The 72,089-nt window shown below is 42.0% G+C and overlaps 4 protein-coding genes and 1 long non-coding RNA gene across 5 annotated transcripts; 2 read left to right on the top strand and 3 right to left on the bottom strand.

Annotated features, from left to right (window-relative positions):
- The first annotated feature begins 30,229 nt into the window (after window positions 1–30,229).
- Window positions 30,230–33,399, top strand: LOC121560124 (m-AAA protease-interacting protein 1, mitochondrial). The gene is made up of 5 exons (XM_041873162.1): window positions 30,230–30,788; window positions 30,978–31,049; window positions 31,223–31,349; window positions 31,482–31,626; window positions 32,913–33,399. Exons 1-5 carry the CDS (start codon window positions 30,360–30,362, stop codon window positions 32,995–32,997), a joined length of 858 nt encoding a protein of 285 aa, XP_041729096.1. The 5' UTR covers window positions 30,230–30,359; the 3' UTR covers window positions 32,998–33,399.
- A 3,270-nt stretch (window positions 33,400–36,669) lies between these two features.
- LOC121560125 lies at window positions 36,670–41,109 on the bottom strand. The gene is made up of 3 exons (XR_005998889.1): window positions 40,697–41,109; window positions 38,007–38,218; window positions 36,670–37,893 (listed from the first exon to the last, which is right to left on the bottom strand). It is a non-coding gene; the product is annotated as an uncharacterized LOC121560125 (long non-coding RNA).
- Window positions 41,110–43,134: 2,025 nt separating this feature from the next.
- LOC121560121 (ras-related protein Rab-5A) lies at window positions 43,135–48,604 on the top strand. Its single transcript, XM_041873159.2, has 6 exons — window positions 43,135–43,300; window positions 44,227–44,454; window positions 44,681–44,832; window positions 46,837–46,959; window positions 47,090–47,183; window positions 47,297–48,604. Exons 2-6 carry the CDS (start codon window positions 44,289–44,291, stop codon window positions 47,410–47,412), a joined length of 651 nt encoding a protein of 216 aa, XP_041729093.2. The 5' UTR covers window positions 43,135–43,300; window positions 44,227–44,288; the 3' UTR covers window positions 47,413–48,604.
- Window positions 47,881–50,917, bottom strand: LOC121560122 (protein phosphatase 2C-like domain-containing protein 1). The gene is given in 4 exon segments (XM_041873160.2): window positions 47,881–49,794; window positions 49,912–49,994; window positions 49,997–50,696; window positions 50,869–50,917. Coding segments are annotated over 3 exon segments (1,323 nt in total). The 5' UTR covers window positions 50,425–50,696; window positions 50,869–50,917; the 3' UTR covers window positions 47,881–48,982.
- Window positions 50,918–56,324: 5,407 nt separating this feature from the next.
- znf385d (zinc finger protein 385D) lies at window positions 56,325–71,910 on the bottom strand (the record flags this gene model as incomplete). Its single annotated transcript, XM_041873161.2, is given in 6 exon segments — window positions 56,325–57,893; window positions 58,869–58,970; window positions 59,509–59,690; window positions 59,956–60,306; window positions 66,751–66,919; window positions 71,803–71,910. Coding segments are annotated over 6 exon segments (1,149 nt in total), but the record flags the coding sequence as incomplete, so codon positions are not given.
- Window positions 71,911–72,089: the final 179 nt, after the last annotated feature.

Genomic DNA, 72,089 nt, shown 5'->3' with positions numbered 1-72,089 from the left:
GTAGCTCTGCAAATTAACAGAGTTCCAAAAAGTAACGGGGAAGCACATTGAGTTCCAATTTGAACTTTCTCTGCCCCTGCATCTCAGGATATGGAGGTTGAAGTCGTTTAACAATGAACTCATAACTAAAGGGCCAGCTAAACTCAAGATATCCAGGGCATTGGATTTTTTTCTTAACAATGGTCTTCCTATCCTATCTCAGACCAAAATGAGGTCTTTGACATCTGACAGGGCATGAGGTAATATGCCCTCATATGTTATTGGGTCACTCGCTATTCAAAGTAATGAGGTCGCCGATATTTCTTCCAATAGTTTACTCATGCAATTACCAAGAGTTACTTTCATACATGTCATTGAAAGCTACTGGTCAAGTTTTTATTTTGTCAATATGTGAGACTGTAAGAGCGTCAATTAAGTGAAGTCACATATGACTAAATTAAATGTAGCCTACACTCCAGATGACATGGATCATATCACTTCGCTCAAATTGTTTGAGTGAGAAGAGTAAGAAGTCTGTGTGGGTAGAGATGTGAGGAGAGTGGAATGTACTGAGAGATATATTTACACAATTTTGTTATGTTGAGGAGCCACGTCAAGTTATTCCACATAATTATATAGGAGTGGAATGCATGCTTTAACCATGGCAATGTCTGTAAGTGTCAGGGCACACCTGAGGCCAATCAGGGGTTGGGTGGTGAGGTGGGAGGGGAGAGGAGGAGTGAGTGAGCGTGTCGCAAGTGTCAGCTTCATTAAAGTCATCAAAACACTTTAGCCTAGCATTTAAGACCTGATTCAATTAACATTTGTCCAATAAGATAAATAATTGAGAGAGAAAAAGGTATCCGTGTTAAAATAAATAAAAACTTTTTAGAGAGTAGACATGTACTTTTTGACATATAAGGAGAGTTCACTGATTTTAATGTTTTTCTTTGCATCCATACTTTCTTTGCATTATCTTTGCTTCCATACTTTGCCCATTGCAATGATGCAACTATCAGCAGTGTAAAACTCCTGTGTAAAACCTTTAAATGTCTTTGCATGTTGACGTAAGGCTTGTGTGATATAAATACTATGTGGCAGGTCATTTCTTCACTTCCATACTTTGCCTTATTATACAGTGGGGAGAACAAGTATTTGATACACTGCCGATTTTGCAGGTTTTCCTACTTACAAAGCATGTAGAGGTCTGTAATTTTTATCATAGGTACACTTCAACTGTGAGAGACAGAATCTAAAACAAAAATCCAGAAATTCACATTGTATGATTTTTAAGTAATTAATTTGCATTTTATTGCATATAATAATAACATGCCATTTAGCAGACGCTTTTATCCAAAGCGACTTACAGTCATGCGTGCATACATTTTTTTGTGTATGGGTGGTCCCGGGGATCGAACCCACTACCTTGGCGTTACAAGCGCCGTGCTCTACCAGCTGAGCTACAGAGGACCACATGACATAAGTATTTGATACATCAGAAAAGCAGAACTTAATATTTGGTACAGAAACCATTGTTTGCAATTACAGAGATCATACGTTTCCTGTAGGTCTTGACCAGGTTTGCACACACTGCAGCAGGGATTTTGGCCCACTCCTCCATACAGACCTTCTCCAGATCCTTCAGGTTTCGGGGCTGTCGCTGGGCCATACGGACTTTCAGCTCCTTCCAAAGATTTTCTATTGGGTTCAGGTCTGGAGACTGGCTAGGCCACTCCAGGACCTTGAGATGCTTCTTACGGAGCCACTCCTTTGTTGCCCTGGCTGTGTGTTTCGGGTCGTTGTCATGCTGGAAGACCCAGCCACGAACCATCTTCAATGCTCTTACTGAGGGAAGGAGGTTGTTGGCCAAGATCTCGCGATACATGGCCCCATCCATCCTCCCCTCAATACGGTGCAGTCGTCCTGTCCCCTTTGCAGAAAAGCATCCCCAAAGAATGATGTTTCCACCTCCATGCTTCACGGTTGGGATGGTGTTCTTGGGGTTGTACTCATCCTTCTTCTTCCTCCAAACACGGCAAGTGGAGTTTAGACCAAAAGCTCTATTTTTGTCTCATCAGACCACATGACCTTCTCCCATTCCTCCTCTGGATCATCCAGATGGTCATTGGCAAACTTCAGACGGGCCTGGACATGCGCTGGCTTGAGCAGGGGGGACCTTGCGCGCGCTGCAGGATTTTAATCCATGACGGCGTAGTGTGTTACTAATGGTTTTCTTTGAGACTGTGGTCCCAGCTCTCTTCAGGTCATTGACCAGGTCCTGCCGTGTAGTTCTGGGCTAATCCCTCACCTTCCTCATGATCATTGATGCCCCACGAGGTGAGATCTTGCATGGAGCCCCAGACCGAGGGTGATTGACCGTCATCTTGAACTTCTTCCATTTTCTAATAATTGCGCCAACAGTTGTTGCCTTCTCACCAAGCTGCTTGCCTATTGTCCTGTAGCCCATCCCAGCCTTGTGCAGGTCTACAATTTTATCCCTGATGTCCTTACACAGCTCTCTGGTCTTGGCCATTGTAGAGAGGTTGGAGTCTGTTTGATTGAGTGTGTGGACAGGTGTCTTTTATACAGGTAACGAGTTCAAACAGGTGCCGTTAATACAGGTAATGAGTGGAGAACAGGAGGGCTTCTTAAAGAAAAACTAACAGGTCTGTGAGAGCCGGAATTCTTACTGGTTGGTAGGTGATCAAATACTTATGTCATGCAATAAAATGCAAATTAATTACTTAAAAATCATACAATGTGATTTTCTGGATTTTTGTTTTAGATTCCGTCTCTCACAGTTGAAGTGTACCTATGATAAAAAGTACACACCTCTACATGCTTTGTAAGTAGGAAAACCTGCAAAATTGGCAGTGTATCAAATACTTGTTCTCCCCACTGTATGTTATGCCAGACTGTTGTACTCTAGAATCATTTTTAATTTATTTATTTCACCTTTATTTAACCAGGTAAGCCAGTTGAGAACAAGTTCTTATTTACAACTGCGACCTGGCCAAGATAAAGCAAAGCAGTGCGATAAAAACAATAACACAGAGTTACATACAGGGTTTTTAACATAAAGTCAAAAATACAAACAGAAAATATATATACAGTGTGTGCAAATGTAGTAAGTTATGGAGGTATGGCAATAAATAGGCAAAATAAATAACAATATGGGGATGAGGTAGTTGGGTGGGCTAATTTCAGAATGGCTGTGTACAGGTGCAGTGATCGGTAAGCTGCTCTGACAACTGACGCTTAAATTTAGTGAGGGAATAAGAGCCTCCAGCTTCAGAGATTTTTGCAGTTCGGTCCAGTCATTGGCAGCAGAGAACTGGAAGGAATGGCGGCCAAAGGAGGTGTTGGCTTTGGGGATGACCAGTGAGATATACCTGCTGGAGCGCAGACTACGGGTGTGTGTTGCTATGGTGACCAGTGAGCTAAGGTAAGACAGGGATTTGCCTAGCAGTGATTTATAGATGACCTGGAGCCAGTGGGTTTGGCGACGAATATGTAGTGAGGGCCAGCCAACAAGAGCGTACAGGTCACAATGGTGGGTAGTATATGGGGCTTTGGTGACAAAACGGATGGCACTGTGATAGACTACATCCAATTTGCTGAGTAGAGTGTTGGAGGCTATTTTGTAAATGACATCGGCAAAGTCAAGGATCGGTAGGATAGTCAGTTTTACGAGGGCATGTTTGGCAGCATGAGTGAAGGAGGCTTTGTTGCGAAATAGGAAGCTGATTCTAGATCTAACTTTTGATTGGAGATGCTTAATGTGAGTCTGGAAGGAGAGTTTACAGTCTAACCAGACACCTAGGTATTTGTAGTTGTCCACATACTCTAGGTCAGACCCGCCGAGAGTAGTGATTCTAGTCGGGTGGGCGGGTGCAAGCAGCGTTCGGTTGAAGAGCATGCATTTAGTTTTACTAGTGTTTAAGAGCAGTTGGAGGCTACGGAAGGAGTGTTGTATGGCGTTGAAGCTCGTTTGGAGGTTTATTAACACAGTGTCCAATGAAGGGCCAGATGTATACATTTCATGAAACATGAAATGCCAAAGTAGTAATAAATGATCCATAACATAGTATTTACAGTGCCTTCAGAAAGTATTTACACCCCTTGACTTTTCCACATTTTGTTGTGTTACAGCCTGAATTTAAAATGTATTATGTTTAGATTTTTTTTGTCACTGGCCTACACACAATACCCCATAATGTCAAAATGGAATTATGTTTTTCGAAAACGTTGCTAATTAATTCCAAATAAAAAGCTTAAATGTCTTGAGTCAATATGTATTCAACCCCTTTGTTATGGCAAGCCTAAATAAGTTCAGGAGTAAAACGTTGCTTTACAAGTCACATAGTAAGTTGCATAGACTCACTCTGTGTGCAATAATATTGTTTAACATTATTTTTGAATGACTACCTCAAAAAAATATAAAAAGCAGACATCAAAAATTCCTTTGAGCATGGTGAAGTTATTAATTACACATTGGATGGTGTATCAATACACCCAGTCACCACAGAAATACAGGTGTCCTTCCTAACTTAGTTGCTGGAGAGGAAGGAAATGCTCAAGGATTTCACCATGAGGCCAATGGTGACTTTAAAACAATTACAGAGTTTAATGGCTGTGATAGGAAAAAACTGAGGATGGATCAACAAGATTGTAGTTACTCCACAATACAAACCTAATTGACAGAGCGAAAAGAAGGTAGCCTGTACAGAATAAAAACATTCCAAAACATGCATCCTGTTTGCAACAAGGCGCTAAAGTAATACTGCAAAAAATGTGGCAGAGCAATTAACTTTTTGTCCTGAACACAAAGTGCTTGGGGCACATCCAATACAACACATTACTGAATACCACTCTACATATTTTCAAGCATAGTGGTGGCTGCTGCATCATGTTATGGATATGCTTGTAATCATTAAGGACTGGGGAGTTTTTCAGGATAAAAAAGAAACAGCGCAGGCAAAATCCTAGAGGGAAACCTGGTTCAGTGTGCTTTCCACCAGACACTGGGAGATTAATTCACCTTTCAGCAGGACAATAACCTAAAACACAAGGCCAAATCTACACTGGATTTGCCTACCACGAAGACATTGAATGTTCCTGAGTGGCCAAGTTACACTTTTGAGTTAAATCTACTTGAAAATCTATGGCAAGAGCTGAAAATGGTTGTCTAGCAATGATCAACAACCAATTTGACAGAGCTTGAATAACTTTTAAAATAATAAAAGGCAAATGTTGCACAATCCAGGTGTGGAAAGCGCTTAGAGACATACCGATAAAGACTCACAGCTGTAATCACTGTCAAAGGTGCTTCTACAAAGTATTGACTCAGGGGTGTGAATGCTTACAGTACCAGTCAAAAGTTTGGACACACCTACTCATTCAAGGGTTTTTCTTTATTTTTACTATTTTCTACATTGTAGAATAATAGTGAAGACATCAAAACTACGAAATAACACATATGGAATCATGTAGTTACCCAAAAAGTGTTAAACAAATACAAATATATTTGAGATTTGAGATTCTTCAAATAGTCACTCTTTGCCTTTATGACAGCTTTGCACACTCTTGGCATTCTCTCAACCAGCTTCACCTGGAATGCTTTTCCAACATTCTTGAAGGAGTTCCCACATATCTGTAATTAGCCCACCCAACTACCTCATCCCCATATTGTTATTTACATTGTTATTTATTTTGCTCATTTGCACCCCAGTATCTCTATTTGCACATCATCTTCTGCACATCTATCACTCCAGTGTTAATACTAAATTACAATTGTAATTATTTTGCACTATGGCATATTTATTGCCTTACCTCCATAACTTACTCCATTTGCACACACTGTATATAGATTTTCTATTGTGTTATTGACTGTACGTTTTGTTTATTCCATATGTAACTCTGTGTTGTTGTTGTTTATTCCGCACTGCTTTGCTTTATCTTGGCCAGGTCGCAGTTGTAAATGAGAACTTGTTCTCAACTGGCTTACCTGGTTAAATAAAGGTGAAATAAAATAAATAAATGATAAAATATGCTGAGCACTTGTTGGCTGCTTTTCCTTCACTCTGCCGTCCAACTCATACCCAAACCATCTCAATTGGGTTGATGTCGGGGGATTGTGGACGCCAGGTCATCTGATGCAGCACTCCATCACTCTCCTTCTTGGTAAAATAGCCCTTACACAGCCTGGAGGTGTGTTGGGCCATTGTCCTGTTGAAAAACAAATGATAGTCCCACTAAGCCCAAACCAGAAGGGATGGCGTATCGCTGTAGAATGCTGTGGTAGCCATGCTGGTTAAGTGTGCCTTGAATTCTAAATAAATCACAGACAGTGTCACCAGCAGAGCACCATAACACCATAACACCTCTTCCTCCATGCTCTACACATGCGGAGCTCATCCGTCCACCCACACTGCGTTGCACAAAGACACATAAATCTCAAATTTGGAATCCATACCAAATTTCCACTGGTCTAATGTCCATTGCTCGTGTTTCTTGGCCCAATCAGGTCTCTTCTTCTTATTGGTGTCCTTTAGTAGTGGTTTCTTTGCAGCTATTCGACCATGAAGGCCTGATTCACACAGTCCCCTCTGAACAGTTGATTTTGAGATGTGTCTGTTACTTGAACTCTGTGAAGCATTTATTTGTGCTGCAATTTCTGAGGCTGGTAACTCTAATAAACGTATATTCTGCAGCAGAGGTAACTCTTTGTCTTTCATTCCTGTAGCGGTCCTCATGATAGCCAGTTTCATCATAGCGCTTGATGGTTTTTGCGACTGCACTTGAAGAAACGTTCAAAGTTCTTGAAATTTTCCGTATTGACTGACCTTCATGTCTCAAAAGAATGATGGACTGTCGTTTCTCTTTGCTTATTTGAGCTGTTCTTGCCATAATATGGACTTGGTCTTTAACCAAATAGGGCTATCCTCTGTATACCCCCCTACCTTGTCACAACACAATTGATTGGCACAAACATATTAAGAAGGAAATAAATTCCACAAATTCACTTTTAAGAAGGCACACCTGCTAATTGAAATGCATTCCAGGTGACTACCTCATGAAACTATTTAATAGTTTTGATGTCTTCACGATTATTCTACAATGTAAAAAATAGTACAAATAAAGAAAAACAGTGGAATGAGTAGGTGTGTCAAAACTTTTGACTGGTAGTGTATGTAAATTCAATATTTCTGTATTTCATCTTCAATACATTTGCAAAAAGTTCTAAAAACATGCAGGGTATTGTGTGTAGACGGGTGAGAAAAAACAAACAATTTAATCCATTTTAAATTCATGCTTTAAAATGTTAAATGTGGAAAACTTTCTGAATGCACTGTATATCACATACGCGTTAAGTCAATATGCAAAGATGATGGTTTTACACAGGAGTTTCAATCTGAGCATATAGCTACATCATTGCACTGGGCCCTGCTGCGTCCCTCAGTCCCACCTTCTCCACATTAACACTATCTTGTTCTAGTTTACCCATCCTATGCTCAAAGTTGCTTCTGACAGCAGCTTAGCCTCCCTCCTCCCTCCTATTAAACCCAACCAGGGGGTGTGGAGGGCCCTCTGGGCATCAGCACGCCCCTCCCCCCGCTCCTGGTTGCCCCCGGTGACGGCGACAGAAGTCTGTAATTGCCACCTCGTCAGACGGCTTCATTAAGACCAGTATTGTCTGTCAGCTGAACTGCAGAGGATGGAGGGAGACAGCGAGAAGAGGAGAGAGCGAGAGGAGCCACAATGCAATTACTGCAATGCTGTGACAGGTGGGGCCCACATCCACCATGTCTATTGGGCCCCCGCGCATGCTGGGGAGTACCGGGGTAGACGCGTCATTTTTCACCCCCCTGTCATTAGCTGGTAATGATTGGGTTATTTTGCAGATGAATCGCAGTATGCGTCTTGCTCACAAACACTTCCTAGAGATATTAATCAAAACCATCAAGGCAAAGCAGTCGGAGAGAATTTAAAAAACAACATGTCTAAATAAAAAATTACAGTAATCCCTCAATGTGTTTTTAACCCGTTGGATATATTCATGTTGAAGTGGCGCAGTCTCGGTTGAATTATTTTGTTACTTGTGACAGTTCTTATGAAATGATATATGTCTCCAAGTAATTATCTATAAGGATAATACGTCTCACAAAGGAGAAAGCCGTTGCTACTGCAATAGACAGACAATGAAGAAAATACAATGCTGATAACTACCTTTGATTCAGTAAGTACATTTAGAATAGAGGTGAAATTGACATAATTGATATACTGTAAAACTAACAAGTGCCTTCCATTGAACTTGGTAATGTGACTTAAACTGTCAACTAAGCCAGTTTTACTATAATCTAAACCAGGCCTCACTAATGACATGGGTACATTATACACTTCAACACCAAACTGACAATTATTCTAGAGTTAAGTGTGGGTCCAATTGAATAAGCCATTATTGACTCGAACCCTATGAGAGAGGGATGTGATGTGAAGGCAGGTGAGAGCCACCCTCTCTCCCTCTCTCCAGCAGGCCAGCTCCAGTTAACACATTCCTTTCATCCTTTCAAATTACATATGACTGACAGCCCTCGGTGGAAGGATATTATAGCCATCCACTGCTCTGGGAGGGATCCGTGGGGTGGTTCAGCCCATGCCAAGCGCTTGGGTTGGCCGAGAGCCCCCAGGGAGGCCGGGGCTTAAGTCTCCATGGGCCAGTAAGCCCACAGGCCCCGTAGCCCAGGGAGACGTAGCAAATCACTGGAGCACCTTGGCAGTGGGTACCCCTAGCCTTAGGACTGCTGAAGCTAAAAGACGGCTAATGGTGGCCAAATACAGAGCAAGTGAATCTGGGATATTGGGGGAGCGTGTCTTTAGGTTCATCTGGATTGGCGTCGATAAGGAGCCTCGGCCGTCCTCCTCTGCCTATCACTACCCTGCACGGGGTGAGAGCCGAGTGTGACGGTCGGTGTTTGTGTGTGTGTGTGTGTGTGTGTGTGTGTGTGTGTGTGTGTGTGTGTGTGTGTGTGTGTTGTGAGACGGTGGCATATGATGGGGGACTGGCAGCCCATCTCCTAGATGCCAGCAGTGAGGTGATGCCACACCAAACACATTCCTTTCACAGAGAGCAGAGGCACGGTCAACACCATGCCAGCACTCAGGCCCTGAAGTGATCCCCCCTTCTCCTCGACTAGAGACTGTCAGTGAAGGCATGACCGTCCTATGGAATATGTGGGATATGAGGAGATAACATGGTGAATTAAATCAATGGAATTATACAAGTGACAAAAAGAGAGGGGTGTAAAAGTTTTGATAAATACATCAATGTGACTGCACTGAAACTTTTCTGCCCCACGTTTCTGTGACTGTTTTGCCTAAATGTGTGCTATCAGTCCATAGAGAGGAGAATTCTGAACATAGAAGTGGCCCTTAAAATCCACAGACTCCCGGAGAAAGCTATGAGCATCGCATATAACTTTTTTGGGTGATTTATTTTGTGAGGGTATGTTGCTAGAGAAGGCACACTGAAAGGAAACACATAAGTCCATAAAAGCTATTCAAACAAACTTGTCAGCCAGTCACTCAAACTAAATTATTCCATATTTCGGATCATTTCAGGGGTTGCAGGGTATTCATCCCTCAGAGCTCGCAATGCTCTACCAAGGCTTAAGTGATGACATGGAATGATTATGGCACAGTTAAATAGCAGTGTAATGAGCTAATTAGCCCTATTGACACCCATGGCTGTCTCAGTGGTAGATCAGGTATCCTTTACACACTCCTTAATCACAACAGATAACACTATTTAACCCTGAGATGCTAAAGCTGGGCATTGGAGACCCACAGTGATTTCTGTATTCATATATTGTAATTTTAAACTCTGTTGCATAAAAAAAAAAGGTAATCTTCTTGTATCCTCCAAACATGTGTACGTTCATTTTCAAATCAATATTTATTGTCGGGAAGAAAAATGATTATTACTGCTACTGAAAACCTTTCACGTGCCCATGTTACTGTTGATACCTCTATTTCATGTACATTTTTAAATCACTAAGACAACTTCCTAAAGTACAAATCTCTTCTCATTTTATGTTGTTTGATGTGATTTCATGGAATAAACCCGTGCTATCTTACACAGAATGGCATGTGAGGATCAAACAGAAACGTTTTGGTCTCTGTTTCTCTCAGTCTTTGTACCTTGACTTCTTTGTGGTCTAGCAAAGTACTGGAAAAACTGTGTTGAATTACTTCAGGTAAATTGAAGGCGTTCTGAAAAGAATTACTGCTACAACAAAGCATGGGAAAGTCAAGGTATTTGTTCAATGCATATGTTGAGTCATACCATAGGTCCTGTAAGTGGTAGGGTTTCATTCTCGGAGTTCATTTTGACATTTGGATAGTATTAGTATTAATCTATTTACCGTAAAATTTGCCATATCAGTAAACAGTGAGATTATATGAACAGAGCCTAACCCAGACATGAAAAACCCCAGTTATGTAGCACGATCAGTGATCAGTCATTGATCATGACTGATAGGTCTAACGGATACAAAGCAACTGCACTCTGCTTTCTTTGCAGAGGTAATAGCATATTTGAGGAGTAAGAACTGATTGTGTAAGTTTACATTGTAAGTTAGCTACCGAGGACATTTTTGTGACAATTGTGACAGGAAGCAGATAAAGAGCTAAGAGAACAAAGTTCCACGACGCACCAGACAGACAGACAAACAGTAGCTACCAGGGCAACATTGAAGTTGAGGGAAGTGGCATGTAATCGTGGCAAACCAGGCTTTAACCAGGGTTTGAGTTTTAGTGAGGTCCGGAAGGGGGGTTGGGGGGGGGGGTTCTAATCAAGCTCCGCACAAACAGACATCAATGGAGCACACAGATTATCGTATTATCACATTCACATGATGTATTAGAATATTACTTATGATTCTGTAATAATATCAGTGATGTAGTGGTAAAATAAAAGCTGGGTAATGGGTAAACTATCAACTCCAGTGGGCAATCGAGATAAGATGGACAACCACTGATATAAACGAAAACGTATGACATTTTTAGAACTGTATTTGATTACATCTTAATGTAGGCCAATAGGGAAGATAGCATATTGAAACATATCTTCTTCTTTTTTTTGTTCCTAACTTGTTTGATAAGATTAGTACAGATTTTCTTAGGGGACCCACATGAGGCCCAGACCCCAAGTTTGGGAACCACTGTACTAACCTCCATCTCTGCTTGCTTCTTCTCTCTCTGTCTCCTCTGCTTCCTCCTGCATGCATTGCAGCCAAGGAGCCAGGGTTTCCCGGTTTCGATTGCTCCTACAGTTTTGCTTCAGTACTGCAGTTTAACTGACGCCTGGCCCAGAAAGACAATTTCCATAGACGGCCACATAGTGAAGTCAGATTAGAAAATTCCTAATAAGACACTTTAGTCATCACCTTTGTGCACAAAACATCAATTTAATTATTCAACTCATTGTCGCTGAGGCCGATTAATTTTCTACATAATTCACAGTCAAAGATATTCACATTCTACATTAATCCAATGTCTGCCATGTTTTTGGATAACGTGATGACATCGGCGCTGCTCACTCTGGTCGCTGTACGCACTGAGTGCTAGTGCACATGTGATGTTGGTCCGTATAAACCGGATGCAACCCGGATATAGACGGTCCATGAATCGGCGTATGCGAACGTGAGTAGATTACCTTGAAAACAACGATGGGACATCTTGGACTCAGTGATTGCAGCCTGCCTCAGCCTCACCACTGAGCGCCACATCACTGTCTGTCTCAGTAGCCTACTCTCTGTAAAGCAAAGTTATTATGAGAACCTTAGTATCATTTGAGCGAGATACCTTAGTGTGAGCACAACACTGGCAGAATCCTATAGTTGCAAGATGAAGTGCATTTTTGATTAGCCGCTGTCCCAATGGACACAGAGAGTGACTGTTGGGCTGCCTCTGCCTGTTTCTCCAAGTGGCCACATGGGAGAACCAATTAGGCGTTCCCATGGAAAACGATGTGGCCCTAATAACAAACGGAATAAGAAGAAGCAGAATCAATTACACTGATGCTGACCCTCAGAAGGAATGTGACTACGGAAAGCAAGGTGGTACACAAAAACATTTGTCTCAAGACAACATTTAGGATGGAATATTTATCTTTTACTTCAGCAGCAAATGCAAGGCCTTTCTAAAGTCATGATGTGAACCACAAGAATAGGAGGAAATAGTCAGTGAGTTTATATTGTACACAATGCACAATGCACTATAATTGATTTCAATAATGCAGTTTTGGGTCTAAGCCACTCTCAAACTTTGGCAGAATGCATTTTGTTGTCCTCTTGTAATCGTGATGGCTTAATCCTTCCTTAAATGGATTGTAAACCTAAATGCTCTGGAATTTCAAATAGCCATTGATTTCAACACTTTAGTGACAGTTATCTTCTCTAGACTTAAACCTCCTTTGTAGCGATACAATTCAGGGCTACATTTTTTACAAGGAAATTAGATAAACAAGTTCTCACAACCTATTTCACTCCATGTTTTGGAAAAGGTATTGCAAAAACGATTTCCTTGAAGAGATATGCAATGCATTGTGGGTGATTTCCTCTCATTTATGTTTTGGGAGCCGTCAACAACATGCAGAGAGGCGTCAGCGAAACAACAGAGGCACCTAGAGAAATGGGAAGGATAATGAAAAGTTTGATTATCTAAGTTGCACCCAGTTTTTTAGGCAATCATTTATACAAGAAATGTAATTCTGCATACAGTTATCTTAATTTGACTTTAATTAAACAATACTGTATAAATGGTACTTTCAATGACCAAATGTTCCCACACAGCTAAATAGAAGGCCCCAAGCCATTAAGAAGGAAATAAAGTTGGTCCCTGGAGGCTGTGCTAGAATCTGATCTGCTGAAATGACAGCTGATGACTTCAAAAAGATAATTTACTTTTCAATTAGTGCTGCATCTGACATTGTGAAGGTGTCTAGTCGAGCAACTAGACTGCTGTTTAGGGAAACTTGGGTAATAGATTGACACACTTTGCACTATTTAAGCATTTGAAAGATGTTGTTTTTGTAATGTGAGCGTTGTTGTGCTTTGAAACTTTGTGAGATATTGTAATTTTCCAAAATATGTTTGCTATTAGCTCTCATAATGACATTGAGTCTGGAAAATGATAGTTAAAAATCCAGTTAACACTAATACAATCCTAAATCCAAGCACTGATGCTTTTTATTTAAAACACTACTTTTAATACTCACACATCCCCTTGAGCAATATTAGATCAAATATCCTAGTCTTTTGTTTAGAAGCTCTTGAATGTGATATTTTCAATTAGCTCATGATTCCTAATTTCCTCTTAATATTAAGCCCCACACTGTGTTTTAATTGAAGTGGCTGGGTGGCTGTGTGCAGTGACGTGGGGACAATGTGCTAGCGCCGCGCTACTCATTAGCCTGACTGTGGCATACACCTGGGGTTCATCCAAACCAGGGGTCAGAGGGTAGGGGAATTTGTACGATAATTATTGACAAGCAGATGTTATAAAGTCATTTATGGTAATGCAATCATAATAAATGGCTTTTGTTGCTGGGCGGGGGGGGGGTTGGGGGAGACGACGACGACGACGACGACTTGATGTGGGAAAGGGTGGGGAATGGGGAGGCCGTTTAAATGTTTTAAAACAAAGCTGTCCAAGTGACTACTGCATATAGGCGACAGTATGCGGTGAAAGATGTTACAAACACACACACATAAACACACACACACAGGTATTTTGTTATGGCACCATACATGCTTAGGAGTACACAATTGTTTATATTCTGTTAAATCAGAGGATTTAAGGTAAACGTAACATGGCCTGCATGTATACTCCATAGAATCCTGGTAGGGTGCTACGGTGCAGGTAGCCTTTCTCCTCATGCGTGGAGACTAAAATGTCTTATTTATTCTAATTGCCAAGAGCATCTATGGCAACACCATCACTTGTGTACAAAAATAACCCCTCGTGAGGTGGTCTGCACAAATCAGTTATAAGGACCTAGAAGGGAGAAAGTGCCATGTGTAGTTGCTTTTACATATTGTCAGTAGTCATAAGACAACCCTATCTGTCTCTCGAAATGTGTCAGGAATTACCACCATTTGAGCCTCCTATTCCAAAAACATGCATTAACCCCCTCCTTAGGTGCAATAGTTCTTTTTAGTGTGAGCAAATATCGCAGCGAAACACGGCTGTGCGAAGCAGCAACCTGGCAGCTGGCTGCGTATAGCCCTGCACAGGAAGAAAGCATCCATGTTATCATGCACACACATGTGGCCTGGGTAAAGATTAAGCCGTATTCATCCCTGGCTGCCTCCTTCTCCTGCCTCAGTCCATCACAGATATGGCACCGATTCAGCCGGGAAGCAGGATAGGTGCCACGGATTTCACGGCGTTCCCAAATCAGGCCGTCTGGAGACACGGAGGTGTGCGGTACCGCTCACAACTCGCTTTGGCTTTCCCAGGATCAAAAGCCCCCCTATTCTGGGGTTTGGAATTTTTTAAGATGGAAGCTTCGACAGAGCTTCCTCCCTCCCCTACACAGTCCCCTGTTGTGTGCCTGGAATTGGGAATTGTCTGCTGATTCATGCTTTCTGTGGACTATTGTTTGGGAACATGTTAATATTTGCTGTGAGTTTTAGGGGAATGGATTTAGTTAAATGAAAGACAGCGGGGAAGAAAGAGAGTGATCATTTAGCATGGAGAACTGCGGGATCATTGCATGTCCCCACTGACATGTACATTATCACTGAATAGGACTGGGGATCAGAGTGTGCATGTTGGCCTTGACTTGGGGAAGAGGCTTACACCCCTCAAGCTACTTAGAGACCCTCTCAATGCTAAGCCTCTAATAATTCCCTGCAGTTCCCTTAAAAAAGCGAAACACACAAAGGCGAGACCAAGTAATGAATGCTTGTATATGGTAATAGTAAGGCCATGCTCACAATGAACCCCAGGCCTTCACAAAGACCACTCAGCTACAGGGAGTGGCTTCTAGGTCACATCAGTTCCCTCATAATAGCAAACCTGCACTAAGTCCCCTTTAGTTCTTCCCTCAGAATCACTGGAAATTATTGGAACTAAATGTCACACCTGATTGGCTGTAGTGACAAGGTACAGCTACAAGGTGAGGAGATAAGAGAAAAGTGACTGGACCCTTCTGACGCTGTCGTATTTCATTATCATGATCATCATGATGAATAGAAGAACAATAATTAAAGTGTGGGATGCAAAGTAAAAAAACGAATGTTAGTTATACACGTTAGTTAACATTAGAAGAATACTGTTCAACTCCCCGAGTAGAGCAACAAATGTAGAACATTAGTGTCAGTTAATCATATAATTGTAATAATTGAAAGTACGTGGCGTTAGACTCGTTGAAACTTGAAAACTCATTTTCACCTGCTATTAAATTATACAAATACCTTTCTTCTCTGACATTTAAAACACATTCTTACTTGGGGGCTTTTTTATAGAAGGATAATAATTACATCAATCTTAACCACACGTACAAGACGGTGAGAGTAAGCATTCTATACTTTTCACCACAATATGTTTGAGGGTAAAATATTATTTACTAGGAGCAACCCAAAACATAGAATTCATAAATTCTATTTAATTATGTTTTCCTAGATATCTCAACAAATCAAAGTTATGCCAAACCAGGAGTCGTTAATCACACTGGTGTACCCAGGCATAAACGATGCAGTAACCCGTCTGAATGTTCAAGGTGACGCGGTGCCATGTTGTGTTGTGTTTTCTAGGCACTCGCTTCACCAGTCACGGATTAGAGGGGCAGTTTTGCTGCGACGGTGACTCCAAAGTGTTTTCCCTGTGTCAGTCATTTTTTATTTTTCTAAAAAACCACTGGTGCAGTATATTAGCCATAATTTATGTTTATCATCTCTTGTACCGTAGTTGACTTCAACAAACCGTTTAATACTTAAGCTGGTGCATATGGCTCCAGTAATAGCTATTCTGCTTGGAGGAGCACTTTAAAGAGGTTTAAATCATTTCTTTGGGCAAACACTAATGAATTATGTCACCATAACCGCAATCTAAAAGTGCTTGGGAACCAGTGGGGTAATTATCTACAGACAGGAGAGGAGGCATTTGAGGGGCTAGGGAGAGGAGTGAGGACGCCTTTGAAGTGTACCTAACAAGATTCCCAGGGAAGATGATGGTGTGTAGGGTGTACTTATTGATTACTATGGGTTGGTGACGGGAGAGGGGCTAGGATTTGATCAGGTGATTCAAACAGTCAGACAAACGTTGTATTCTGAAATGAAAATACATTTGATGTTTTCAGGGTCCTACCATTACTTCAATGCCCTCTTTCACCATAAGCAAGTGTTTGTTTGTCAGCGTGTAACTCTTCTGTATATCCTACTGTTATGGTAATCTATCAACTACACTTACACAGTCAATTACACATCTACTGTAAGCATGCCTTATTAGACTTTTAATTTCACAAACACGGTGACAGTTGGAATAAAACCACTCACCCCTGAACAATTCCAACATAATGGAAGTTACAGACAAGTCAAGTTACAATCTCTGTGGGTATATGAAAGGGAAATGCTCTAGGTTGTTGAGTAAGTATTCAGAGTAAGATGTATTACTCTGTCCTGGTTAAAAGTATGCTAGCTCGTCCTCCCCTGGCTGGCTGGAAATAGTCACTCGTCTGTCAGGAGAGTGGAGATTAGCACGACAAAAACATCACAGCACAGTTCTACTGCATCATTACTGTTTTTATTCATACATATGCTTCAATTATATTTCTGATTTGTTCTTTGTGATCTTTATTTCTGGTCATAATGACTGACTTCTTTGTTTCATATGTTTTAGGACTAAAGCCATCTTTTAATGATTCTGTTACAGTAAAGCCTACATTTACAGTGTTATACATGTTCACAAATCAGTCAATTTAACCTAGCTGAAATATTCTCTAAAATGGCAACATGCTGTAGGTTTTCACCCAAACCAGCAGGTACAGTATGGACCCAATATGAAATATGAGAAATGTGCAAGGTGGCGTTGGCCGTCTTACAGAAGGTGTAGAGGTGGAATGCATTTAATTAAAGCTTCAAATATTCATTTGGCAAATATATCAAGGTTCCAAACACAGGCCCAGAAATGGCAAGCAGGGCTGGCAGGCTCTCACAATGGAGGATGTCAAATGACAGTAATCCATGAAAAAAATAGCACCAATGTATAGAATGTATTTTGAACCCTCCATTCCCCATCTCTGATGTCTTTGGGTTTTATTTTTGGTAAGAGGTTCAATAGAATTGTGCATCCTCAAAAATCCATAAACATGTCTTACTTTGATTTTTAAATGTCACATTAATTTAGGGTCAATTGCTCTGCTCTTTGTATAAAAATGCAATGATAAAAAATAATATATATATAATTTTGTGCAGTTACTATAATGTAACAAACATATTATGCACTTTAAAGTGTTATATTAATTTATTAAATGTATTTATTGTACTTCAGTATATACAGTATTTTTGCATTATACAATATGTTACTTTTGGAATAGACATGTGCACAATGCTTTACTTAAATGGAAAATCATCTATACTTAACTACATGTATTTTTTGTTAGATGTTGAGGCCTCATATGACCATTCAAAAGGCAAACATTCTAGGACCCTTTTTTGAAAGCTAACACATCCTGCACATGAGCATCACAATGATGTATGCCTGACTAGTACTGTGGGCTACATCTCTGAGCTCAGAGACAGAGACAGGTGAAAAGGTGCACCGGTACGCTTCCACATCCTGTGACAACGACTGCTAAGGTGGCCTACTTTCTCTCGGTGTCACGTCTGCCAGTGCACTATTGATGTAATCAGCACATGGGGGGCAGAGCGCTCGTCTCGTACCGAACAGAGGGAGGGAGGGAGAAAAGAACGGAGGGAGGGGGTGTAGACGCTCTCAGAAGACCACACAGTGAATGAGAGCCCTGCTCGTGCCAACGCCTCCGACATGAGATTACATCAGACCTCCGCCCCTCTCTCACCCACCTCACCCACCCACTCACTCGCCCAACCGCTACCATGTAGCCATGCCAGCCAGAGCTGCACGAGCACAACACACACTAAACAGAGAGAAAATAGGGGTTTGGCTGGGCCACGGGGGGCAGGTATCAGTGCATTGGAGAAGCATGGGCGGTAATATCAAATGGAAGTAAACACTAGGCAGAAGCAAACCACCACTATCCTACATTACATGCACAAAAGCCACAAGCGCCGTTCTTTGGATCTTTATCCTTTTGCAACGTCGCGCCATGCATAACACCATATCTCCATGTCCCTGTGAAGCCTTTGCATTTACAACAAATGACATTCTGAAAGTAAAACAAGTTCATCATCCTCCATTTCTGTTTAAAAAAGGCCACAAATCTCACTATCACATAGTGTGACTGACTTGAACCCAGGTCACCTGCATGACACAAGGCTGTCTTAGCCCTCCACGCTAAAGCCTAGACATTCACGTGGGGAGCCAACCTCAGGTAAGGTTATTCATCACATGAGGCGTTACCGCCGTTACACATGACAGCTGTGCTGTAGTTAAATAACCCTCACTGAGAAAATAAAATGAGGGCTTGTGCAAGGTGGCACACATTATAAACAAATGCAGATTCATTCAGCGTTACATTTCTCTAATCTGGCCGTCCATCATCAGTATCACCCCTGCAACCTACAGTAAATGATCCATTATCTTCATGATACATCAGTCTATCTTTAGGTCACAGAGACCCTTGTTTACGGAGCTGCAGCCTCCATTGATGGGAATGGGTTGTGTGTGTGGAGGTATGGGAGAGACTGGGGAGGTATGGGGAGATTGTAGTGTGTTCGTCTGGGGGAGTGGGGGTTCTTATCATCCTGGTTGGGGAAGAGAGGGAGGGAGAGAGGGATGGAGATGGAGGAGGAGGGGAAATGGGGGAAGGGGGGGGCTGATAATGCCTGATCTGTACCACGGGGCATTTATTGCTGGGAGAGATGCCGAGTTGGAGGGGGGAGACTGGTGGGAGGGGGCATTGTCTGCTGTGTCCGTGTGTTATAGGATTGAGCTCAAGTTTCTTTTGTGTTGGCATTTTGTTGAGGGATTATGTTCTTTGAGAGAGTTGTGCAAGCAGGCAGACACACAGCGTGGAGGCGGAGAGAGCGCTGGGAGAGGGGGGAAAGGACGTCTTTGTTCAGTGCAATGATCATGAACAAGACAGATAGCAGAGTGTGTGTGTGTGTGTGTGTGTGTGTGTGTGTGTGTGTGTGTGTGTGTGTGTGTGTGTGTGTGTGTGTGTGTCTGAGGGAGAGCGAGAGAGAAATAGCAAGACAGGGAGCAATAGAGAGAGAGAGAGAGAGAAGAGAGAGAGAGAGAGAGAGAGAGAGAGAGAGAGAGAGAGAGAGAGAGAGAAAGAGCGAGAGAGAGCAAAGCAAAGCAAGATGTCAGGACATGTAACCAGCCATGTAACAATTTTAAATCAATTTGGCTCCTGAGAGGGAGTTGCTCTCCGCAAAGGAATTTCCCAAGAAGCAGTAAAGGACTTTTATTCTATCTAAATAGATATCAATTACATAATCGCTTTTCTCTCCCCTCAGTGCAGACTGCCACGGTGAAGTTAGTCGCCATGTGCAGAGTAATTGAGCTCGTACATTATGTTGTAGGCCTACTATTGGTTGTGCCGTTCTCTTTGCCATTGATCAAATATAGCATAATATTAATGAGAACATATAGATTGGAAATGGCCCCTTTAATTTCTCTAGCATTATCTCCCCTGATTGGCAATCAACCGTTTTCATGTTACTCAATGCCCACCTTAGCCCTCGAAAACAGAAAATAATGTTTATATCCAACTGTTATGTTAGTTTGTCCACCTCTGACAGTGATGTTACTTTTCTCGTTGATCAGATATAACATGATAGTGATGTGCACAGGTGATGTTTTATAAGCTTCAATATAAGAGGCCCCCATCAATCTCCTCAACATTCAGTTGACTGCTTTCCAGCCAAGTATCTTTAGTAAATTCATCCTAAAACTCCCAGCACCTAGAATGTCCATTCATAATAAAGAAATGCACATTGGTGGAGTTACCTTTTTTGTTAATCCCTCTTGGTTTCCCTTCATATTTCCCAACTTGTTTAAGCACCACATGGTACATTTGCATAGGATAACCAACATATAGCAAATCATTTGCATGCCTGAAAGTATACTTGAGTAACCGTAATTACACGTGACACCAATTACTCTGTTACTTTGTATTAAATTATAATGGAAAATTCCACTAGAGAATTGGAGCCTAATTGCATCTTAATTTGCATAATTTTGCATATTAATCACATCTCAGACGAATAATAAATTTCAGCGGATTTTTTAATTTATGCATAGATACAAAAACGAGTTGAAAAATAATTTGTGATGGGGAAAAATCAGCAACTATTACTTAGAGCATTTGCACTAATTTCTCTCATTACCCTGCACCAAAGTGAAAGAGACATCTTTGCTCAGAATCTTGATCAACCAGCTCTATATTATTTTTAAGATATAGTTTGGGAAGGAGAAATAAAATAAATATGTTTATCTATTTTCCCAGAATCGATTTTGTGCTTTCACTTTGAGCTTGTTCCTGCGGTGACTGTCACTCCGATTTCAATTTTTAAATGTGGATTTTTCTTTTCCCCTTTATCAACACACCTGTGCCGAGGATTGTGCAAGTGGCCACTTGCCAATAGACAGATAATACATGCCAAACCTGTAGTGTACATGGCATAAAAGTTATTGTAAGTAAGTTGTGTTAAATAGTAAAAGCAGGCTGTTCAGTTGTATAAGTGAAACCGACGTCAGTGTGCTGCTAACCGTTGTCCCTGCCCCATACCGGGCTCAAACTAGCGATCCTCTGCTCTCAAACACACGTGAGTTCCCTCCTTGACAACATACTAATAAAGGCCACAGGTCTTGAGGAGAGGACGCACATTTAAGCAGGTGAGGACGCACATTGAACACACCTCAGAAGCCCTCATGCTTCGTTCAATCATTACAGTTAAGCTTAGGCCAGGGGTTTTCAAACCTCTCCTCGGGGACCACAGCCATTCAATGTATTTTAACTATTCCACAGCTAGTGCACCTGATTCAACTCGTCAACTAATCATTAAGTCCTTGAATAGGTGAATTCGATGAGCTAGTTTAGGGCCACAACAAAAATGTGAAACGTCTGCGGGTCCCTGAGAGTTTTTGGTGGCATGCAAGTATGCTAGGACAATTTGTTGAAGAAGCACGTTTTTCGATTGCTTATCCGAATCTTTAATAAAGACAGACAGCAGTTATGCGGTTCAACAACAGTGATTTGAAATTCACTGTCAACCTATGGCATTCATGGGTTCATTTGTGGACAACAGTGCCTTTCAGTGGTATGACATGGGAAAGACTTTACTAACAAACAGAGTGCTGATGAGGCAGATAAGGCCTCAGCTTCTTATAACCACAATAGGATGATAATTATTGTCTTAAAGGGCAATTCCACCACTTGTCAACCTTGTTTTCATTATCTCCATCACAATACAAGTGTCTCTGAAAATGGCGCATTTCTTTGTTTCAGTTGAAAAATATATAAAGTTAAGAAGTTATACCCGATGACATCATCAAAGGTTAAAACATTTTAAAAACTGTGATTTTCAAACACTATGAGATTTGCAGTGATGTGGGGAGCAAGAAAATAAATTCCCTCTGGTGAGAAACCCATTGCAGGTTTTGAAAATCACAGTTTTTCTGACTTTGAATCCTACCCTGTGATGTCACAGATAATAATTTTTTGGGGGGGATATTTCTTCGTACCTTTTTAACTACAGATCATAGAAACATGCTGTTTTCACATATGTAGACACTGGTATGGTGCTGGAGATAATGAATATCAGGTTGAAAAGTGGCGGAATTGCCCTTTAAATTTGTTCCATGGATTTGCATTTAAAATGTGGACATTGCATTGATATATTTTTTTTCTTTCTTTCGTTCTTTCTTTATCTCCTTCTTTATTTAATCCCTTTACGGAAAACCACATGAATTGACGTAAACACGTGAAGTGTTCCAAAAACATGTGATAACATATAACTACACCCTCTTAGAAAAAAAGGTGCTATCTAGAACCTAAAAGGGTTCTTCCGAAGTCCCCATAGGAGAATCCTTTGTAGAACCCTTTTGGTTCCAAGTAGAACCGTGTTGGTTTCCTTGTAGACCAAAAAGTACCTGGACCAAAAATGGTCCTATGGGGACAGCCAAAGAACCCTTTTGGAACCCTTTTTTCTAAGAGTGCAAATGTGAAAACGTGATCACATGTGAAGTGTTAAAAAAAACATGTTTTCACGTGAAATTTCATGAGAAATCATGTGATTTTTCTGTAAGGGTCTATTCAAACTACCCATTTAGGCCTACAGGGAGTTGGAGGCATATATATACAGTACCAGTCAAAAGTTTGGACACACCTACTCATTCCAGGGTTTTCTTTATTTTTACTATTTTCTACATTGTAGAATAATAGTGAAGACATCAAAACTATGAAATAACACATATGGAATCATGTAGTAATCAAAAAAGTGTTAAACAAATCAAAATATATTTTATATTTGAAATTCTTCAAATAGCCACCCTTTGCCTTGATGACAGCTTTGCACACTCTTGGCATTCTCTCAACCAGCTTCACCTAGAATGCTTTTCCAACAGTATTGAAGGAGTTCCCACATATGTTGAGCACTTGTTGGCTGCTTTTCCTTCACTCTGCGGTCCGACTCATCCCAAACCATCTCAATTGGGTTGAGGTCGGGGAATTGTGGAGGCCAGGTCATCTGATGCAGTACTCCATCACTCTCATTCTTGGTAAAATAGCCCTTACACAGCCTGGAGGTGTGTTGGGTCATTGTACTGTTGAAAAACAAATGATTGTCCCACTAAGCCCAAACCAGATGGTATGGCGTATCGTTGCAGAATGCTGTGGTAGCCATGCTGGTTAAGTGTACCTTGAATTCTAAATAAATCACAGACAGTGTCACCAGCAAAGCACCCCCACACCATAACACCTCCTCCTCCATGCTTTACATTGGGAAATACACATGTGAAGATCATCCGTTCACCCACACCGCGTCTCACAAAGACACAGCGGTTGGAACCAAAAATCTCAAATTTGGACTCCAGACCAAAGGACACATTTCCACCAGTCTAATGTCTATTGCTCGTGTTTCTTGGCCCAAGCAAGTCTCTTCCTATTATTGGTGTCCTTTAGTAGTGGTTTCATTGCAGCAATTCGACCATGATGGCCTGATTCACACAGTCTCCTCTGAAAAGTTGATGTTGAGATGTGTCTGTTACTTGAACTCTGTGAAGCATTTATTTGGGCTGCAGTTTCTGAGGCTGGTAACTCTAATGAACTTATCCTCTGCAACAGAGGTAACTCTGGGTCTTCCCTTCCTGTGGTGGTCCTCATGAGAGCCAGTTTCATCATAGCGCGTGATGGTTTTTGCGACTGCACTTGAAGAAACTTTAAAAGTTCTTGAAATGTTCTGTATTGACTGACCTTCATGTCTCAAAGTAATGATGGACTGTCGTTTCTCTTTGCTTATTTGAGCTGTTCTTGCCATAATATGGACTTGCTCTTTTACCAAATAGGGCTATCTTCTGTATACCCCCCCTACCTTGTCACAACACAACTGATTGAAGGAAAGAAATTCCACAAATAAAACTTTTAAGAAGGCACACCTGTTAATTGAAATGCATTCCAGGTGACTACCTCATGAAGCTGGTTGAGAGAATGCCAAGAGTGTGCAAAGCTGTCACCAAGGCGAAGGGTGGCTATTTGAAGAATCTCAAATATAAAACATATTTTGATTTGTTTAACAATTTTTTTGTTACTACATGATTCCATATGTGTTATTTCATAGTTTTGATGTCTTCACTGTTGTTCTACAATGTAGAAAATAGTAAAAATAAAGAAAAACCCTGGAATGAGTAGGTGTGTCCAAACGTTTGACAGGTAGTGTATATATATATATATATATATATATATATATATATATATAAAACAATTTTTTTTGACATTTTAGTCATTTAGCAGACGCTCTTATCCAGAGCGACTTACAATTAGTGAGTGCATACATTTTTCATACTGGCACCCCGTGGGAAATGAACCCACAACCCTTGCATTGCAAGCGCCATGCTCTACCAACTGAGCTAAAGGAGGGCCAATATGTGATGGGATGCACAGACATTATGGACAGTATGTGAATATAATACATAGTATATTTGAAGAATACGTGGATAGAATAGTATATGTAGTTGAAAAGGATGGACTTGACTAGAATAAAGTATATACACTGCTAAAAAAATAAAGGGAACACTTAAACAACACAATGTAACTCCAAGTCAATCAGACTTCTGTGAAATCAAACTGTCCACTTAGGAAGCAACACTGATTGACAATACATTTCACATGCTGTTGTGCAAATGGAATAGACAACAGGTGGAAATTATAGGCAATTAGCAAGACACCCCCAATAAAGGACTGGTTTTGCAGGTGGTGACCACAGACCACTTCTCAGTTCCTATGCTTCCTGGCTGATGTTTTGGTCACTTTTGAATGCTGGCGGTGCTTTCACTCTAGTGGTACCATGAGACGGAGTCTACAACCCACACAAGTGGCTCAGGTAGTGCAGCTCATCCAGGATGGCACATCAATGCGAGCTGTGGCAAGAAGTTTTGCTGTGTCTGTCAGCGTAGTGTCCAGAGCATGGAGGCGCTACCAGGAGACAGGCCAGTACATCAGGAGACGTGGAGGAGGCCGTAGGAGGGCAACAACCCAGCAGCAGGACTGCTACCTCCGCCTTTGTGCAAGGAGGAGCAGGAGGAGCACTGCCAGAGCCCTGCAAAATGACCTACAGCAGGCCACAAATGTGCATGTGTCTGCTCAAACGGTCAGAAACAGACTCCATGAGGGTGGTATGAGGGCCCGACGTCCACAGGTGGGGGTTGTGCTTACAGCCCAACACCGTGCAGGACGTTTGGCATTTGCCAGAGAACACCAAGATTGGCAAATTCACCACTGGCGCCCTGTGCTCTTCACAGATGAAAGCAGGTTCACACTGAGCACATGTGACAGACGTGACAGAGTCTGGAGACGCCGTGGAGAACATTCTGCTGCCTGCAACATCCTCCAGCATGACCGGTTTGGCGGTGGGTCAGTCATGGTGTGGGGTGGCATTTCTTTGGGGGGCCGCACAGCCCTCCATGTGCTCGCCAGAGGTAGCCTGACTGCTATTAGGTACCGAGATGAGATCCTCAGAACCCTTGTGAGACCATATGCTGGTGCGGTTGGCCCTGGGTTCCTCCTAATGCAAGACAATGCTAGACCTCATGTGGCTGGAGTGTGTCAGCAGTTCCTGCAAGAGGAAGGCATTGATGCTATGGACCGCCTGTTCCCCAGACCTGAATCCAATTGAGCACATCTGGGACATCATGTCTCACTCCATCCACCAACGCCACGTTGCACCACAGACTGTCCAGGAGTTGGCGGATGATTTAGTCCAGGTCTGGGAGGAGATCCCTCAGGAGACCATCCGCCACCTCATCAGGAGCATGCCCAGGCGTTGTAGGGAGGTCATACAGGCACGTGGAGGCCACACACACTACTGAGCCTCATTTTGACTTGTTTTAAGGACATTACATCAAAGTTGGATCAGCCTGTAGTGTGGTTTTCCACTTAAATTTTGAGGGTGACTCCAAATACAAACCTCCATGGGTTGATAAATTTGATTTCCATTGATAATTTTTGTGTGATTTTGTTGTCAGCACATTCAACTATGTAAAAAAAAAAGTATTTAATAAGATTATTTCATTCATTCAGATCTAGGATGTGTTATTTTAGTGTTCCCTTTATTTTTTTGAGCAGTGTACATATGAAATGGGTAAAACAGTATGTAAACATTATTAGAGTGACCAGTGTTCCATGTCTATGTACATAGGGCAGCAGCCTCTAAGGTACAGGGATGAGAAACCGGGTGGTAGCTGGCTAGTGACAGTGACTAAATTCAGGGCAGGGTGGAGGTCAGCTAGTGATGGCTATTTAAAAGTCTGATGGCCTTGAGATAGAAGCTGTTTTTCAGTCTCTCGGTCCCAGCTTTGATGCACCTGTACTGACCTCGCCTTCTGGATGAAAGCGGGGTGAACAGGCTTTGGCTCGGATGGCTGAGGTCCTTGATGATCTTCTTGGCCTTCCTTTGACTCCGGGTGCTGTAGATGTCCTAACGCCAGGCAGTGTGCTCCCAGTGATGCGTTGGGCTGACCAGTGTAGTTGCCGTACCAGGCGGTGATACAGCCTGACAGGATGACAGGATGCTCTTCATGGTGCATCTGTAAAAGTTTGTGAGGGTCTTAGGGGCCAAGCCAAATTTCTTCAGCCTCCTGAGGTTGAAGAGGCGCTGTTGCGCCTTCTTCACCACACTGTCTGTGTGGGTGGACCATTTCAGATTGTCAGTGATGTGTACGCGGAGGAACTTTTCACCTTCTCCACTGCAGTCCCGTCGATGTGGATAGGGGCGTGCTTCCTCTGCTGTTTCCTGAAGTCCACGATCAGCTCCTTCGTTTTGTTGATGTTGAGGGAGAGGTTATTTTCCTGGCACCACTCCGCCAGGGCCCTCACCTCCTCCCTGTATGCTGTCTCGTCGTTGTTAGTAATCAGGCATACCACTGTTGTGTCGTCTGCAAACTTGATGATTGAGTTGGAGGTGTTCGTGGCCACGCAGTCATGGGTAAGAGAAAGAGAGAGAGAGAGAGAGAGAGAGAGAGAGAGAGAGAGAGAGAGAGAACTGTAATGGTTGAGTAAACATACAACTGTGTTCAAATAGCTTTGTTTTCAGATGGATTTTTGTGCACAGGTGCACAAAATCATTGTCTCAAAAGCTTAAATTTGATCAGTAGACCAAAACATCATTAAATTCCCGCTGTTCTTGGTGATTACAGGTCACAAGCATTTGTGTTTGTTTGATATTTCTATTTCCTTTTGGTATTCAGACGAATTAATCTGATAATATATTCTAGTTTGAGATAATATTACCACCATGAAAACAAGCGGAAAGACGCCTGCGCGCGTCCACACCCCTTTAAGTTCTGTAACTAATTTTATTGCTAAATAATTGGTAGCGCAGCACTTGATTATTGAAATTGCGTTCAGATATGGAAACCTTTCTGAGAGTATTATAGTAATTATCCATGTCAGTTTAAAATGCTTTTACATCTGTGGGTTGAATGGAGCAGAATAATCAAATATATTGCTGCTCTGATTCCACACGATTGCCAAACTATTTATATATGAGAATGACGCCTTCTTCATGTGCAGGCAACAGTTTGCAATTTAATTGTAGTTACTAAAGCCATAATCTCTTTTGCCACTTTTGTCCGCAACTTTTTCAATAAAACATCCCAATTAACAGGCCAGCAAATACAATAAATAAAAAGAAAGAAAGAAAGGTGACAGGGTAGGAACCATAGCTTTGGTCAGTGTTTCCCCTGGGACTATAATGATTGGTGAACATATAAAATAGTATAAAAACACTCCTTGTATACCTGTCGTCCCCCCCCCACCCTTCCCCATTAATCTAAGATTATTGACTATTATCATCTATTATCTAATTTCTTAGTTATCTCTTTTTATCTTTTAACCTAATAAAGTTTGTTTTAAATAAAATCATGTTGGGATATCGCATTAGGTGAATGCATACAGGCAAACTACATGACCCAAGAGCACCTTTAAAATCACTAATAAAATCCACATTTAAGCAGAGAATGCCATGATCTAACCACACCCTTGCCTGCCTCACGTCTTCCTCCCATCCAAGAGAACAAGAGCAGAAGCTCTGAGCTGTCCCATCAGGCCCAGTTAGTCTTAGTCTGTCTTAGTCTCTTAGTGTCCAGATGAGAGCTTTTGTGTCGAAGGTACTGTTTGGAGTCATTAGGCTACTGTAGGCTCTACTTGTCTACAGTGGATTTGTGTGAGAGCAACCATCTTCTGACCATACTGTTTTTAAGAAGTATTTGGGTTTTGGTCGAGAGTTTTCTGAGAAGGTATGCTTGTTTTCTTTACATACATATATATACACACTACCAGACAAAAGTTTGGACACACCTACTCATTCAAGGGTTTTTCTTTATTTTTCCTATTTTTTACATTGTAGAATAATAGTGAAGACATCAAAACTATGAAATAACACATATGGAATCATGTAGTAACCAAAAAAGTGTTAAACAAATCAAAATATATTTTATATTTGAGATTCTTCAAATAGCCACCCTTTGCCTTGATGACAGCTTTGCACACTCTTGGCATTCTCTCAACCAGCTTCATGAGGTAGTCACCTGGAATGCATTTCAATTAGCAGGTGTGCCTTCTTAAAAGTTAATTTGTGGAATTTATTTCCTTCTTAATGCGTTTGAGCTAATTAGTTGTGTTGTGACAAGGTAGGGGGGTATACAGAGGATAGCCCTATTTGGTAAAAGACCAAGTCCATATTATGGCAAGAACAGCTCAAATAAGCAAAGAGAAACGACAGTCCATCATTACTTTAAGACATGAAGGTCAGTCAATATGGACAATTTCAAGAACTTTTAAAGTTTCTTCAAGTGCAGTCGCAAAAACCATCAAGCGCTATGATGAAACTGGCTCTCATGAGGACCACCACAGGAAGGGAAGACCCAGAGTTACCTCTGCTGCAGAGGATAAGTTCATTATAGTTGCCAGCCTCAGAAATTGCAGCCCAAATAAATGCTTCACAGAGTTCAAGTAACAGACACATCTCAAAATCAACTGTTTAGAAGAGACTGTGTAAATCAGGCCTTCATGGTCGAATTCCTGCAAAGAAACCACTACTAAAGGACACCAATAAGAAGAAGAGACTTGCTTGGGCCAAGAAACACAAGCAATGGACATTAGACCGGTGGAAACTTGTCCTTTGGTCTTCAGTCCAAATTTGAGATTTTTGGTTCCAATCACTGTGTCTTTGTGAGAAGCAGTGTGGGTGAACGGATGATCTCTGCATGTGTATTTCCCAATGTAAAGCATGGAGGAGGAGGTGTTATGGTGTGGGGGTGCTTTGCTGGTGACACTGTCTGTGATCTATTTAGAATTCAAGGCACACTTAACCTGCATGGCTACCACAGCATTCTGCAGTGATACGCCATCCCTTCTGGTTTGGGCTTAGTGGGACTATTTGTTTTTCAACAGGACAATGACCCAACACACCTCCAGGCTGTGTAAGGGCTATTTTACCAAGAAGGAGAGCGATGGAGTGCTGCATCAGATGACCTGGCCTCCACAATCCCCCGACCTCAACCCAATTGAGATGGTTTGGGATGAGTCGGACTGCAGAGTGAAGGAAAAAGCAGCCAACAAGTGCTCAGCATATGTGGGAACTCCTTCAATACTGTTGGAATAGCATTCCAGTTGAAGCTGGTTGAGAGAATGCCAAGAGTGTGCAAAGCTGTCATCAAGGCAAAGAGTGGCTATTTGAAGAATCTAAATATTAAATATTTTGATTTGTTTAACACTTTTTTGGTTACTACATAATTCCATATGTGTTATTTCATAGTTTTGATATCTTCACTATTATTCTACAATGTAGAAAATAGTAAAAATAAAGAAAAACCTGTATATATACACTACCAGTCAAAAGTTTGGACACACCTACTCATTCAAGGGTTTTTCTTTATTTAAAAAAAATACTGTATTATAAGCTGTTTGAAGCCGGTGTACAAAAACGAAAGTAAAAGATGCAAAAACGAAACTTAACAATGGAAGAATAGAAATAGCACACAGCACATAGAACAGATCTACCGCTTCTAAGACTTGCTTTCAATGAGAATGACAGATCTATAACTCCCAATTGTATGTGAATTGGGTTGGTCACCCAAAAAGTTACATATTGCAGCTTTAAAGGCATGGTGCTGGAATGCAAGGTTTTAGAAAGAAGACCTTTACCTAACTTCTGCAATTCAAGGTTCCATGGGGAATCTTATTTTACGCATAGAAACGTGCATATTTTCCCTCGCCAATTTTATTTGTGAAACGAGCCATGTACAAGACTGAATTGTAGCCATTTAGTTCCCTCTACTGGATATTGTAGGGACAGTCAATGTTGTGTATTTCACCAGAAGGATTATGGGTACAGCATCGGATAGTTTCATAAGGTTGCCGGAAGAATCACACAGAATAATGCATCTTGCTCGCTATCAAAATCCAGAATGAAAATTGTACTATAGCGTTTTGCTTTCGCAGGTGCGTTGGCATGATGCAGCGGTTTACATATATCGCCACGTGCCGTGAGCTCGGCGGGTTGGCAAAGCGCTCATACATATCATCGCTGACCTGCCCTTGGAATAGGACCTATTCCATAATGCCACAACAGCCCCTATGCCGTTCATTGACGTCTATCTATACGTGCAGCGCGGGTCCGCTTGGAGAACCGACCACACTATGCAGCTTGCATAACTTGCGGCGACAAAGTGGGGTTTTCGCCCATCAGAAATACAGACACTACTGCACAGAGAGCGAGAATGAACGGAAGCGTACTGGCGGCCATGGTCATCATGGCATCACAGTGGTTGGCATCCCTGACCCACTCACGTGGATCCGGAATAAAGTCCACATCTACCTGATAGAACTCTATTTTCAATTGGGCGTTAACAGTGTGGAATTTGACAATGGAGTCAAGCAGGTATGGTTTCTCAGGTGTTATATTTAGGCTGCCCTTGTGTACATCATTACATCACTTAATTTATAAGGGTTATGTCGGCTTTATGATAAGGACATAACTCACTGTATTCATCATACATGTTTGGGATACTAGAAACTACACATTGGCAAATGTGAACTAGACACTTGACTGACCTGGTCTTTGGAATAGGCAGTGGTCCATGTCTCCACCATGATGTCCAATGGCAACTTTGAGGAGCTGAGAGGGGTGGTATCAACTGAGGTAGCCTACTCTTACCATTTCCAAAGGCCTATTTATATCAATCTAAATTATAGTCTATTGTAAAGACAAAGTGTGGTGACCTGTTTTAGATTCCTTGATCAGTTTTCTGAAGAATCAATGGCCCATGTTATAGCCACGTCCCATAAGCTGTGTCTTATCTGGTTTCATTTCAGATGGTGGTCTATGTGCAACAGAGGTGCAAGTCTCTCTCAGAAACCCAAAGAAGACATCTAGCTATCTCATTGGACGATATTATATTTATTCTGCCAGAGGAAGTGTCCATAGTTTTTGATACAAATGGTATTGCTGTGTGTGTGTGTGTGGGTGGGTGGGTGCGTGCGAATGTGATGCATAAATGTGTCCTACTTCACTGTTTCTGTATATTTTTATTTTGTTAACTCTCTGTTTTGCTGCTTCCTCTGTTATTCTCAGGTAGGAAGTTTTGCTTCATTGTGATGAGGTTCTGGCACATGTCCACTGCTGATGTTCCTGAGGACCCGGAGAGCACCAAGATCTTCAAGATGGCTGCCACTGAAGGAGACGGCCCACAGAAGAAGATAGTGACAGCTGTCTATGAGTAAGCTTTGCATCAAGTCCAAGACTAATCAATATTAATTTCATGCATCCAAATGTTTGGATTATAATTATTAAGTCTCCCTCAATTTTACTTAAATATGTTTAAATATGAATTAAATACTTATTCGTGCAGTGTCTCTACCAATTCTTAATCTCTTAATGGATCTTGATGGACAAGCCAAGAGATTTGATATGCGAGAGTTTGTCAATGTTTTCTTTGCTTTCTCCATGTAAGTTGAACCCACAATAAGAAATGCAAACATTTAACCAGAGACTTAATTTTCTGCATCTCATAGAGAAAGTATTGAAACATACAAACCTCTACGTGAGGTAGTTAGTTATATTGTGTATAAAGATAGCACATTGTAGTTGTGCTCGCTGCTTTCATATGTTTTGTATTACGTTTCTTATGGTATTGTAGTGTGTTATGGCAGCTATGTTGACAGTGTAATAAATGTGTTATAACATTTCCTAAGTGCTATAGAAATTACAGTTATGGATAACATTTTACATTTACGTCATTTAGCAGACACTCTTATCCAGAGTGACTTACAGTAGTGTGTGCAAACATTTTCATATTTGTTCGTACTGGTCCCCCGTGGGAATCGAACCCACAACCCTGGCGTTGCAAATGCCATGATCTACCAACTGAGCCACACGGGACCAATTGAAGAGAAAGCGTAAGTGATTTGGTCTGAATCACTTACGCGATTTGCTCCAGGCACAATGACAGGAATTAAATCCACTTCCGATCCACGGAGCAGGATCAAGCTTCTTCTCCCATTCCTGATCAGAAATCCCGTTAGGATTGGACCACACGGTTTGGTTGTCATACCTAATACCCACCTATCTAGTTGGCCAGAATCTCACTCTCATTGTTTCAGGTCTTAAACTATTTTCTAAAAGCCTGTCATACTTCATATGTTTTCCCTTTCATTGCAGATATACAGTTTGGCAGGATAAGAGAGCTCTGTTAAGAGGCTTCACCTTATTTTCAAGGTGATCCTGGGAAGATTAGTTTGGTTTTTTGTCAGCGTTGGTTTAAATGGTCTTCCCTCGGCCGTTTGGAAACAACTTTTCTCATCTTCAAAAGTATACTCCATTAAATATATTTTTCATCACACTTTCTCTCTCTCTCTCTCTCTAATTCACTCTACTTCTCTTGTGGCTTTGCAAAGGTGCTAAAACACCAGAGAAAAATCTAAAGCAATTCCTATTAGACCTAATTCTAATATGTTTCTCCCCCTCTCTCTCTCACTCCCTCCCTCCCTCTATCTCTCCTCTCAGATTCCACCGGGAGCTGACCAGGGGAGCTGAACCTGATTGGACAGTCACTAACATCTGGCACTGGCACTGGAAACAGATAGGGTGATTGGACAAGACCCAGGAACACCTATGTTACCAGGATACAGCATCAGACCAAGCATACACAGCACAGTTTACCTAATTCAGTTCTGACAACATTCAACTCAACAAAACGTTATTAACCGACAGGACTTCAATCAGCAGGACCATTGTACTCAACTGAGCGCATCCAAACCCAAAGTCAACAGAAGAGTCACCTTGAGACCTAGCTGCTTTTTAGGGTGGACCGGATGGAACCAGATCCCTACACACTTAAATGCAGACTTATTATTGCTCCTTAAGTTGTCCAATCTCAGGTTTGTTGGGAACAATAGACTTTCTATGAACCTCCTCAGCATGAACAATGAGAGCCTACAATATCCCCTCTGTTACAGTTTATCCCAGAACAAAATAAACTGCTTCATGGTGATACTGTATGAGAACTTTGTCTCTTTGAAACAGCGTCATCACAGGTTAAACTGTTGTTCTGTATTGTTCAGAAATAACTTAGTTGTCTGATTATTCAGAAGTAAAATTGATACCACATAGCATTTATAAAGGTAGGACAACAATTAATAAACACAACAATCCTCAGCAGAAGGGGTCGTTAGTGTTACACAAATCACAATATGAATTAGTGTTCATTAAAAGCTGTTGGATAATAACTGGCAAGTCACCTTGTCCTCGTATAGCTGTTTATATGATATACATTTGACATGAGTGACCTCGGTTTAGTGTGGGAAAAAACAAGGATAGGATAGTATACACATACCGGTCCCACTTTAAAGGAAGTACAACCTGTAAAGGCTTTATATAGCATACATAAAGGCATCATAAGCACTACATAAATGCTTCACAAATAATCTATAAGCGTATGTCATACACTATAAATGTTGTAAAAACATACAAAGTGTGTTTTGTCACATTTGGCAATTCACGCTACAGTAGTAATGGTTATGTCACCCTTTATACATCATTTATAGAGTATGACAGATGCTTAGATGATTTGTGAAGCGTTTATGGAGTGCTTATGAAGCCTTTATGTATGTTATATAAAGCCTTTATAAGTTGTATTTTGTTTCAAGTGGGACCCAAAAATCTTGCATTATGATTAAATATCTCAAAGGAATCAGATGTTGGTGTACTGTAATGTATTATGCCAGTGCCAAAATCAAACATCCTCTTACTACACTGACAGGCTGTTGAACACCGTGTGTCGTCCAATTCTGTCAACTCTTAAATCACACTATTAATGATGCATCAAAAAGAGAGACAATTCCTTCATTAGTAAGCATTCATTCATGCATAATGAAATATGGTTGGGATTATAATTTCCAGGCTTGGTAATATGGGCAGGTGCGTGGGGGGTTCTGGTTAGATACGCTTCCTGGTTATTCCTAATGTGATTATGAGTGTGGATAGCTTTACTTATGTTAAAATGCTAGTGAATATGTTTATAGCATATTAGCCAATTCACCACGCCAGTGTGTCAGATTGTTAAATGGCAATTTACAGTAATGGAATAATTTAAGTGATAAAACACGGACAAAAAAGCTAATGTGTTGTGTTTATTAATATGTTCTATTGCTGTGTTGTTGGGTTTTGACATGGATTAGTGTATGCACCCCGTAGCTTTTATTAATCTGGTTATTCAAGTTGATATTGTTATCCAAACAATTACTTCAATACAGTGGGGGGAAAAAGTATTTAGTCAGCCACCAATTGTGCAAGTTCTCCCACTTAAAAAGATGAGAGAGGCCTGTAATTTTCATCATAGGTACACGTCAACTATGACAGACAAATTGAGGAAAAAAAATCCAGAAAATCACATTGTAGGATTTTTAATGAATTTATTTGCAAATTATGGTGGAAAATAAGTATTTGGTCACCTACAAACAAGCAAGATTTCTGGCTCTCACAGACCTGTAACTTCTTCTTTAAGAGGCTCCTCTGTCCTCCACTCGTTACCTGTATTAATGGCACCTGTTTGAACTTGTTATTAGTATAAAAGACACCTGTCCACAACCTCAAACAGTCACACTCCAAACTCCACTATGGCCAAGACCAAAGAGCTGTCAAAGGACACCAGAAACAAAATTGTAGACCTGCACCAGGCTGGGAAGACTGAATCTGCAATAGGTTTGAAGAAATCAACTGTGGGAGCAATTATTAGGAAATGGAAGACATACAAGACCACTGATAATCTCCCTCGATCTGGGGCTCCACGCAAGATCTCACCCCGTGGGGTCAAAATGATCACAAGAACGGTGAGCAAAAATCCCAGAACCACACGGGGGGACCTAGTGAATGACCTGCAGAGAGCTGGGACCAAAGTAACAAAGCCTACCATCAGTAACACACTACGCCGCCAGGGACTCAAATCCTGCAGTGCCAGACGTGTCCCCCTGCTTAAGCCAGTACATGTCCAGGCCTGTCTGAAGTTTGCTGGAGTGCATTTGGATGATCCAGAAGAGGATTGGGAGAATGTCATATGGTCAGATGGAACCAAAATATAACTTTTTGGTAAAAACTCAACTCTTCGTGTTTGGAGGACAAAGAATGCTGAGTTGCATCCAAAGAATACCATACCTACTGTGAAGCATGGGGGTGGAAACATCATGCTTTGGGGCTGTTTTTCTGCAAAGGGACCAGGACGACTGATCCGTGTAAAGGAAAGAATGAATGGGGCCATGTATCGTGAGATTTTGAGTGAAAACCTCCTTCCATCAGCAAGGGCATTGAAGATGAAACGTGGCTGGGTCTTTCAGCATGACAATGATCCCAAACACACCGCCCGGGCAACGAAGGAGTGGCTTCGTAAGAAGCATTTCAAGGTCCTGGAGTGGCCTAGCCAGTCTCCAGATCTCAACCCCATAGAAAATCTTTGGAGGGAGTTGAAAGTCTGTGTTGCCCAGCGACAGCCCCAAAAAAACCACTGCTCTAGAGGAGATCTGCATGGAGGAATGGGCCAAAATACCAGCAACAGTGTGTGAAAACCTTGTGAAGACTTACAGAAAACGTTTGACCTGTGTCATTGCCAACAAAGGGTATATAACAAAGTATTGAGAAACTTTTGTTATTGACCAAATACTTATTTTCCACCATAATTTGCAAATAAATTCATTAAAAATCCTACAATGTGATTTTCTGGATTTTTCTTTCTCATTTTGTCTGTCATAGTTGACGTGTAACTATGATGAAAATTACAGGCCTCTCTCATCTTTTTAAGTGGGAGAACTTGCACAATTGGTGGCTGACTAAATACTTTTTTTCCCCACTGTATGCCTTCAGTACAGTAGGTGGGTGTTTGAGCACGCCTGCATGTGTGTATGTGCGCACGCCTGTGTGTTTGTGTTTTGTGTATCTAAGGCTGTGGCCACATATTTAATTAGGATTGACAAAATGTAATGATAACACTGACTAATAGAACCATAGAGTAAATATGTGTGTAAATCTAATCAAACAGTGTGACAGAATAAACAGGACTTCAAATGATAAGACTCCGATGGCATAATGGTACTCATATTTCTCAATATTTACTTAGGTTTCAGGAGTAGAAACTGTTTATTATCACATGCAGGAAGAGTAAGCATTCCTTATTCTAGCAACAACTTATTGCTCTCAACATAAGAAAACGCATTACAGTCAACAATCAAAAATAATTTTAATGACAGTTAATATAAAAATAGTTAGTCTCAAAGAAAAAAAAGAAGTATAACACTTGTGTTGTATATGTAATACTTGAAGTACATTCTTTCACGGAATAGATACTGAGGAGGTAAAAGATACTGTTCAGATTGAATTAGCTTGAATTTCCTTTAGAACGTCCCGGAAAATCTCCACACGCACGTCCCCAGTGGGGTGTCTCATGGATGCCAGCTTCCACGCCTCCTCAAATGTCTCCTCGGAAATACTCACGCCCACATTTCGGAATATTTCAGCGATCTGAAAAGGAAATGGAGGCGGAAATAAGAATCAGAAGATCTCTTTGACAAATTATTTGTTTATGCTCCGTCCTATTTCAATAACATTTTGTGTCAATCACTTCTCCAATGGCAGAATTGTTCATACCAATTATATTTTTGAAACAACGTTTTTCCTACATTTTGAATGTTGTAACAAAATCCCACAAACCCTCCACATGGTACTGTATGTCTCAGTGCTAAATCTACTAGACCATATATTTCTTTCTCTCCCTTGATTCTTCAGTGGGTTCATTGGTATTCTGTAACTCCTCTTTGGTGCGGGGGCAGAAGAAGTGCTCCTTGTGGACTCCGCTTAGGGAGTGCAGCGTGGGATACAGGAGGTCAAAGGCTGTGGTCTGGTCACGACAGTTACTGCTGTCGCTGACGCGCTTGATCCGCGGGGCCGCCAGGTCGGTGCGCACTGTGGGGGTCCCGTACATACGATAGTCTACGTGCAAAGATGTGATAATTATACAGTGAGAATGTGATTCACACAATGTAGAGAAGCAGGGGGGAAATGACTACCAGTCCATTGTAATGCAAAGATACAAATGTAAGAAATCGTGTTCCTGAATCTCTGAGGATTTTCCCTCCCTGAATTTTTTTTGAGAAGTGTGGGAATTATATCAAATTCTTCATGCATCTTTTACCTAAATATCTATTTAGTCTGAGGTAAACCTGGGCAGTGAAGTGTTACAAGACAACACAATCACAACACAACCACAACTGACTGGTTGTAGGGAGACCACCCACGACAGCCCGGATGAGAGAGGAGGAGGTGACGAAGCGGTCCTGGACGGTCCTGGGTCTGCTCAGGGTCTTGGGGGTCTTCAGCATGCTGCCCACTTCTGCAGGCTCCAGGTCCTCCTGTCTGGCCAAAGCCTCCGAGGCTGCAGGTCTCACAGGGAGAGCCTCTCTCTGCATGTTATCTGGGGTTGTGCTGGTCTTACGCTCTGAGGCTGAGTTGTCAATCAAAAGGGAATAGAATTACCGCCAGTCTACCAATCACAGAATGTTGACTTGAATGGGAATGTGCATTCTAGTAATTATATTTCTATGCTTAGACACTAACTATCCACTAGTCAGAATGCACTGCTCCACTTTACTGATGGACATTTTGTCCTTCCAGTTGAGGAAGTTGGCGAACTCCAGAAAGTTGATGAGTCCATCTTTGTCCACGTCACAGTACTCCATCAAGTCATCCAGCACCGGCCCACTCAGGTCCAGGTTAAACTGACGACACACGTCCTGCAGGTCCTCCCTGTCGATCACACCCTGACCCTTCTGTGGAGTCACACACACACGCACGAACGTATTCACGTAGTACTCACACAGACAGACAGTCTATCTCAAACTAACAAAATATTATCAAAGATGGTACAGTATGAAGATATCTAGAAACTGCTTCTCCAATTGAAATCCCAGATCACACTTGTAGGCAATGTCATGGCGACGTTGGTTAGCTAAGCTCATCAGGTCTAACAGTAGTCTCGCACCGAACTGCGCATGTGCAGGCAGTCAAATCAAAGGCACCCCTTCGATATAAAGTTGTTTTTGATGAAAATGAAAACATGTCAGTTTGTCACTTTCACAAGGTTGGAGTAATAACACGTTCAGCTACTTCAGACATTGGCTTGAATCTAGGTTGTGCCTTTAGATTTCTAGAAAATTAACAACTAAGGAATAATTTTTCAATTCTCCCATTGACTTCCCAGACCCCAAATCCATGTCTGGCCTGTCGAGTCTGCTTCGCAAAACTTTCCCGGAAGTATTATGATGTTGGTCCTGGGGTTTAGAAATTCTGTGATATTATCAAGTTAATACAGTAGAACTGTATATACAGTGCATTCGGAAAGTATTCAGACCCCTTGACTTTTTCCACATTTTGTTACGTTACAGCCTTATTCTAAAATGGATTCAATCGTTTTCCCCCCACTCATCAATCTACACACAATACCCCATAATGACAAAGCAAAAACAGGCTTAGAAATTTTTGCAAATGTATTAAAAATTAAAAAACTGAAATATAACATTTACATAATTATTCAGACACTTTACTCAGTACTTTGTTGAATAACCTTTGGCAGCGATTACAGCCTCGAGTCTTCTTGGGTATGACGCTACAAGCTTGGCACACCTGTATTTGTGGAGTTTCTCCCATTCTTCTCTGCAGATCCTCTCAAGCTCTGTCAGGTTGGATGGGGAGCGTCACTGCACAGCTATTATCAGGTCTCTCAAGAGATGTTCGATCGGCTTCAAGTCCAGACTCTGGATGGGCCAATCAAGGACATTCAGAGACTTGTCCCGAAGCCACTCCTGCGTTGTCTTGGCTGTGTGCTTAGGGTCATTGTCCTGTTGGAAGGTAAACCTTCGCCCCAGTCTGAGGTCCTGAGCGCTCTGGAGCAGGTTTTCATCAAGGATCGCTCTGTACTTTGCTCCATTCATATTTGCCTTGATCCTGACTAGTCTCCCAGTCCCTGCCGCTGAAAAACATACCCACAGCATGATGCTGCCACCACCATGCTTCACCGTAGGGATGATGCCAGGTTTCCTCCAGATGTGACGCTTGTCATTCAGGCCAAAGAGTTCAATCTTGGTTTCATCAGACCAGAAAATCTTGTTTCTCATGGTCTGAGAGTCCTTTAGGTGTCTTTTGGCAAACTCCAAGCAGGCCTTCATGTGCCTTTTACTGAGGAGTGGCTTCTGTCTGGCCACTCTAGCATAAAGGCCTGATTGGTGGAGTGCTGCAGAGATGGTTGTCCTTCTGGAAGGTTTTCGCAACTCCACAGATGAACTCTGGAGCTCTGTCAGTGTGACCATCGGGTTCTTGGTCACCTCCCTGACCAAGGCACTTCTCCCCCGATTGCTCAGTTTGGCTGGGCGGCCAGCTCTAGGAAGAGTCTTGGTGGTTCCAAACTTCTTCCATTTAAGAATGATGGAGGCCACTGTGTTCCTGGGGACCTTCAATGCTGCAGAAATGTTTTGGTACCCTTCCCGAGATCTGTGCCTCGACACAATCCTGTCTCGGAGCTCTACGGACAATTCTTTCGACCTCATGGGACCTTTTATAGACAGGTGGGTGCCTTTCCAAATCATGTCCAATCAATTGAATTTACCATAGGTGGACTCCAATCAAGTTGTAGAAACATCTCAAGGATGATCAATGGAAACAAGATGCACCTGAGCTCAATTTCTTGTCTCATAGCAAAGGGTCTGAATACTTATGTAAATAAGGTATTTCTGTTTTCTTTTTATTTTATAAATTTGCAAACATTTCTAAAAACCTGTTTTCACTTTGCCATTATGGGGTATTGTGTGTAGATTGATGAGCATAAAAAAAAAATCAGTTTCAGAATAAGGCTGTAACATAACAAAATGTGAAAAAAGTCAATGTGTCTGAATACTTTCCGAATGCAGTATCTACAGATGTAGGATCTTAATTTTAGCCAGTTTGCTACAGCAGGAAAACAATCCTGCAGCAACAGGAAATGTGAATTATTATGTGGATTATAATTAATAATTAATTTTCTGTAGCGGTTGATAAATTTTTTGTTTTGGCAAATCAAGTCTGGAAATAAAAACTTTAGAAGCCTTTTTAAAATCATGAATACACTACAAGTTTGCATTTCCTGTTATGCAGGAAAATTATCAGCAACAAAATAGTGATCAAATTAAGATCCTACATCTGTAAAATGAATACCTGAGTCTACTTTAGCTTAACACTCACTATACACGTCTCTGTTTATTTAGGCCTCTCCTCACAGAAATAGAAGCTTGGCTGCGGACTCCATGAACTAGAGGACTGGCAATATCAGGGTCGTTGGCTTTCCCATGGAACACTCAGAGACATCTACAGTATGGTGACATGCATTTACAGTAGACCACATCATATACGCACATCTTACAAGATAAAATAGTTATGAATCAGTCAAACGCAAAGAAATATCTAGGCTACCAAGCCTTTTTGCTTGTTGTTATGTTACCCTTCGAATATTCGGGAATCTTTCGGTGTATTTCCAGGTGTTGGTTGCATTCCTTTCTATCAAATTCATCTCGTTAGCATATCAACAAGTTGCTATAAAAATATGTAGCCTACCCAACAAAATATTATAAACATACATACGGGTTTACATGCCTAGTTGTTAGCTACCATGTTTCATTCTGAAGAGAGAAGCTTAAACTGTCTACTTTGCTGGCTACTTTGTATCAAATTTCAGGATATTCTGATAGAATGTTTATCTTGAGTCACATGGCAACCGCAGCTAGGAAACCGAGGTCATCTGATTGACGCTATAATTATAGGCTTACTGTACCTGTGTTCTAGAATAAAAACAACAAAATTCAACCTTGTTATAATTACTATGGCAAAAAAAATGGCTCCAGCTCAAAGGGGTCAATCGAACTCGTGTGGGGGAAAGGGCGGTGAGGGAAAGATCCCGAATCTTCTCATTGCCTCCCAGCAAAATTAGCCTACATTTAGGCTATTGTTTATGTGTATTTCACACTATATTGAGGTAAAAATCAGACTATATAATGCTTGTATGGATGTCAAGCCCAACACATTTTCATGTCATTGTCACCAATCAACTGCATTACAGTTAAAAACGACTTTGACTACCACCACTGTTGATAATCACAAGTTTACTGGAGAACTGAGACCAAGTAGAGACTTTGGACAGGGTGGATATGGTATAATAAAGGCAGTTTATTCAGAGGTAAAGATATCTGGAATCGCGTGCACGGACTCGTTCGTCAAACTCTTAGGGAGCTGTCTGAAGAGAGCCCCGAAAACATTGTGTGCAGACATTTTATACAATAAATGATGTAGGTTGAATCTAGTAGTTCTGATCTTCTGATTGGTCCTGATGAGTTGGGCGAGGTCCCCTCCAGGCTAGTGTCACTGTTGCATTGGCTCTGAGTCGGGTTCTCTGTCTTCAAATGTTCAGCCTAAAGAGAGGGGATTTGTGTGTGTGTGTGTGTGTGTGTGTGTGTGTGTGTTTAACAGTGATGATGTGTGTGTGTGTGTGTGTGTATGTGTGTGTGTGTGTGTGTGTGTTATCAGTGATGATGTGTGTGTGTGTGTGTGTGTGTGTGTGTGTGTGTGTGTGTGTGTGTGTGTGTGTGTGTGTGTGTGTGTGTGTGTGTGTGTGTGTGTGTGTGTGTGTGTGTGTGTGTGTCCTCAGAGCAAGAACTCGTGAGTTGGAAGAACTGAGAGACCTATGGCGTGGGTGTTGTCCTTGGCCACCTGCTGACAAGGCTGACAAGATAGGACCCTTTTGTCCATTGTTATTGGACAGGAACAGCATTGATTGAAAACAAACGCCCAACACAAAATGGGTCATGCACAAGATTTTAGTCAGACCAAGCTATAACATTATATATTTACTACGACACCACCGATTTCTGTATGCTAGCTATGCTAACCAGTTTATATGAATGGGAGTTAGCAATTAGCAGTCACTTCTAAACCTGAACAGGGACAACTTCTAAATGTTCGGACTTAAGTACCCACATTGTGGGCCTTTTACAATACATAAATCATGACGGATTTGTTGGATGTGCGCGGATCTGGACAACGGAAACTGTCTGCGTTCCATTTACCACATCTATGCTGATTTATGTTATGGTGATTTAGAATTTGTCTTTGAAACGGATAAATGGAAACAATTGTTTGCATACATCAAGTCATGTCATATGTTACAAAGGTTTTTTGTGAATGAGTTATCACACTTCTGTAACATTTACTCGTAGCCTTATACAACGATTAGTTCCCTTTTCCTCTCATTAAAGAGGCAATCTGCAATTTTTGGACTTGTAAATTAATGATATGTACCAATTGATTCTTTAAGAATATAACTTATAAATGCCTCATGAACTTAGTTCAGCTGTCGGACCCCACCAGAACCCAAAATATACGTTTGTTTTACTCCAAAAAAGTAAATGTAAACAGCAGTTGTATAACCTCAAAACATAGTTCAAACTATAATGTTGATACCATGGATGCCCAGTCCTTGCATCCATAGCTCTGTCTATTAATTTGAGAGCGGTTACATTTCTCCAGCCCATCCCCCAGCTTTTTACCAAAACAGTGGCGGGGTTGGTGTTTGTTATTGTTTTAATCGCTGATTGCCCCTTTAACAAGTTCACAAATTGGGACAAGAGTGTGTGATTGGTTTTTCTCAGCTCTACGTAGGCATTCGATCTATCATCATCATCATCCACATACAAAACAAACAGGAAGTTGGAAGAAGTGGGAAAGGGACAAGCTTGATGAAGTCTCTCGCCCTGTGAATACATTGGAGTGCCGAAAATATTATTTTTGGGAAATCCCTTCAGCTATCTAGCTAGCTAATTATCTCGGATAAGGTAAGTAGATATCATTCTAGCTAGCTAACTAGTTTACCGGCAGAACTAGCTTGCTAGTTAGCCTTGGCTAGGCCGAAAGCTATTTTGTTAGCTACTGTTAGCTAGCGCACAACAAATCATATACCAACAGTTGACCCGTTCTTATTATACCTCAGTGAGTTGACCATTGAAATGTATGTATCTAACTTCCTAGCTACCACATATTTGCTTGTGCGAAGGCTGAGGTGTGGTTCAACCTTATTCAATATACTGTATGTAGTTAGTTAGCTAGCTATAGTAAACTAGCTAGATATAATTATTTAGATTAGGTGGCTAGCTGCTATAGTAAATTAGCTAGCAGCTAGCCACCTAATCTAAATAATGATATCTAGCTAAATTAGCTAGCTGTAACTGGCTGGCTAGCTAGAATGAACTAGCAAGCTAACCAATTTGTCGAAGGTAAGATTGGACCAATGGATGGGACTGACGAAGCTAATCATTATTTCTGACGGACACGGTGCTTGATGAGCGCTAGCAAGTTTTAGCTAGTCAACACAGTGGTTATTTGTGGTCAAGACTGTGACGTAACACGATTTCGACCCACGTCTTCACTGCAATTACTTTTTGGCTAGACATAGGCTTGTTGTCTTTACTTGTCGGGACAGTTAAGAAATAGGTGTAATCTAATATTTGTAAATAAGTCTAACGTTACTAACTAGTAGACAAGTGAAAGTCGTCGTCACATTTCCAAATACTGTCTGTAGTTTTAACTAGGTAGCTACATCCTGTGATATTACAATGATGACCAGAGACATAGCTAATTGAACAATTTCTAAACAATTAAACATCAAAGTTGATTATTTTGTAGTTGTATTTATTTCCCCCCCTACTTTATTCACTGTTGATCTATTGACAATTTATATAATGTGACATCTCGTTTTTGGCAGTTCTAGGAGTGACCATTCAAGCGGTACTTCTGCATCCAGAGCAAGAGACTGGGGTGTAGGACATGGCAAGTAGGGGTGGTGCAACACGACCCAATGGGCCGAACACAGGCAACAAGATCTCCCAGTTCAAATTAGTGCTCTTAGGGGAGTCCGCTGTGGGAAAGTCCAGTCTTGTACTTCGCTTCGTCAAGGGTCAGTTTCATGAATTCCAAGAGAGCACAATCGGAGGTAGGCTGATCTGACATCATCTTCTATTAATGTGTTATTGAAATGGATATAACCCAAAATCACTATTTTTGTCCTCTAGTGATTCTGACCATTTCTGATTTACATTCTGTAGGTTATGCAATCTCCCATGATATACAGCCCATTGTTGGAGACTGGAGAGCCAGCTGTTTTTCTTATAGCCTACTGCAAACCAAATTCTGAATGTGCTATGACTGTCCCCTCTCAGCTGCCTTCCTGACTCAGACAGTATGTTTGGATGACACAACAGTCAAGTTTGAGATATGGGACACAGCTGGTCAGGAGCGCTACCACAGCCTGGCACCCATGTACTACAGAGGTGCCCAGGCCGCCATCGTGGTCTACGACATCACTAACGAAGTGAGTCAGCAGCCGGGTTTATGTGCTCTGTCACACATTATAAGAGACTCTTAAATTAGGTACAGTGCATTCGGAAAGTATTCAGTCACCTTCCCCTTTTTCCACATTTTGTTACATTACAGCCTTATTCTAAAATTGTCAATCTACACACAATGCCCCATAATGACAAAATGAAAACAGGGTTTTAGACATTTTCGGGTATTTATTAAAAATAAAAAACAGACCCTTTGCTATGGGACCCGAAATTGAGCTCAGGTGCATCCTGTTTCCATTGATCATAATATAATAATATGCCATTTAGCAGACGCTTTTATCCAAAGCGACTTACAGTCATATGTGCATAAATTTATATGTGGTTAACCCACTCCTCCTTGAGATATTTCTACAACTTGATTGGAGTCCACCTGTGGTAAATTCAATTGATGAGATGGAAGGAATTGTCCGTGGAGCTCCGAGACAGGATTGTGTCGAGGTAAAGACCTGGAGAAGAGTACCAAAACATTTCTGCAGCGTTGAAGGTCCCCAAGAACAAATTGGCCTCCATCATTCTTAAATGGAAGAAGTTTGGAACCACCAAGACTCTTCCTAGAGCTGGCCGCCCGGCCAAACTTAGCAATCAGGGGGAAAAGGACCTTGGTCAAGGAGGTGACCAAGAACCCGATGGTCACTCTGACAGAGCTCCAGAGTTCCTCTGTGGAGATGGGAGAACCTTCCAGAAGGACAACGATCTCTGCAGCACTCCACCAATCAGGCCTTAATGGTAGAGGGGCCAAACGGAAGCCACCCGTCAGTAAAAGGCACATGACAGCCCGCTTAGAGTTTGCCAAAAGGCACCTAAATGACTCAGACCATGATAAACAAGATTCTCTGGTCTGATGAAACCAAGATTGAACTCTTTGGCCTGAATGCCAAGCGTCACGTCTGGAGGAAACCTGGCACCATCCCTTTGGTGGTGGCAGCATCATGCTGTGGGTATGTTTTTCAGCGGCAGGGACTGGGAGACTAGTCAGGATGGCGGGAAAGATGATCGGAGCAAAGTACAGAGATCCTTGATGAAAACCTGCTACAATTGAATCAATTTTAGAATAATGCTGTAATGTAACAATGTGAAAAAAAGTAAAGGGGTCTGAATACTTTCCGAATGCACTGTATAGCATTAGGTACAGCTGAAGACATTTTGTGAAAATGTAGCAGGAGTTTGAAGATTAGGCCCACTTTAATAGGCCTAGTTGAGAATCTGAAGAAAATATTAAGAAAAAGGGTAGCCTCGTTCTGCTGACAGACATGTTTTCAAGCATCTTTCTGTAGTTCTCATATTTGACACATTCAAAGTCTAAAATATCCCCTATTCATTCCATTTGGTCTAAACAAACTTGTCACATCTAGGGCACTTTTGTTTTAACAAATGAAGTGGGGGCTGTCAATGGTTTGACCTCTAGTTGCACCACACTTTCCCAAACGTAAATTGATGTTTTATGTTGTAAATGTTTCTGCAACTTTGTGTGCTTCTATTTTGGCCAGGTCACTCTTGTAAAATAGATTTGTTCATCTCAATGAGACTAACCTGGTAAAATAAAGGTTACAAATAAATAAATAAATAAGAGCAACTCCAATGAGAAATTATATTTTGATCCCCATGTCTGCTTTTGCTCTATTTGCTAAGAAGTTTGCTGGGATGTTGTTAGAACATTGTATTTTATGAAAATACGTTTTCAAAAGAGCATGGTTTTCTAACTCAATGCTTTGTACACAAAGCTTAAGCCAATGTTTGAAGCTGAGCATGACTTCAACTCAGCAATATGATACATCTTGTTGACAAACTCTCCATACATGTAAGCTGGGGAACATTATATCTAATTGTCATATTTTAGTTCTCCTTTAACGAGACCACATCTTGGATATCCTCCAGTCCATAGCGTTACCAGGGAATGAAGGGAGGGGTTGTGTTGTCATCTTTCCTCCACATGGATCTTGTTATTCTGCTCATCCTCTGCTGTTTGCCAGGAGTCCTTTGCACGAGCAAAGAACTGGGTTAAGGAGCTTCAGAGACAAGCCAGTCCAAATATTGTAATAGCGTTGGCTGGGAACAAGGCTGACCTTGCAAACAAAAGAGCGTTGGATTTCCAGGTTCGTGCCAGTGAATTTGCTAATGAACATTAGACTGTGCTAGTTTTATTCTCAATGGAGTCATCATACAATTTTACCTAGAAGGCAGGTAAAGAAAACCTTTTGTGACGTGATTTTGGTTTTCTTCCAGGATGCCCAGTCATACGCAGATGATAACAGTTTACTGTTTATGGAAACATCAGCAAAGACCTCTATGAACGTTAATGAGATATTCATGGCTATTGGTAAGTGTTTTATGTTCCATGTTCATCATTACACTTTGTTTGAACATTTTAAAGATTCTATCAATCTGATAATAGAAACACCGGTCATAAACATTTTCCCTATCGCTTCACAGCAAAGAAATTACCCAAGAACGAGCCTCAAGCTGCCGGAGCGAACAGTGGGCGGAACCGGGGAGTGGATCTTACGGAGACAGCTCAGCCGGCCAGCCGCTCCTGCTGCGGTACCTAAACCTGCCCCCCACTCCTAACTCTGAATAACATCTGGACATGGGATTCCCCTTCCTGACATCAGACCTTCCACCTCTTGTCCTTTCTCCCCGGAATAGCTAAAGACTCTGTATAGCTGCATTTCTAATACCTTTTTTGGTTTTACTTTCATTTAAAAAAAGTGTATTTCAGTATAATGTATGCATGTGTCACTACAAGGCCTAAAACATTTTTGTTGTTGTACTTAATTCAGTTGGAAGACTAACCCCTATGAGAGAGAGAAAGCAGTGTGCGTGCGTGTGCGTGTGTGTGTGTGTGTGTGACTGATTCCCTGAAGAGAAAGTGTAACCTAGGTCATAGGGTTAGTGGACTGGGGGTGAAGTAAGTTGTCTTTAATTTGCTGCCCATACATTTGTTGTGAGTTGTGTCCTTCCAACCAAAACAAACCAAATTCCCCCATTGTGAAATGCCGGGAGGCTATGACTGTTTGTACTGAGTATAACATTATTGAAGCAGTGTCAGGCAAGGACTGTCAAACCAAGCATTCCTCCTCGCACCTGCTACCGAGACGACGACGACGACAACATCTTCGTCTGCAGAGAACTTTGGCAAGAACATCCAGTGCCATTACACCACTGGCCCACTGCCACCGGTTGAACAGGATTTAAGGGTGGTTTTGTGATTGGATGACTGGTGACTCTGCAAGTTTGTCACATCCATGATGACTGGCTTGTGCATCATGGGAAGTCCCTCTTGAAACCACAACATTCTCTGGTTGATACATTGATTTAAGGAAGAACATTGAGACAGTTGGACATGCTCAGACAAGCTTTGTAAATTGTCTTGCTAAGACCTAACATATGACTAGTCTTTTGTTTCCCCAAACTGTTATTGTTCAGCTGTCAACTTGTCAGAATTAATGGTGTTTAAAAGTAGGCCTCAAACCATACACCAACAGAAGTCTTGACTATTACCTGTCATCAGTCTGTGGAATATTACTCTACTGTTATATAGGGTGTTGCAATGTTGTTTTCTACCAATACAGCTTGGAGGGCATAAGCTTGTCAGGAAAGTATCTAGAGATTCCGAACAATTGTACAGTACACCAATGTATGTCTAGGTCTGCTATGGGTTTGTTACCTTGTCACAAACTCGTCAAATGCTAATCAATGGTGGTCTTTTTAAATATATATGTAGTGTTATTAACAATTCAATTGCATCTCCCCTGTGTCTTGTTACTTTTCTCAAAATGGCCTGTTCATATTTGAGAGGACTCTATTGCATTGCACAATTGTTGGTTATATTTTAATGAATGACAGCCCATTACATTTTATAAAACCGAAGGACTGTATCGGACTTGCTAGCCTATTGCCTCAAACAACCAGTAGTGGCACTAACTGACTGGTAGTCTTTCTGAAGCCAGGTGGATTTAACTATGTAAAACATGACTAGTGAAGGACTGATCAGTTTGAGTGTCAGGGTACAAGTCAATAAATTCAGGTATATTGTATGCCTTTATGTCTTCGATATCACAAGAAATGCAAGAGCTATTCATTCTCTGAAAAACTTGAAAAGTTGGCCTGAAGTTATAATTACATGGTATTTGTTTGCTTTGTCAACTCTCCTTTGAGAGTGTTTTCTCTGAGCACATCCAACCCCTGAAGAAGTATGACCATGACTGAAATGTTTTCCCTTGAACCTGAGACCAACGCTGTCTCCACTAGCTCTCTACAAATGTCAGCTGCAAGGCGCTCGTAGTCCAAGGAGAGATTATTCAGACTGTCAGCCATAGTTTCCTTCACATTGACCTCACTCTCCTGCTGCAGGACTGAGGATTGATATCTCTCTGTTTCCTCTGCATTCTGCATATCACTAGCTTGTACCCCCGGAGTCTCTAGCATGTCCAACTCTGGTGGGTTGTCCTCATCCTTGACACTGGTAGGTTCTTCAGTATTAAAAATAGATGACCCTGGTCTTGCCAGAATGCAACTTTGAGAATCTGAAACGGACGAATCCTCAACAGTTTGCATGAGGCGCTGGGTCGTCAATATTAATTTCTGTTGAGTCAACTCAATGACCGTCAGAGCTCTCTCAGCCACTGCATGCTCATCCAAGACTTCCCAGACGCCACGGGACGCTAGGACCAGCAGCTGGAAGGATGGGTCCGTGGGCAGACACACAGAGTAAGGCACAGGGATGACCGACTTCTTCAGCTTGCGATCACCATAATGACCAAGCCCTCGGGTGGCCTTGGTCAGCCCCTCCACCAGATCGTGCTGTTTGTTGACGCTAATTGCCCCTCCGGACTGGAGGATGCGTTTGCGCTCCTTAGGGTTGGACGTGCTGTGGTCTTTGGTCAGACGGAGGCCCCTGCCTTGTTTGTACAGTACCACTTGCACGTTACCTGTGACATGGAAATCAACAAGAGATATGCTAATTGGAAATGTATAGTATTCAGTGAATAATACTTGTTCTGTATCATATTTGCAGTGTATTATCAGTATGCTAGTAAAATACTGACCACAGTTAGCAATGAGAATTCTTCCACCCTGTAACTCCTGTGAGGGGGTTGGTGTGTTACTCTTCTGTCCTGTTCCCTGCTCCTACTGTCGATCAGGCAGAGCAGCGCTGTGCAGCCACTCCAGCGGATCTTGGAGGTCTCGTTCTTGCCAAGCCCCAGGACCCGGTCCATCTTCCAGAAGGCTGTGGTGAAGGCTAGGTTCACCTGTTCCACTTTGGTCAGATTCTCCAGCTGCTCAGGGCCTAGGCCTAGTGCAATGTTCTGGGCCTGGCCTGGGTAAGGCCTGTTGCAGTCTTTCTGGAACAGGGCCTCAAAGCGGGACAGTAGCTCCACCTGGTCCTTCTCCAAGGAGAGCAAGGGGTCCTGTTTGGAGAGTTGCTCCAGGACTAAAACAGGCATCTCCCTGGATGCCGTAACTGCAGAACTGAGTCCATGGAACCCATCAAAGACCCCGAAAAAGCTGCTCCCCTTTTTGCCTCCATACCCCTCATGAAAAACGGTCACATCCTCCATGTTCTTTTTCCATGTGGAGTTTTTCTCCTCACACTGCCACAGCACGGATGAAGGGGTTGCTCCCTTTGTGCTTGGTGACTGTATTCTGCCATGCGCTGAAGTTGGACAAAGTCCACACTCTGGACCCTGACGCTGAAGCGCCTCTTACCATTCTCCAGATTGGAAGATGGGTTGCCATGGATATCGCTCCCACTGTGGTGGAGGGCATGGTGTTGGGAAGGGCAAGGGCTTCCTGTGTCAGGACTGGAGTCAATTGATTCCCCAGGGAGCTCCTGTATGGGAATACTGGAGTGAGAATTATTCAAAGAATGGGAATACAAACACAAACAAATCAGGACTGAAATGTGTCGCCCTTTCATTGTTCCATTATATTAGTAACAAAGAATTACTTATTTATCAAACTAGCCTAGTGAATATTTCCAGACGTAATGTGAAGAGGTGTACCATGAGTCCATTTATGCTCGCCTCAAGTTATGGAAGTACTTTAGATTGGGTTCAGCTGTTTACTTGGCCTTTCCACGGAAACAGTTTCCCTTGGCAACTAAAGGCACTATGACAAAATTGTGCAGCTTGTTCAAGAGCCTGCCAAAGAAGTGTGTTTCTGGGAAATAAAATGAAGAAAGATGTTTGGTAGGCTTTTGGTCATTATGGACATTTAGAGTAAAGTAGTAGTCTGATTAATAGTGTTGAGGGGAAGATAACAACAAGAGAATAGGCTTGTCAATTTACTTAAAGTACTTCAAGAGCTGGCTTTGTGCACCTGTACGCCCCTCTTTTATCCAACAGATGGCAGCAGTAGTACACTGTATCTCAAAGGGGACCATGAAGGAATAAGAGTCGGTGTGAGCCAGCCTACCTTATAAGCTACTCTTGAAGTGTTGACAAAATCTATTATTTCATACTTGGAGTTTAATTAAATAATACTTAAACAATTAAATGAGAATTCCACATCCATACCATCGCTAAAGGCACCTCAAACACACTACATGACCAAAAGTATGTGCACACCTGCTTGTCGAACATCTCATTCCAAAATCATGGACATTCTATAGAGTTGGTCCCCCCTTTGCTGCTATAACAGCCTCCACTCTTCTGGAAAGGCGTTCCACTAGATGTTGGAACATTGCTGCGGGGACTTGCTTCCATTCAGCCCTAAGAGCATTAGTGAGATCGGGCGCTGATGTTGGGCGATTAGGCCTGGCTTGCAGCCGGCGTTCCAATTCATCCCAAAGGTGTTCGATGGGGTTGAGGTCAGCGCTCTGTGCAGGCCAGTCAAGTTCTTCCACAATGATCTCGACAAACCATTTCTGTATGGACCTCGCTTTGTGCACAGGGGCATTGTCATGCTGAAACAGGAAAGGGCCTTCCCCAAACTGTTGCCACAAAGTTGGAAGCACAGAACCATCTAGAATGTCATTGTATGCTGTAATGTTAAGATTTTCCTTCACTGGAACTAATTGGCCTAGCCCGAACCATGAAAAACAGCCCCAGACCATTATTCCTCCTCCAACTTTACAGTTGACACTATGCATTGGGGCAGGTAGCTTTCTCCTGGCATCCGCCAAACCCAGATTCGTCCGTCGGACTGCCAGATGGTGAAGCGTGATTCATCACTCCAGAGAACGCGCTACCACTGCTCCAGAGTCCAATGGCGGCGAGCTTTACACCACTCCAGCCGACGCTTGGCATTGTGCATGGTGATCTTAAGCTTTTGTGCGTCTGTTCGGCCAAAGAAACCCATTTCATGAAGCTCCCGACGAACAGTCCTTGTGCTGACGTTGCTTCCATTGGCAGTTTGGAACTCGGTAGTGAGTGTTGCAGCCGAGGACGGACGATTTTTACGCGTTACGCGCTTCAGCACTTGGCAGTCCCGTTCTGTGAGCTTGTGTGGCCTACCACTTCGCAGCTGAGCCGTTGTTGCTCCTAGACGTTTCCACTTCACAATAACAACACTTACAGTTGACCGGGGCAGCTCTAGCAAGGCAGAAATTTGATGAACTGACTTGTTGGAAAGGTGGCATCCTATGACGGTGCCTTGAAAGTCACTGAGCTCTTCAGGAAGGCCATTCTACTGCCAATGTTTGTCTATGGAGATTGCATGGCTGTGTCCACTAATTTGTGGTGTACACATACTTTTGTATATATAGTGTACCTTACAGAACATTTGGGGAAATGTTGCTATGACACACTGCTGCAATGTACAGACATTACTGCATGACACACAATCAATAGATCATTAGGGAAGCAGTGGGATGCAATAATGTGTTCACTTCCTTCTTACCTGCAGTTGACATGAAACACAAGGTGACACTTCCTGAAAGTCACGGCTGCTACCTGGTGTGATCTCCTTAGCTGGCGGCGTGCATCACCTATCCTAGATGTCATCACCGTAACCCTGAGATGTCACCTCCCTGACAGTTCTATTACCATGATAACTCTACTGGCCCTGCATACATTACTGATACATTTCTATATCAGGTTCAGCGTTCAGGTGATGAGAAGGAGTCAGCAACACTGAAACTAACACAAAGTTGCCTGCAGGTATATGTCATCTAAAGTTAGTTGTTTAAAAAAAATGACTAAACAAAATCAGTCATTGGTAAACAGTTTACATTATCTCCACTCCAAACTTTTAATAGTAGCTTGAATATTTCCTGTCCACTAAATCTTGATAGGCACTTGACATTGATAGAGAACACTGAACACACACACACACACACACATTATACAAGCTTTCCGCAGACCTTACACAACCTTACACTCAGCCCAGGGGCACTTTAATTTTCTTAAGCACACTATAAAGTGTATAACCTTGCCTTCTAGATCCTACCCAGCTTGCACATTTGGATATTTGGAAGTTATGGGAACGTACATTTTTGGTTTCCCATTGGTTCTGGGAATTAAGCCTTAAGTTTCCTGGCCAGTAAAATTGACTTTTTTAAAACATTCTGAGAACTGAAGTGAGCAGCATACCACCCTGCATCCCGCTGCTGGCTTGCCTCTGAAGCTAAGCAGCGTTGATCATGGTCGGCCCCTGGATTGGAGACCAGATGCTGTTGGAAGTTGTGTTGGAGGGCCAGTAGGAGGCACTCTTTCCTCTGGTCTGAAAAAAAATAGAAAATATCCCAGGCCAGTGATTGAGGATTGTCCCTGTATAGGGTGTCCTGACTCTCTGTGGTCACTAAAGCTCCCATTGCACTTAGCACTTATCATAAGAGTAGGGGTGTTAATCCCAGTGTCCTGGCTAAATTCCAAATCTGGCCCTCATAGCCACCTAATTATCCCCAGCTTCCAATTGGCTCATTCATCCTCTTCCCTGTAACTATTCCCCAGGTCGTTGCTCTACATGAGAATGTGTTTTCAGTCAACTTACTGAGTAAAATGAAAATGTTCCTGTTTACTCATACAAAGCTATTAATTTTTGTCTATTCAAACAAACCCCATTTCAAAGGAAACACACACTCATTAAGAACAGGTGTGGCCAATCAGTGGGCGCGGCCAACACATCTGAACACACTTAACAAGACAGAGGATAGAGAGAGTTTTATTGACCCTGAGGACGGAATGTATATTCTTATTACGTTCTTTGAACGTTACTTGTGTTTTCTTGTGTTTTCTATGGAAAGTTTTCTTAATGTTCTGAGAACATGACTTTAAATAGAGCCACGAAGTACTGAAATTCCCACAGAAGAATGTTGTTTCTTAATGTTCTCGGAACAATTTGAGAACCTTATCTTAAATAGAACCATGAGGAAACCATTAGGAAATATTATGCTGAAGTACGGAAATGTCCACCTAAGAAATATATGGTTCTCAGAACGTTATGCGCTAGCTGGGTGGTTACTGCACACCCAGTGCCCTTTGATAGATAGGCTACTCCTCCCATATTGCCTCAGTTAGATGTATTAATGTGTTCTATTGGAACGCTTATTTGGTTGCTAGAAGAGACATGGAGCGGTATAAGCATTTATAACATCATACTGGCTGATATATGAGCCAGTCACTGACATGGAACCATTCCCTTTTACTAGTTCTCTGTCCTTGTAATTTATAGCACCTCTCAGATCTGTTCAGACCGGTCCAACATGCTCTCTGTGTGTTTATGGCGGCAGGTTATTCATTAGGGTCACGGTCTCCATCTCACTTGAGTGACATCTGTTTGAGCCAATAATTAATGGCTCAATAATTGATGTGGCCAAGGAGAGCAAGGCAAGGGCGGGTCATATAACCGAAAATACTAATTTAGTATGAGGGGTCAGCCAGTAGCAATCTGAGCTAACAGTGTAAGAGTTTCTGTATGCATGCAATGAATCCCTGACAACGTTAGTAATCATGTAGGCTGGTGTTATTTCTTTCTTTATTTATATACTACTTTGGGCCCATTTCTTCCCCTCTCTGACTCAGTGATTCCCCATATTGATATTGGTCACAACAAAGCCTCGGAATGAAGGTGGATTTGGCACCAGATGCGAAGATGTCAACAATAGCTATACTGTACAATATGGAGAGCAGAGAACTTAGGTGGGCTATTTGGTTGCCACGGGGTTGCATGTAAATGCTTTCCTTAACTTATGTTTGGATCTCAGTTCCGTTCAAACGAACTAATTCCAATAAATTTGGGGAAACGTGTTTGTAATGTTGTGTCTTGGTCGATCTGAACTGCATGGTAACCATAGACTCCTAAACAAGCCGAAGGTTGTTGGCTTTGTTCTCATTTTTAAGGCTAACGTTATTGCCAAGGTCAAAGCTGAGAAAAACAAAAGGTAAACTGTACATTGTAGACACATTACTCTGTGGCATTTCGAAATCAAACTTCAAAAAACTCTTGTCAGTGTTCTGACCTATGTTTGACATTAGGGTTGGCAGGTATGCATTTTAATGGATTTGCAATTGTTGTTTTGAGCACTCCAATATTTCTACCTCACAAAAGTATTTGACTGGGACTAATCAAATCCCTATCCTAACTTGAACCATGAAAGGCATGTGATGCAGGTGTTCAGTCTAAGATAAAGCACCAGGTTTCAAAACACGCTTGCCAAGGCGAAGGTTATTGCAAACTGTATAATGCCTGATGGAATAAATATGTAAAAGTTCTAATGGATGTGGAATGTTAATTGAGGCATTTATCATAATTGTGGAATCAGAGCTGAACATGGACAGACACGCTGTCTGAATCTGCCCTTGTGTCCCAAGGGTATCCGACTTCAGATCCTGTTCCTACTCTGTTACTACACATCCCCCTGCCTGTACATTAGCCCTCCAGCACGGCACCGTTTTCTACAGCCTACAAGATAGAAAAGAAAAACAACTCAATAGAAGCAATAGCGCAATGAACTTCTGTCTTTTTTAAGATGACAGAAAACTACCAGCTATTAGTTCAGCAGTGTGTGCTACTGTATATAAACACACCTGCTGTTACACATCCACAGCCCACCAGATCAATTCTTCATAATCCCCTCTTTCAATCATAAAATGCATATTTTCCTAACATTTAGGAAAGAAACCCCTCTGTATGGTACCGTGTGGTACCAAGGAACCTCAATACCCATTTGTCACACACTCAAGGACTTGCTCTCTGGTCATCAGGCGGCCTGCTCTATTGTTTTTGGAGTCGGATTAGTGTTGGAAGTAAGCTCCCTCTGGCTTGAGAGGGGAGTTGTGTGTGTCAGGAATGTTGTCAGGAGTCTTTTGGGCAGATATACTACAGACTGGGGATTGACGCACAGGATTATGGGTTCATGGAAAGGACCACAGACAGACTGAACAACTGGCTACAATATGTACCTGATGACTTATAGTTTTTTGGTGAGCTCAAATTGATAGCGCCGAAACCTGCGTTTGTCAATGATTTTACTTCCTGGACTGTACAGTCCCATTGGTGAATTGTAGCATCAACAAAGTTAACAAAGTAAGACTATTTTATTTGAAATTGTTCATCTTTTACACATTAACATATATTTTACACAAGCCTTAGTGGTCCCTTTAGCCCATGACGTGGTCATTCAGAATGCTTATTGGGTGTCAGCTGGGATGGCTTTAGGTGGAGGGCAAGGTCACACACAAACACCCATATACACCCACACACATACGCACACACACAAAGGAACAAACACTTACACACTAACAGACACATACACATAATGCAAGAGAAACTAGGACACATACTCTAGCCATCTAATGTACTGTAGACATCAACAGAGGGGGGACTTAAAGTGCATACAGCAAAAGAGGAGATCCTTATCAGTCTTCTTTACAAACATGAGTGATAGCTACCTCCACTGAAGCAATGATCTTAGTGTGACACTATCTTTACAAATATGATATCCCTTTAGCACATTTATAGCTCAAACTGTGCCTTGCATTAGACAGAAATGACACTGCATAGTTCACTGGTTTGTCTTATACATTATTGCAGTACAATATAACTCCAAGTCCTATTCTTGGGTATGATTAGTGGGCAAGAGAATGGTACAGGAATGTGTGAGGCTAAATAGCCCCGTATTACTAGAAGGGGTGGCTGTGTGGGTACTACTAAGTACTAACTACTATAGGAAGGAATTGTGATGAGTCAATGACTCAGTGAAGACGGGAGAGTAGATTGGACAGGGTGGTCCTACAGTAATGATGAGACTGGCCTGTAGTCCAGTGGAACAAGCGATGCAGGGTTAATACTGTGGAGCAGTAGCAATCCAAACGGAATGGAGTGGGCAGTAGTCCAGATGTAATGCTTCAGGTTGTCTGTAGTCCACATGTTTTGGTGAAGATCGCAGTCTTGAGAGAAGAAACACACCAGGACGCGACGGTTAAAAGCCTGTTATTTTCCGTTAAAATTTCCCCATGATTCTACACGTTGGATCGTTCACACCCAGCAGGTGATCGCTAACACACAGCGACCATCTGTTGCTTTTAGCCGTTAGTCGTTCCGGTGTGTTTCTTCTCTGAATGTAGGGGAAACAGCAGAGGGAAGGGGAACACTGATCAAATTCTGGCCCTGGGCCATTGATGGATTCCTTGGGAAATCCATAATGGGAGGTCTTCCCAGCCCAGTAGGGTTTATCTGTCAGTATGGGTTAAACAATACCTGTGCCTATTATCCACATATTCTGGTGAAGGTGGCCTGTGGTCCAAATGTATAGAGGGATAAGCAGAGGGAAGAGGACCCTGGTTCATAACTACTTCCGTGGCACGTCCGTCATGGGAAGTCCATAGAGTCTATAGGGTGGGGTTGTGAGTCAGTAGGGGGCAAACAGTAACTGTGTATGGGAGGTCCTGACAGGCCCGGGGGCGGGGCGGAGCAGGGCAGCAGGGAGGGTCTGTGTCTGAAAAAAGGTGGAACCAGGGGAGTTAGCGTGGGTGGAACGGAAGCCGGGGAAGGCCGAGCCCATGGCTGCTGCTGCTGATGCCAATGCTGCCAGGTGAGCAGGCATTATCTGAGGCTGGCACAACTCCTTCCCCACTGTCAGCTTCACCTGAGAGGGATGGAGGGAGGGAGGGAGAGAGAGAGAGAGAGAGAGAGAGAGAGAGAGAGAGAGAGAGAGAGAGAGAGAGAGAGAGAGAGAGAGAGAGAGAGAGAGAGAGAGAGAGAGACACAAAGAACAAAAGAGAGAGAGAGAGATTTGTACTTAACTATTTGCACATTGTTACAACACTGTATATATACATAATATGACATTTGAAATGTCTTAATGTTTACTGTTAATATTTATTGTTTATTTCACTTTGTTTACTATCTACTTCACTTGCTTTGGCAATGTTAACATACGTTTCCCATGCCAATAAAGCACTTACATTGAAATATATATATATATATATAGAGAGAGAGAGAGACAGAGAACAAAAAACTCAATCAGTGTCTGAGAGTATGGGTTTGAAGGTCAATGGAGCTTGAAACGTCTTCTGTATCAGTGATAGGGAAATGGAGCTTCCTCTGAACACAAAGATGGAAATTGTTACGTGCTGTCAATCAACTGAATCATGTATTCTAACCGACTTGGAGGAATCTTTGCTCTTTCCATATAAAAGTGTCTCCTCTGGGTTAATACAGTTGATGATGGGATTTAGAGGAGTCATTTCACACAGATTGTCAACCCCTGGGCCTGGTTGCAAGTTATCTCTGTCTGCCACTTTATGAGACCCATGATGGAAACTTGACTTTTCCCTCAATACATTCCACCTTTAGCATGCCTGTCTCAGACCTTCATTTTTACTAGGCCTGTAAAGTCACAAACCATATCAACTTCATATCCAGGGGTTATTGAATAGACGTATAATGAAGTACATATTTTTAGATTACAAAACAAGAGAATGAGATACCCTCAATCATGTCCCTCACATTTTGGTGACATAGATTTGTGGAGTAGAGACTTTCTGATTGTTTGGGTGATTCCTCTGACTCTGTTGTGATGACCTTTATTGTGTCAGTATTGAGACAAGAAGGGACTTACTGGTTGTGTGGCCTGGCCTTTCGGGGGTTTACTGTAGGGACTGTATTTGGGTTTGGCCGGTTTGCCTGCCGCTCTGTCTTTGTGACGTCTGCTGCTGATGTGCTGGAGAGATGGAGAGGACAGTAAGGTTATATAGTAAGAAAGATAGAGACTACCAAAAGACCAAGGAGGACAGAACACATCTAATTGATTTGGAAGGTTGTCAGCTGCAGAGGTACAAATGAAAACAAGAAAATTGCCTAGTAAATGCAACGTCAAAATTGCATGATCAATGCGGCACCCTAAAAGTCCAAATATATATTTAAAAAAACGTTTCCAATTCAATGTTAAGACATGTTCCATTCATCCAGTTTTGAAAGCCTACCTACTAATTTGTTTCTATTCATTTTGTGTATTCACTGCCTGAAAACTATTTTCTGTAATGTCAAGGTTATATTACATAGGCTTCGTAAGAATTTCCAGTTAGACACTACTTCAACGAACACAAGAGAGACAGATACAGTTATACCACTGATAAGAACCTGACATTTAAACATAGTGAATTCAAACAATTTCCATTAACTAAATTCACAATTTTCACTCATGGAACTGTGATAATTTACAATGGCTAATGTTCATGTAAAACCCTGGTGTCTCTCACCTGTTTAAGCTGTGTCTCGGAGTTGACGTGCACATCGCAGATCTCACAGTGAAACGTTTTGTTCTGTAGGCCCGTGGCTGCCTTGGTGGGCGGAGCTAGCTTACTCTTGACCCCTGGCCGGGGGAAGGACTTGATGGAGCCAACACCACTCCTGGCCTCTAGCATGGTCTTGTGCTTCGTACCTGGATGATAAAAAAGGACAAAGTGTGTCACAATAAGGTCTATCAGGCATTTGCATCCACAGTCCCTTGCCACTATTATGTAAAAAGCATTGAGAGGCACTGACATTATTTGCCAATGAATATACCCTACCAATCAATTGATGAACATGATTGGCTGTGTTCTTCACATTGACAGAAGAGTGAACTCCATTTAAGAGCTGCTATAAAGGGTTAGCGATTGAGCCCCCAGGGACAGGAGGGACTGAGCGGAGGGCAGGTCTCTCACCGCTGTTATGAGCCTCCAGTTGAGATGCTGAGTTGACGGCCATCTTGCAGAGCGAGCAGTAGAGCAGACGCCTGGCTTTCTCTTCCTCTGTCTCTGGGTCTGTCTCAGCCTCTTGCTCCACCTCCATGTCTGGTTCTAAAGGTGAGCTGGGTTTGGGCGAGGCCCTGTCGTCCCCTCCTGTGGCTGAGGTAGTCTCTGTCCCTGTGGATGAGTTGGGACTTGATGCCAGCGTAGGTGCCAGGGGTGGTAACATTGATGTCATGGGTGCCAGGGTTGATGCCAGGGATCCCAGGGTTGGAGCCAGTGTGAGCACAGGAGATAGCGGTAGTGGTGATGCACCCGGAAAGCCATCTGCAGAGGGCGATAGATAATTATTTCAGCAGGGAAGGTCAATTAACAAAGACGAACACTGCACCAAAAATAATCAAAGTCATATATGGATCAATGCGATCTGATGAGAGAAACAACACAAGTTGTTATAAAGAATACAGCAGCATCCCCTGATCGATGTCAATTCCTCTCATTTCTCTCTACTGCAATGACACAGATTGAAGATCGCCATCCAAGGGAGCAAATCAATAGTGAATTATGTCGTGCTATTTTTGCGAACCATTATGTATGGCTCTTATTTATCCCAGTAGAGGTGTCAGAGACGCACAATACTGATGGGAGTTACAACATCACTAGACACAGATTTATCACATTTGAGTCCAAAAACATGCAATTCATTCACTTTCTGCTATTAAGGTGATTTTTGAGAGGAATAATTTGTTTTGGTATGTAATTACAAACACATAATTGTATTCATTTATTAGTGTTGATTAACGTAAAAACATAATGAATGTGATTTGTGACAATATAATATCATTGAGTGTTGATAAATCTTCCAGTGCATGAATTGTAATTGCTTATTCCGTAAAGTTCTCAATTAAATTATTCGAAAACTTTACATGAAGTTCCACATGACACCAAACCATTTCATTCATAATACTCTACAATATCCAAATTACAATATACACCATTAACTCTAGCTGACACTTTCCATACTTGATATTTCTGTTATATCACACGAAGCCACGACCATTAGCATTTGAGTGAATAATTAATTGGATGGCAATTTATGGTGGGCCTCACCTTGTCACTGATGAATACTGTTTATGCTAAGAGGAAAGCAATAACCCTCACCCCCCTGCAATTATTATTCACATACTCCCAGCCTTCTCTTGAGTGCCAGGTATCAATACACCCTCACAGTCACACTAATCCAATCGCTCAATCAAAGCCAACTCACTAGAGACCAAGAGCTGTCAACCTACCGCCTTCTATGGGCAGGTTTTCAGCACAAGATAATAATTGTATTTGTCCTTGAAAAGCGGGGTTAAATGTGTTTTTGTAGTTTGTCTGTCAACATACAGTGCCTTGCAAAAGTATTCATCCCCCTTGGCGTTTTTCCTATTTTGTTGCATTACAACCTGTAATTTAAATTGATTTTTATTTGGACATACACAAAATAGTCCAAATTGGTGAAGTGAAATGAAAAATATTACTTGTTTCAAAAAATTCTAAAAAATAAATAACGCAAAAGTGGTGCGTGCATATGTATTCGCCCCTTTTTCTATGAAGCCCCTAAATAAGATCTGGTGCAACCAATTACCTTCAGAAGTCACATTTAGATAAATAAAGTCCACCTGTGTGCAATCTAAGTGCCACATGATCTCAGTATATATATACCTGTTCTGAAAGCCCCAGAGTCTGCAACACCACTAAGCAAGGGGCACCACCAAGCAAGCGGCACCATGAAGACCAAGGAGCTCTCCAAACAGGTCAGGGACAAATTGTGGAGAATTACAGATCAGGGTTGGGTTATAAAAAATATCCGAAACTTTGAACATCCCACGGAGCACCATTAAATCCATTATTTAAAAAATTGAAAGAATATGGCACCACAACAAACCTGCCAAGAGAGGGCCGCCCATCAAAACTCATGGACCAGGCAAGGAGGGCATTAATCAGAGAGGCAACAAAGAGACCAAAGATAACCCTGAAGGAGCGGCAAAGCTCCACAGCGGAGATTGGAGTATCTGTCCATAGGACCACTTTAAGCCGTACACTCCACAGAGCTGTGCTTTACGGAAGAGTGGCCAGAAAAAAGCCATTGTTTAAAAAAGAATAAGCAAACAAAAGGCATGTGGGAGACTCCCCAAACATATGGAAGAAGGTACTCTGGTGTGATGATGAGACTAAAATTTAGCTTTTTGGCCATCAAGGAAAACACTATGTCTGGCGCAAACCCAACACCTCTCATCACCCCGAGAACACCATCCTCACAATGAAGCATGGTGGTGGCAGCATCATGATGTGGGGATGTTTTTCATCGGCAGGGACTGGGAAACTGGTCAGAAATTAAGGAATGATGGATGGCGCTAAATACAGGTTTGAGACTGGGACGGAGGTTCACCTTCCAGCAGGACAATGACCCTAAGCATACTGCTAAAGCAACACTCAAGTGGTTTAAGGGGAAACATTTAAATGTCTTGGAATGGCCTAGTCAAAGCCCAGACCTCAATCCAATTGAGAATATGTGGTGTGACTTAAGGATTGCTGTACACCAGCGGAACCCATCCAACTTGAAGGAGCTGGAGCAGTTTTGCCTTGAAGAATGGGCAAAGATCGCAGTGTCTAGATGTGCCAAGCTTATAGACGACATACCACAAGAGACTTGCAGCTGTAATTGCTGCAAAAGGTGGCTCTACAAAGTATTGACTTTGGGAGGGGGGGTGAATAGTTATGCACGCTCAAGTTTTCTGTTTTTTGTCTTATTTCTTGTTTGTTTCACAATAAAACATATTTTGCATCTTCAAAGTGGTGGCATGTTGTGTAAATCAAATGATACCCCCAAAAAAATCTATTTTATTTCCAGGTTGTAAGGCAACAAAATAGGAAAAATGCCAAGGGAGGTGAATACTTTCGCAAGCCACTGTATATGTATTGAGCTAGCATGCACGTCTCTATACATGTGCTTTTGAGTATGTACTCTGTTGTACTTGTGTTTTTGTGGTGAGTATATACCACAGGAGGTTGGTGGCACCTGAATTGGGGAGAACGGGCTCGTGGTAATGACAGGAGCGGGATAGGGTGGAATGGTATCAATACATCAAACACATGGTTTCCAGGTGTTTGATGCCATTCCATTTGCTCCATTCCGGCCATTATTATGAGCCGTTCTCCCCTGGTATATACAGTATGTTATATTTACAGTATGTGTGTGGTTGTGTACTGTACACACAAGCACGGATGTGACTCTTCCTTATTATAATAATTTTTTACCCCCTTTTTCTCCTCAATTTCGATCTTGTTTCATCGCTGCAACTCCCCAACAGGCTCGGGAGGCGAAGGTCAAGTCATGCGTCCTCTGAAACATGACCCGCCTAACCGCGCTTCTTAACACCTGCCCGCTTAACCCAGAAGCCAGCCGCACCAATCTGTAGTGATGCCTCTAGCACTGCGATGCAGTGCCTTAGACCGCTGCGCCACTCGGGAGGCCCTCCTTGCTTCATCCTTTAACCAGGAAATCCCATTTCAGTGACACACCTCCATTTCAATCAAGGTCGACCTGTTCAAAAGGCCATGTAGGAACATGAATGTGTCTGTTCTTGCATTGTAGTTCACTCATCCTCCATAATGCCATTAAAGAGCCATTTACCTTTTGCGAGCAGGTGATTATAGTGTACTTTGGCTGGCCTAAAAGCCCTCTACTCTGGGAAGGCTCCAGTAATCCATATCCCCACTCGCTGTGACCTAACTGGCTCTGGGAGGCCGTGTTAAGAACTCAATCCCCTCTCATTAATGAAGGTAATGACTGTGATCAATCTAGAGAGGCAGCAGGTGGGGACTGGCAGCTATGGGCTAAGAGAGGGGGGGGGGGGGGGAGTAAGAGATAGAGAAAAGGGAGAGATAAGGGGTAATAGAGGAAATAAGGAAGGGAGTAAGGAGACGGAATGAGAAAGAGAGATTGCAGAGGGAAAGAAAGCGTGGAGAGGAAGCAACAGCGAGAGAGAAAGAGGGAATGGAAAATACAGTATGTGAAAGAAAGAGGAGGGAGTACAGAGACCCCAGAAGGAAAGGGGAAAGAGAGGAGATAAAGTCAAAAGAGAGTGACACAGTTAAGAGAGAGAGAGAGAGAGAGAGAGAGAGAGAGAGAGAGAGAGAGAGAGAGAGAGAGAGAGAGAGAGAGAGAGAGAGAGAGAGAGAGAGAGAGAGAGAGAGAGAGAGAGAGAGAGAGAGAGAGAGAGAGAGAGAGAGAGAGAGAGAGAGAGAGAGAGAGAGAGAGAGAGAGTGCATGCCACAAAGAAAGAGGGAATTCGAGTGACAGGTATCATGATCCCTCTTGAAGAGCTCCCTGTCCTTTTCGTCGCCTGTTTCTATACCTCTATAGCTCTCGGCTCTCCCGGGAGATTTCCTTTGGCGATAGAGCAGAAATGCTCTTCTCAAATCTTTCCACTCTCGTTAGGCTTCCAGGCAATCACAGAGCTCCCCCGAGATCTGATTACCTTTCTCAATGATGCTGGATTAAGCTCTTTAATTAAAACAGCTTCAAACCTCCTCAGAACTTCTCACAAATGAGGGCATTTACAGTAAATCGTAGTTCCACGCAAGTGAAAAGCTGGTTTAATGCACAGAGTCATCAGCTTTGTGATGCATGTCTCTGTGTAAGGGCTTTTTCCAACCCAGTGCATACTGAAGAGATTTGGATATTTGAATTCCTTGTTGGTTAGGAGACGTGCATGGGGAGCTGTGATGGTTAACTGATGGCTGAACAAGCCTAAGCTAGCCCCCATGCCCCATGCCTGTTCTATTGTGCAGCTGCTGTCAGTACAGGCAAGGCTCCCCTGACAATCTGCTCTTTAATAGCTAATATCAGGGTACATTTCCTCAGGCACTGGACTGTAACTGAGAGATGGCGACTGCGTTATGGGCAACTCTTCTCTTTCTTAGGCACGTGCATGCGCACACACGCACACACGCACACACACACACACACACACACACAGCTTGACAAGCAGTGGCTAAGTCATCGACTAATCTATACAATCTCACTGTGGCCGGCTGTCCATTCGAAGCTACACACAAGTTCACAAGTTAAAAAAAACACACAGAACAACGTACACAGAACGTGTGTTATAATGGCACTTTGGCAGAAGTTTTGCATCAACACTGTGAGCCCACTATCAAAAGAGACTGCAGTTCCTCTCCCCCATTGCTCATATCTGCTCACTGTAGCCATTTCTCTTCCCTGACCTCTGCTTTTCATTAGAGGAGCTCACGGGCACTGATATACCGCTAAATACTTCAGCCCCAAAGATAATGTGGCGTTTACCCGCCTTGCCAATTAATTTCCCTGACATCTGAGCACATTAATATTCATTACCCAATGCCACTTGTGACAAACGGACGCTCCCACGTTTTGTAGACACGATAGCAAGGTGGAGGAGAAACCTGCTTGTTTGTTTTGGGAGGTCAGTGATGAAAATTATTTATGGCTATGTTCCTTTTCCGATACAGTGTTTAATGGTCTGTCTTTAAGGCCTCCAGGGTCTTATTGTTAAACATTATTTTCGTGAACAATATTTTCCACATAGTGAGACATGGGCTTGCTCTTGAGACACACCTATGAGTGAGCTCTGTGCTGCATTTCTCTAACAAATGCATAAATATTCAAAGATATACTGGATGAATAAACGAAAGCTTGTTTTGTAATTCATTAGGTTGGTACCAGACTGAAGAGTGATATCTGCTCTCGCTAGAGGGGGTTTCTATTAAGCAAACACGAGGAGGACCAAAACATACATTGACGAAATACCCCATTTGTGGAGCAAACGTTATATTAAAAAGTTACCTGGTATACTCTACCTTCACAACTGAATAGAAATGTGGGGACAAAACATTGTACCATTGGAATAAATATTTTATTACTTTTTGAAATATGTTGATACCCTCTCCGTAAAGTTGTGAATGATCCAATTCTGCAGGTGTGAGCATGCGAGACCAGAGTGTTCACAATGCAGTGACTTACAGAGTGTGAAAAGGAATCGCAGGACCTGAGCTCAATTATGGATGCTGGTGTGTGCTCCAGAAATGTGCTCCTGGTTTAAAATCGCTTACACATGGAACATTGGATTGAAGGCCCTGGACTGAGGCACTCAGACCTAATCCTGGAGAGCCATGGTCCAAGGTTTCATTGGTGCCATTTTATGAGGCAATTAAAGATGGATACAGGAATACTTTAGTAGTGGACAGAGGTTACCCAGAGAGCACTCTGCTTCTCCAGGTCCTATGAGTTCAGCTGTAAGACTAATGGAATTGACAGAAGGTCATCCTCCGAGCCTCCACCGACTGAATTTTAGAAAGATAAGACGGTCAAGCTTATCTGGTCCTGGTGCCTGTCTCCTGTAGTAAATGTACATCGTCAAGACGTCAACTGTATCTACTTCCTCCTGCTCCCAAATGTCTCTAGTGTGACACCATGATCAGATATACAACATTTACAGTAATGTTATCCAGGTAAAAACAAACGGATGAGGAGAAAGAGAACTATCAGCACACTGTTTCTGTACTCCCACAATTTTATTTTGCAACCTTTACACCAAAGGGACCTGGTCAGGTATTTCGGCAGACTCGGCACCTTTTGAAATTTGTTGGATGGATGTGACAAAGAAAAGAGTGACAGACAGAGAGAGTGGATGGGGATTGGAAAAAACAGTGGATACGGAAGGAAAGTAAAGGAAAATGACCAACCTTTCCTGTCAGTGCCGTAGGACATTGCTGGAGGGTTGATGCTCTTAGGGGTTTCCTGGTTGGTGGTTTCCTTGGTGACCACTGAACCGTTGAGCTTACATTTGGGAGCATCCAGAGATTTCAGCTTCTTGGCGTGTTTTGTTCCTTTGTAGTGGGCCAAGGCTTGGCTCTGTGAGAAGAACAAATAGCAGGCTCAATTTAAACCAGGCCAAACTATGACCAAAAACTAACTCAAATCAGTGACTCATGAAATATCCAAAACACAGTGAGCAGGCATCACAAAGCATTGCCTTTTATAGTGCTGAGTAGACACAAACTTTAAAGGGGCTCAACATCAAAATAACATCCATGACATTAACAAGGACCAATTTACACTGTTATCCATGCTCCTTTGCCTGTTATGTGATTTTTTTCATTTGTCTCACATCTCAGTATAGTATCAGGGGCCATGTGATGGGTGAATTTGTGATAGTCTGATGTTTCATTTATGTAGCTGTTTGAGTTTAGAGTCCAGACACGATTCGTCCAAGATTCACCTTCACAACGGATTTACCCGGACGCATGGACTGGACCACATGCAAAGACTTTCAGTCATCCTTGTTTACCTCCACATACTTCCTGGCTGACTTTGCCTGTGGCAGGAGGGAAGGTATTAGGAGAAATGCAATTGCTTCTTGTGCCAGCCGCATCCCCGGCAGGGCATTGTTAGTATCTTTGTGTGCTATCGGGGAAGTTTCAATCAAAACCATTGAGACAAAGAATTCTTACTTGCTGTTTGCAATTTTTTGGAGAAAGATAACTTTCTCCATGCCAAATAGAGCAAATAACAAAATGGAAATGTTCAGATAAAACCCCATTTTCTCTACACTCAACCTAAATTGATTTAGTCTGTGGAGGACATAGACAATTATTGGCATTGGAAAACCCAAAAAAAAGCCAACAGATATTACATGTGAATATTCTATAATCCGCATAAATACATTTTCCCACCAAAGATCTGTGCGTGATGACATATTGCATATACATTTGTTTTAAAATACTTTTGCTGTTAAATTCCCATGTACTGAATAAAAAATACAAGTTAAATGGATTTCCATCGCATTTTCAACTCTACTGATGGTTTTCTAAGGTCTTGGCATGTGCGCTCTAACCAACAGCTCGCAGATACAGTGCGGGTAGGTTACCTACATGATGAGAGCAATTTTTTCAAATGGCAGCCAAGTATCAATCATCATGTCATCAGAATAAGACCCTAGATATTTATTGGAAAGGAGCATCAACCTCATCAACTTGCACTTTCACCACCATGTGAAGTTCATCATAACTTATTTCATCTATAGTCTAATATACTGCATGCTTTCCCGAGTCGTAGTAGAAGGACCACACAATATCATCTCGTGACTCCAAGTTTACTTTGATATGTTGGTTATTCTATCAATATTTGCGCATAAAGGTGTTTCCACTGCCATTTCTTGCATCATTACATTTACAGACACAAAAAGATCCCACCTTGTCTAGCGTATTTTGTTTTATCGACATTTGGAAAGTTTACCGCCAAATTTGCTGTTCCCATCAGGCCTGTCGTGACATTTTTAATCCGACATGTACTTTACACTCATAAAAAGGTTGGATGGAAGCCTGGTTAATGTCTACATTATCTTTCCTCCAATATATTTATTCCTTATAGCATGCTCCAGGTATCCAAGCCATCAGTAGATTTTTGCCAGAAGACACAATTGATATGAATGAGTGATTAGTGTAATCAAGACCATAATTCATCTTTCATTAAAGCATTGATGTGGAAGAATTGCCTTAACGATACTTGAGATTTGACACAGACTTGATTAAGATGGGGAAGGAGGACATTCGTTTTTGGATGGTCTATAAGTGAGAAAGACATCTTATCAAATAAGACTGTCAATTAGCCATTTAGTCAGTCAATCATCACACAAAAAATATAAGTGCATTCCCAAATGTGGTATTTAATGTTCTGTGCATTCTTTAAATCATTCTTAAAATATACTCTAAACATAAAGATCAGCCAAACGGGTGACATTGTTTGGTAGGGCTATAATCAGTATGTTACAGTATATGGATGTCTGTATGGAAATATTTTGCTGGTGGTGTAATTGATCAATAAAACCATGTGTAAGGAAAAAGACTCCAATCTGGACAAAGAGGTCCAAACGAAGGCATAACAGAGTTATGTGTGCTTGTGAGAGAGGGAGAGAAAGAGGGAGAATGCTGTAGCAGGCCTCACTCTCCATTGACTTGAATGCTGATTGGTTAAAACCGCATTCCAGCCGGTGTCTATGACGTTAAAATGCCTATTTACTCTGCGCAATCCACTGTCTTCAGCCCAGCCAAGAAATTTATAAACTAGATCTCCACTATTAAAAGCAGTAACCCAATACATTTTTTGGGGGTCAGATTTGTCCATTAAGCTCAGAGAACAAGTGTACTAAAGGAAATTATACATTTCAGTTATGGACATGAATGGGTTAATATTTAAAGTTCTTGAAATCACAAACTGAAAGACTTTCACTCTAATACTAAAAACGCAGTAACTCAATATATATTTAATAAAAATGTGTTGTCTCGCCCAACTAGTCAGTTTTGTATGTGTAAAGATGGCCTTAGACTATGCAGAAAAACCCCTTCCCAGTCTGACAGAGTGGGGGCCCTAAGCGAGATTGGTTTGGCGGCCCTCCCACCTCGCGGCAACAATTTTTAAGGGCCCTACACACCCTATGTAAACAGAGCGACGGAGCGTCGTATATGATCCGTTCCAAAATTTGAGTCGCACATGTGGAGCGGCCTTTAGTTGCCCTTGACGGCAGAGAGAAACATTTTAGTTAATTTCCTGCAATTCTACCCACGTTTTGCCATGGGGTGAAGAGACATTTTCGCACTTTAAAAGCTAATTTCCTACTAACGGAGTAAAACATATTTTTATTTAAATCGCTATATATTTATTTATTTATTTTTTTGGGTCGGAGGCCCCGGGGGGCCCTAAGTGACCGCCTACGTCTGTTATGCCTGATGCTGGCCCTGCTGACAGATCACGACTATGGATAAGGCCATTTCAAAGATCATCAAAGGTGCAAAGCAGAACGCAGTTCCTAGCATAGCTGTTGAGATCTCGTCCAACTGATTCATCCTGTAAGTCATGCAAGGTGTTGAGTATGAAATGCGTCCATCCACTACAGTGTAGTTTTTGGTGGTGTCTTTGCAGTCTGAAGAAGTGGCACTGATGAGCTGTTTCCCCAGTCCTGAGACCCATTGAACAACCCACAGAAATGCTCTTGCTCTTCCAGCTTTTGGAGAGTGCCCTGAGTTTTGAAATCCTGCTTGATCACTGGCACCATCTTCTCCACACTCTCCATTACCCACTCCTGAGCCTTCTCTGATCTTCCAACAGCTCCCAGGACTCCCACAGCCGACAAGAGGATGAAGATTATGAACAGGCCGCCGAAGAACAGTATTAGCATGCACCGGTTCTTCTGAACAGCTCCAACACAACCCAAGAAGCCAAACGCCATGATGATGATTCCAACGACTAAGAGCAGGTTTAGAGCTGGGACTGCCTCATCTGCAATACTGCTTCCATCCCTGTTCACTTTGGTAGATGGAGACACCAATAAGGATACATCCATCGATCCAGGACAGCAAGTTGAAGAAGAAAAGCAGATACTTCAGGCCCTTTTTATAGACTGCCATTTTCTGTCAACAGCCAAGCAAGAGGTGGAGAGCGTGAGTGTGAAGTTGTAGATCTCCACAGCGTGAGACTGGTTTGGTGGTAGTGGGCGAGTTTGTGGCTTGTGTTTCACTGGCCACCAATCAGAACGTCAGTAGTTATCTCCTCAGGTTGAAATGTGTGGAGACATCCTCCTCTAAAGAATGACTCGAGGGAAAAATATTTACTGTTTGAGCAAGACATTTGAGAGCTGTGTCAGCTTATTGAGGCACTTTTGACTTAACGCAGAGGAAAACTGGATGGGAATATCCCAATTATATGGTACAATGGATTAATTAAATCATATTGTATGTATTTTTTTTTCACCACTCAAAAGTCCAGGTATTCTGTCCTTCACCAAAGTAAGTTAAGCTACACGTATCATCCACCACCCAAACAACCTCCAAGTCCACCAAGTTTCTCCATCCAATTTAAACTCCTATATAGTCAATTTGCAAAGATGATAAAGTATTTTTTGATGTCCAAGTGACATCAAACTGAAATCTCTTCTCCCTATCTTGGCACCACAGAGATTTGATAGGTAAACACCATCTTTATCTGTTTGCTCGGGAGTTGTGATTGATGGCTGGGATAGATGATGATTATCCTGAGCTAGACCTCAATGCTGAAGAAATAATAACCGCAGCTTTGAGTAATCACTAGCACATTGGGGCCCTGAATAGATAGCTAGCTTCCTTAGTGGAGGAAGTATGACAATGCCATTTTGTAATGCTACTGAATTAACTACTCCCTGGCTCAAAAATGTGTTTTAAATTGTAGGAAAATGTGCATTGATGGTAAGAATAAGGAAATTGTACAGTCAGATTCCATGCATTTTAGTAATGAGGGTTATATCAGAACTACTTTGTTTATTATTAAACAACTGTGGTAATGTATTGCAAGATAACTGTTGTTTACTCCAACTTTAAAGCCTTTACAAGAAAGTTGCCCTAGATTACAAAGACGGCATGTTGTGCTAGATATATTATTCAGTACACATCCTCATATGAGACAAGTGACATCATGTGCTATTTCACAACGGACATCTTACATAAGGATGCAATGTGTCCCCTTTTATAACAAATTACATATACTTTTTGAAGATTCATGAGCCCATTATGTCTTATGTTTCAAGCAAGACTTTGTTTGAAGTATGACCTCATCAACATCTTCTGGGATCCTGTAAATATGGGTCGAACATGTAGGAGTGTACCATTGTACTTTGTTATTCTGGTCAATACGACTCAACACAACACAATACAACACAGGTTCATCGAAGGCATTTGGACCCGTGTGATTCCCAGAAGCTCACTCACCTGTGAGTTGAATCTCAGTTGGCACACGCTGCACGAGACGTGTCTTCTCTTCGTCAAGGGAGGAACTCCAAACGTGTGATGCATAACAGCTTTCTGAACTGGGTCCATCTGCGGGGAGAGAGGAGAGAGTAGAATCTAAGTAAGATACAGTGTTATAGCAGACCTCTAAATCAACCACCTTCCATCCCTTGTGTGGGTGGAAAGATACAATGATTTGCTTTAGAGCAGGGTTCCCTAACTCGCTGCAGGTGATTTTATTTGGCCCCCCCAAGTCTTCTGAGCAAAAC

This window comes from Coregonus clupeaformis, unplaced genomic scaffold (assembly GCF_020615455.1).
Source record: "Coregonus clupeaformis isolate EN_2021a unplaced genomic scaffold, ASM2061545v1 scaf1527, whole genome shotgun sequence".
Lineage (NCBI taxonomy): Eukaryota > Metazoa > Chordata > Actinopteri > Salmoniformes > Salmonidae > Coregonus > Coregonus clupeaformis.
This window is presented reverse-complemented; position numbering and strand designations above follow the sequence as displayed.

Excerpts from the sequence above, each read along its gene's own strand:
- LOC121560124 (XM_041873162.1), top strand. The coding sequence starts at position 30,360 with ATGATGCAGCGGTTTACATATATCGCCACGTGCCGTGAGCTCGGCGGG. Across the intron at positions 30,789-30,977 it reads TTGACAATGGAGTCAAGCAG|GCAGTGGTCCATGTCTCCAC; the intron begins GTATGGTTTCTC and ends TCTTTGGAATAG. Across the intron at positions 31,350-31,481 it reads CATAGTTTTTGATACAAATG|GTAGGAAGTTTTGCTTCATT; the intron begins GTATTGCTGTGT and ends TGTTATTCTCAG.
- LOC121560121 (XM_041873159.2), top strand. The coding sequence starts at position 44,289 with ATGGCAAGTAGGGGTGGTGCAACACGACCCAATGGGCCGAACACAGGC. Across the intron at positions 44,455-44,680 it reads CCAAGAGAGCACAATCGGAG|CTGCCTTCCTGACTCAGACA; the intron begins GTAGGCTGATCT and ends GTCCCCTCTCAG. Across the intron at positions 44,833-46,836 it reads TCTACGACATCACTAACGAA|GAGTCCTTTGCACGAGCAAA; the intron begins GTGAGTCAGCAG and ends GCTGTTTGCCAG.